The sequence below is a fragment of the Brachyistius frenatus genome, unplaced genomic scaffold (assembly GCF_029030835.1).
Source record: "Brachyistius frenatus isolate BFR_SWC_R1_liver_20210118 unplaced genomic scaffold, ASM2903083v1 Contig_10, whole genome shotgun sequence".
In the NCBI taxonomy this organism is placed as follows: domain Eukaryota; kingdom Metazoa; phylum Chordata; class Actinopteri; family Embiotocidae; genus Brachyistius; species Brachyistius frenatus.
Window position 1 is genome coordinate 6,447,508 of NW_027210609.1, and position 69,563 is coordinate 6,517,070.

At 40.3% G+C, this 69,563-nt stretch overlaps 7 protein-coding genes across 8 annotated transcripts; 3 read left to right on the forward strand and 4 right to left on the reverse strand.

Moving 5' to 3' along the window:
• Positions 1 to 568: 568 nt before the first annotated feature.
• On the forward strand, positions 569 to 7,665 carry sycp1 (synaptonemal complex protein 1). Its single transcript, XM_069690621.1, is given in 28 exon segments — positions 569 to 658; positions 885 to 969; positions 1,075 to 1,118; positions 1,238 to 1,402; positions 1,577 to 1,644; positions 1,799 to 1,872; positions 1,990 to 2,048; positions 2,178 to 2,244; positions 2,416 to 2,489; positions 2,600 to 2,708; positions 3,269 to 3,363; positions 3,458 to 3,733; positions 3,890 to 3,993; positions 4,097 to 4,214; positions 4,353 to 4,423; positions 4,501 to 4,582; positions 4,686 to 4,745; positions 4,963 to 5,027; positions 5,138 to 5,339; positions 5,424 to 5,516; positions 5,612 to 5,686; positions 5,789 to 5,875; positions 5,964 to 6,110; positions 6,753 to 6,806; positions 6,946 to 7,017; positions 7,102 to 7,209; positions 7,346 to 7,411; positions 7,528 to 7,665. Coding segments are annotated over 28 exon segments (2,748 nt in total).
• A 1,096-nt stretch (positions 7,666 to 8,761) lies between these two features.
• LOC138616357 (uncharacterized) lies at positions 8,762 to 10,218 on the reverse strand. The gene is made up of 4 exons (XM_069690600.1): positions 10,113 to 10,218; positions 9,224 to 9,728; positions 8,981 to 9,133; positions 8,762 to 8,893 (listed from the first exon to the last, which is right to left on the reverse strand). The coding sequence occupies exons 2-4, from the start codon at positions 9,714 to 9,716 to the stop codon at positions 8,766 to 8,768; spliced, it is 774 nt and encodes a 257-aa protein (XP_069546701.1). The 5' UTR covers positions 9,717 to 9,728; positions 10,113 to 10,218; the 3' UTR covers positions 8,762 to 8,765.
• Positions 10,219 to 11,810: 1,592 nt separating this feature from the next.
• slc5a8l (solute carrier family 5 member 8, like) lies at positions 11,811 to 18,286 on the reverse strand. Its single transcript, XM_069691060.1, has 16 exons — positions 17,933 to 18,286; positions 17,525 to 17,590; positions 17,225 to 17,276; positions 16,877 to 16,944; positions 16,158 to 16,312; positions 15,678 to 15,818; positions 15,478 to 15,607; positions 15,274 to 15,362; positions 14,921 to 15,033; positions 13,841 to 13,908; positions 13,655 to 13,741; positions 13,370 to 13,540; positions 12,994 to 13,033; positions 12,550 to 12,639; positions 12,357 to 12,442; positions 11,811 to 12,255 (listed from the first exon to the last, which is right to left on the reverse strand). Exons 1-16 carry the CDS (start codon positions 18,284 to 18,286, stop codon positions 12,142 to 12,144), a joined length of 1,824 nt encoding a protein of 607 aa, XP_069547161.1. The 3' UTR covers positions 11,811 to 12,141.
• A 1,889-nt stretch (positions 18,287 to 20,175) lies between these two features.
• Positions 20,176 to 26,832, forward strand: tshba (thyroid stimulating hormone subunit beta a). The gene is made up of 3 exons (XM_069691065.1): positions 20,176 to 20,351; positions 20,454 to 20,635; positions 21,495 to 26,832. The coding sequence occupies exons 2-3, from the start codon at positions 20,474 to 20,476 to the stop codon at positions 21,771 to 21,773; spliced, it is 441 nt and encodes a 146-aa protein (XP_069547166.1). The 5' UTR covers positions 20,176 to 20,351; positions 20,454 to 20,473; the 3' UTR covers positions 21,774 to 26,832.
• A 115-nt stretch (positions 26,833 to 26,947) lies between these two features.
• On the forward strand, positions 26,948 to 31,866 carry slc25a55a (solute carrier family 25 member 55a). 2 transcript variants are annotated; one of them, XM_069691061.1, is made up of 9 exons: positions 26,948 to 27,063; positions 27,699 to 27,824; positions 28,231 to 28,286; positions 29,544 to 29,634; positions 29,723 to 29,841; positions 29,958 to 30,153; positions 30,258 to 30,412; positions 30,511 to 30,586; positions 30,677 to 31,866. In XM_069691061.1, the coding sequence occupies exons 1-9, from the start codon at positions 27,044 to 27,046 to the stop codon at positions 30,834 to 30,836; spliced, it is 999 nt and encodes a 332-aa protein (XP_069547162.1). In that variant the 5' UTR covers positions 26,948 to 27,043; the 3' UTR covers positions 30,837 to 31,866. The 2 variants fall into 2 exon arrangements, with proteins under 2 accessions (XP_069547162.1, XP_069547163.1); XM_069691062.1 differs by lacking the exon at positions 26,948 to 27,063 and adding an exon at positions 28,736 to 28,807 and having other exon boundaries at positions 27,791 to 27,824.
• A 2,245-nt stretch (positions 31,867 to 34,111) lies between these two features.
• Positions 34,112 to 43,768, reverse strand: tspan2a (tetraspanin 2a). The gene is made up of 8 exons (XM_069691064.1): positions 43,532 to 43,768; positions 40,588 to 40,690; positions 36,692 to 36,789; positions 35,946 to 36,020; positions 35,115 to 35,207; positions 34,969 to 35,034; positions 34,692 to 34,775; positions 34,112 to 34,533 (listed from the first exon to the last, which is right to left on the reverse strand). Exons 1-8 carry the CDS (start codon positions 43,598 to 43,600, stop codon positions 34,468 to 34,470), a joined length of 654 nt encoding a protein of 217 aa, XP_069547165.1. The 5' UTR covers positions 43,601 to 43,768; the 3' UTR covers positions 34,112 to 34,467.
• Positions 43,769 to 50,781: 7,013 nt separating this feature from the next.
• On the reverse strand, positions 50,782 to 51,351 carry ngfb (nerve growth factor b (beta polypeptide)). The gene has a single exon (XM_069690601.1). It carries the CDS (start codon positions 51,349 to 51,351, stop codon positions 50,782 to 50,784), a length of 570 nt encoding a protein of 189 aa, XP_069546702.1.
• Between the last annotated feature and the right edge of the window lie 18,212 nt (positions 51,352 to 69,563).

A 69,563-nucleotide genomic window follows, 5' to 3' on the forward strand; every position in this document is an offset into this window, starting at 1 on the left:
ACCCGAGAAATGTCCAGCAATTTGATCTGAATTTCAGGGATACAGAACGAATCAAATATTTTTCATTGAATGAAAACAGTATTAATATGTTTATTAATGAATAACTAAAGGATTTATTGAATCAGGCTGTTGCGGCCGCCGGCGTTGTCCGATAATGGATGCAGCGCGTGTTTTAAACCAATCAGGTTAACCAGGTGCGGACCGTTGACGCAAGCTTACGTCAAAGCAAGAGAACGTTTTGCGCGCGCTGGCTTGTCAGATTAAAACCGTTGCGAGTTGGAGGATGAACTGAGAAAAGGATAAGCCAGGTAAGGTTAAAAGCAACAACAACAAAAAAATGTTGGATAATTAACATTACCAACAATAACTACATAATTACCCAGCTGCTGTCGGTGTTCGTAACGCTAACTTTTGTTTATGGGATTTAATTTGAGTTTACTTAACCGTTAGCTAAGTAAACCGGCCGGTCTCAACGTTTATTTAACGTCTTTTTTTTTTAAACGAAATTAAAAAAAAATAATAAAAAAGTTTTCATAACCGTAACTTGGTATTTATTTGTCATTTCAGGATGGAGAGGAACCGAGGTTTTAACTTCAAACTGTTGGTGCCTTCCAGGGTGAATAACGGACACATATCTGCACTTAGTCCGCCGGAAACAGTCGAAAACAATGATTTCATGAACACGCTGCCGCAAGTAAGTTACTAAACAACCTTATTAGTAGTAGCAGCAGTACATTTTAATGAATAAGACTTGTGTAAAAACACTTCAATACTTGCTCTGCACTCTCGCATTCCTTAAGCACAATAAGTAGTAAACACTAACCGTTAATACTGTTTAATAGTTCAACTTTTCTTTTCTTTTTTTTTTGTTCCCCCCCCACTAGGTTTACACTAAATGTTGTAACACGGGGCAAAACATGCCTTTCACCAATACAAGTGTGGTAGCACCAACTAAGCCGACTTCACAAGGTATTTTTGTTTCTGTTTAACAACACTGGCTCCATAATTTCAGTACCCCAAAAAAATTGGCAAGTATCACAGTATTGTAAATTCATTGTTGTTCTTCATCTGAAGACTTCCCCAAGATGAAAGTCGTGTCACCGATGGAAAAAGAAGAGGTAATGTTGTTGTTGTTTTGTTTTTTTCTTGTACGGAAAGCATTAACATGATTCACTTTGCAACCTGTCTATTCTGAAATATGTCAGTTTACTTCCTATTATTGTTAATATTCCCCCAGAATATTGGCAATCCTGGTCAGCTTTATTCCAAGCTGTTTGATGAAGTTGAGAGAATTAAATGTTGGAAGGTCAAACTCGACTCTGACACCAAGCAAAAGGAAAGGAGGCTCCAAGATAACACGAGAACAATTGAAAGTCAGCGCAAAGCCATCCAGGAATTGCAGGTGGGTATCTCACTGACCAGTTTTATTTTTCTGACTTTTCTTTTCTTTTTTTTTTTCTTTCTATCTCTCTTTCTCTAACCACATATATACCGGGATTATTGATAATAGGAACAACACTCTCAACACCCTTTGGTATTTACAGTGGCATCTATTGTCTGTGTTCTGTCTTTACAGTTTGGAAATGAAAGTCTCAGCTTAAAGCTGGAGGAGCAGATCAGTGAAAACGAGGATCTAAGGAACAAGTATGGGTTTTGTTTGAAAAATCCTTTCCGGCACAACAGATCGATGTGCTCAGTGAAAGCCAGATAAAAGTGACAATCTGATTGTTAACTATAAATGTATTTTTTTTCTATACTTGTTTGTGTAAAGTATTGAAATTATGTATTTTAAATACAGAAACAACGCAACAAGGAACTTGTGTAGTATACTTAAAGATACTTTTCAACGGTCAGCTGAGAAAGTGCAATTATGTAAGTAAAAAGTGCTTCAAATATTCTGTCCATATACATCACATTTTTTACCGGCCTTATTAATAAGATGAAGAAAATAATAACACCAGTGCATCTTGTATTTGATATGTTTTGTAGTTGAATCTGAAAGAGAAGAAACACATCACCTCTTCATGGAAAATAGTCAGAGTATTAAGGTATAATACCACTAAATCTATATTATAATAATAAAATAATTTTGTTTTAATATTTTGTTGGACAGGCGTCAGTAAAACATTAGTGCATTAGGTCTGTTTGGCAATTTACGAGTTTCTTTTTTATTGTAGAAAGTTATTGTGGCATTTGAAAGCCTACGCATTCGGGTGGAAACCGATCAGCAAGAGATGATGAAAGGTATACATGTATTTCTTTGTATGACTAGTAGTCTTTTAACTTCAAATGTTAAGACATTTTATTCAGCCAGAAATAACATAAAGGAGAATGCCTACATTAAGTGACTGTGGATGAATTACTAATAGATTGACAAGTGAGCAAACATGTCCACCATCATTCCATCTTTTTCAGTCAAAGATGACTTGCTGCAGTTTGTAGATCTAAAAGAGAAATATCATCAAGAATGTAAGATGAAAGATGAAGAGGTTCGTAAAAAAACCAATACTTATTTATCAAATTATTTGGGAACTTATAACAACACATGTTTCAATAACCTTTGAAGCAAACAGTTTAAGGATTGGCACTGCGTTCACAGGTTTCATTGCTTCAAACAAAACTTAGCAAGAAGAAAAATGAACTTCAAAGAATCCTGCTCGACCTCGATGAGACTCAGCAGCACTGCAAACAACTGAACGAGGCAATAAGTAAGATCATGATTGGATTTCAAAATAAAGGTGCCCATAGCTGTTCATATTTTGTTCCAGGTTTTCTTAACAAGGTTTTTATAACAACAACAAAATAAATAAAAGAGAAGAAAACCGTTTTAGTACAAACAATGCAAATGTTCAATGAACAATCAGGTTTAACAAATAACAATTAAGTGACAACTATATTTAGATAGTTCTCTGGTAAGAAGTATGTTTCCATTAAGTTAACAGTATGAAGCTGAGACTGGGTACACAGGTTTGCTTTGAGCCCACAGCCTTCACTAAAACATTGATAAACAGTTCAATAACTGAAGTGAGAAAATTGAATATCCTAATCATTTGTCTATTTTATTTTTATGTGCAGTATTTCTGTATACTGGGTAACTGCTTAGTGAAATGACACAAATTAAGCCTTACTTGAGAATTATAAGATGTCATTGTAATGTTTCAGTTTTACCCCAGTGTCCACTGTGAAAGTCATGTTCAACAGCAGTGTTATTACAATTTGCAATTTTGAGGATACCAAAGATAAAAATGGACATTTACAACCTTTACAGATCAACAATTTGAACTTCTGAAAAGCTCAAAAACTGAACAGGAATCCCTTCTTCAAAAACTGCAAACTGCTGAGCAGCGCTGTAAAGAAACTGAGGTGAGTATGTTGACATTCATGTCATTTCTAGTGAAACCGAGATCTTGTGTTGTGTTATAGATTCCTTAATTGAAATATTAACGCTCCTTCAAAGAAAAATCAGGAAAATATTGCTGCGGCCTTGGAACAAAATATGAAATAACATGCACAGAGCATCCGAAGCGAAGACCTGAGCGTCCAGGAGCTCAGCGGCGTTAAATATCAACAAGCAGAGAAGCAGATTTGTAAAAGACTCTGGCCTAAAAAACTTATTGTACTGTTACAGAATGAAGCAGCGATGGCATCTACTGAAAATGATCAACTGAAGAAGGTGTGCGAAGCGGCTGAAAAGGCACAAGAAGATTTAAAGGAGAAGTCCACTCTGTCTGAGGTTTTTACATTGTTTTCATTTTCTTGCTGTACTTCCCCAACACGCTGTTGAAATCTTTTTGGGGAAATTTGCTTTTATAATGAGCACATATTCAGTGATATGGTTTAATATATCGGATACTAAGCTTCATCACAAACTATGTTGTTACACTTTCAGATCAAAGTACACGAGCTGGAGGAACAGCTGTCTGCGGAAATTCAGAAAAATAAAGAATGCACCTCTCAGATAGAGCAACTCAGGAAAGACATCATGCACAATGAGTGAGTTCTTCATAGCCAGCTATTCCATCATATTAGTGTATATTATATAGTATTTAACTATAGTAATTTTAATGTCTAATGTTTAATTCATGTCATCTTTAAGAGTGAAGTATGAAGAGCTATTAGCGAACTTTAATGAGGTGCAGTCTGAGAAGATGGCCATTCAACAGCAGTTTGAAAATGGACTCTCTAATGTGAAAGCTATTGAGGCAGATATGAAGGTTGGAATTTTAATGTCAAATGTAAATTTAATTGTCCATTTTCATGTGTAAGTAGTGTTAGTTAGTTTTTTTTAATTTATTTATTCATTCTTTGCGTCATCGTATAAATGACAAATTCTAAAAACTGTTTTGACTCAGATGAGTAAAGAGGAGGCAGTAAAACTCAAAAGAGAAATTCAAAGACTGGAAGAAGAGAACCAGTGTTTACGGTGAGTTTGCAATTTAGAGGTTTAAATAAATTTGACAATGTGTAGTTTTGAGATTTTTTTATTTTTATTTCCATTAGAGAGGAAGTAACTTCCATTAAAACCAGAATCCAAGAGAAATGTCAAGAAACTGAAACTCTGCAGAAGAAAATTGAAGAAAGTGTAAGTATGCTAACTAAACCAGTTATCACTAGAAACACACGGCATCATCAAGAGGTCTGTTCTGAAAGTGTAGTGATGATTCCTTTGTGCTTTTTATGTACAGTGTGATAACCTGCAGAAGATTACTGAAAAAGAAAAACAGATCAGCGCTTTGGAAACAAAGGTGACTAAAAGAACTGGAACTTGCAAACGCTGTTAATATCATTGATCATTTTCTGAACTAACAAGAAATTGTTTGCTTTTTAGCTGTGCCATGTCAGGAAATTAAATTTAAATGTAAAGCCCAAGAGGGATGAAAGAGATTTGTAATAACTGAAACTGTTGATATAAAATAATGGAAAGGCATTGTTAGTTATTCAGTTTTCACTTTAGATTTTCAGATTAAAATGCTGAAGAAACAAATTGCAAAGGAGATAGCAAAATCCAGTCAACCTGAAATTAAAATATTTGGTAGTTGTTGTTTATTTGTATCTTACAGTTGTTTATATTTATGTGCAACATTTAATTTAATGTATATTACCCTGTTTAATGTAGATGCATGTTTTGTCTTTACACCAACAGTCTGCAAAAGGAGTCACAGAACCTTAAAAGACACCGAACATGTTTATCTCCTCCGAATGAAAAAGGGAACTATTTTGTGTTACAGGTACAAAAGCTCAGTTTAACAGCAGAGGAGGCCATTAAAGACAAGGAAAACACAGAACTCAAGTGTCAGCACAAGATAGCCGATATGGTCGCACTGATGGAAAAGCACAAGGTAGGTTATCAAGGTACTTTTGCTTTCTGAAAATGGTCTCGCACAGCATGTTGCATTTGAAAGAACCTGACTTGTCATTATCAGAGCCAGTATGACCGGATGGTTGAAGACAAGGATGCAGAGCTTCATGAGAATAAGAAGAGAGAGATGGAGGCAGTTGCCCATGCAAACTCACTGGTATGATGCTAAAAAGTAATAAATGCACATTTATGGCTATGATAATAATTTACAATAATATCCTAACATATCCAAAACAAAATTATTAAAATCAGGAGTTGGATCTCACAAAGCAGAAGACAGAAAATGATCAGCTGACGAAGCAGCTGAAGATAGAAACAAAAGAGAAGGTATGTCAGTTTGGAACAATTCTAGCTTTGGCTTTTTACTGAAACGGGTTATATTTACCTTCTCAGAGACAGTTCAATCTTTGAGAAACACTTTACCTTTAGGAAAACCTACAAAGAGAGCTAACTGATTTGAAGAAAGAAATGTCTGCTGAAAAACTCATCCGGCCATCACAAGCAAGGAACGAACAGGTACAGTAAAGTCAGCAAATAAGGTGCCACTGATGGCCTGGTTTGTCATTATTTGCACTTAACCAAGATTTTGTATTTAATATTCTAGTCCACTGCCTCAGTCAACAAACAAGGGAGATGTTCTGAGACTCCAGAAGAGTGCTCCTCAAAGACTTCCATCTTCGACTTCCCCATGACCAGGAAAACTCCCTCCTACAGCAAAGATGACGAGAGTGCTGTCGTGAAAAAGAAAGCTGTGAGTTTAATCTGCCAAAAAGAGTTCGACAAATTAAGCAAACTGCCTTGTATGCACAAGTCAGCACAATTGCTGTGCTGAGTTGGAATCGCACCATCCATTTGTTATAACTTATATTATATTCTTCTGTAATTGTCACTTAGATTTGTATTTCTACCTTTAGATCAGAGAAATAAGCAATTATGGACACAGCATTAACCTGCCAACTTGTAATCCTTCAACACTGTTCAGAGGTGCTGTTCATCATTTACCTAAATTGTGTGGTGAGTGGTTTGAGTAAGTGGATACATGGGAAATATAGTGGGCGGTTATCAGTGGGGTAAATTTATATATGAATCAAATAAAGTTTATGGAGAGAATTTTCCTGAGAGGACAAAGGTGGCCGCTTTTATGGTGGCTGAGAACATTGTGCCCAGATGCTCCTGGTGAGTTCAAGTGAAAGGCTGCCTGATAATGAACTGAACCTGCAAGAGACAAAGAAGAATGGCACAACCAAACCTATGAGTCATTCGTTGTATTTACTGTATGTGAAACGTGAACAAAGGGCATCATGAGCATGTCACTAACTAAATGATAATCGGAAGGTTTTCTTTTGAAAGGAATTGAGATTAACTGTGAGATAACAGTATGTTTTCTGTTCAGGAGTCTTCCACTGAATCAGTCAGAACAACATTGGGAAGAACAATGAAGATCAAGGTACAACAGTTCAATCTTTTCGTCAACTAAATATTAACTGGCTACAGTGGTTGATATCATTCTCACGTAAATCATTCATCGATGTGCTTCTGCTGGAGCATTTATTATAACTCAGACCAATATTGACTTTGCATCATAGCACATTCAAAACGAAGACAAGAAAACACAAGGAAGTTCTACAAACCGAGTTGGCACATCATCAAAAATCAAAGTAATATCCTGTATCATTCTAACATTTTCCAAAATGAATACAAATATGAATGTCTTTTGCTGACTTTTGCTTATTCCCTTACAGTCCTACAGAATAAGGACACCTCCTTCTGGTAAGAACGCAGCAGGCCGGACAAAGAGCTTCATGGAGCTTGACCCTAAGTCTGACAGCTCGGATCCAAATGATCTCTTGGTGAGTACTGTTTTTATTGGTTGATTCATTTGTTAGAAATATGTCGTAAACCTACTCTGTTTTGTAAACTTAATTTCATTATTTCTACAAAATTGCCAGAAGAGATGATTTGGTCTTCTGTTTCTTGTATTGATAGACCTTTGTAAATGGGATCACACCCAAGTTTCCTGCTCGACTGTGCAAATCCAACATCTTCAAAAAGGTAACATGACCAAGGTGGTGCATCACAGTGTGATGTAGAATGCATTTAAATTGTATGGACAAAAAAAAAAAGCCCTGGTAATTTTCATTTTATAAAATTGGATAAATTGTTTTCAGATTCAGAGCCCAGTCACTCTTGAATCACCACAAAACCCAAAGCTGGCTGCTATGAAAAGGATTAGAGATGCTGGGTGGACTGCTGTTATTGGCTGTGACAAAAAAAAGAAGAAGACCAATGAGAAGATCTTTGCCTAAGTAGTGCTGTTACAGGTCAGATAAACAACAATAATAACGATATTAGACAGGTGTAGGCGTTGATATTCCTAATGACTTAATATACCTAGATGGATCTGTTTGGGTTCTAATACACCAATATTAACAACAGGCTTTTTATAAACATGCTTAAAAAGTATTGCTATAGGTGTCCTAACTGGCATTGTCAATAACACCCAGTTTTCCTGCTCCACAGTGTCATCCCAACATCTTCCAAACAGTAAAATGACCAGTGTCGAATGCATTTATTTTTCATGGACAAAGATGGGGGAAAAAACATGGTAATTTTAGTTGGGTTTTTTTAAATGGCAAAAATGTTTTTCAGATTTAAAGCCCAGTCACGCTTAAATCAGCACAAAACCTAAAGCTGGCTGCCATGAAAAGAATGAGAGATTTGTAGCCTAAGAAGTGCTGTCACAGGTCAGATAAATAATAATATTAACAATATTAGACCAGTGTAGGTGTTGATATTCTTAATGACTAAACATACATAGATTGTTCTGTTTGTTCTAATAGACCGGCTTTTTTAAATTATTATTATTATTATTATTATTATTATTAACATCCTTTCAAGGTATTGCCATAGGTGAGCTAAACAGTATTGTTAACGTGAAGATTCATATGTTCATTTTGCAAATTTCTTACATGCTTGGATTTAATTTTTTTTGAATGAGTGTAAAGTCACCCTCTATCCTTTTAAGTTCTTTGCTGACAATTGTTTGCTGTAACATTGTTGTTTGCATTAACGTATCTTTTCCGGTGTTCACGTGAATTCTAATTAATTCTATGCGTTTGGATTGTTGCTGTGGGGAAAAGGTGTTGGTGCTATATATTATTATCTTAATATGTTCGTGTATCCAACTGATGACAGTGATGCAAGTAAAAGCGATGTTGAGATCAGTCAGTATTGTCCTTATTTCAGTGTTCTGCCCTTCATCCTTCTCTATTCCTCTCTGCCATCTTTCACTTGTGAAAAATTTAGAGTCTTGAAGTTGTACTTATTGGTGGATGATGAAAATTGGTTTTGTCCATGCATGTCAAGAACCAAACAGGACATTTCAAACTGTAGAAACTCTGTCGCTTTATTGAAGGAACTCGAGGTGAAATTGAGACTGGTCTGCAGGAGCTGTCGGTACATTATCGTAGATTGGATGGCCATCATAAAGTCCTCCTGAAATCCTGAGTGTGTCATCGTCCGCCGCAAATGCATCTGTTGAAATTAAATTGGTATTTTTAACTGTGGGAATGCTGAATCAAATAGTTTGCATTGGCTGTAGGATGGAGACGAATTCCTTACCCATCTCGTCTGTATTGTACAGAGGTTGATGCAAGTATTGGGTTCTCTGTTTGCATTTGTTGAACATGAACAACACCAATGCCACAGCAAACACTCCGAGTCCAACACTGAAGACAATCGTCATATTCTCTTCAGAAACGCTGAGGCTCAAACCTAGTGGAACGGCAAAAAGGAAGGATTGACGTCATCGACGGCTTTAAAAACATACGAGTAGTTAAATTAAACTGGAGCCTGAAAACCTACCGTGTGTGGTTCTGTCCGCTGAATCTGACGTTGTGTTGACGGTGTGAGATGAATTTTCAGTTGTGATTACTGGAGCATCAGGTGTACTTCTGTCACCCTCTGCGGTCTGGATTGCTTGCGTCGTCAGTTCAGTGAATGTTGAAACTGGATTCCTTGGTGATGTGGTTATCAGCGATGTACTATTTGTTAGAGGAGTCGAGGCGATTGCTGACGAGGAAGTCTGGGGGTAACTCGTGCTCTCAGTTGTGGCTGCTGTGGTGTTGGTGAATGTTCCTTCACCCAGCTTCGTGCTGGTATACTGTGACGTGTCCTCGGTCGGGTTTGGGGTCAAAGTTACACGTTCAGTAGAGTTGGATGAAGTTAGCTCTGTAGTTACTCGTGTCAAGTTTAGGTCAGAGGTTGTGAGAGGTGTCAAGTTTCCGTTTTCTGTTTGTGCCACAACAGATGAAAGAGCGAGAAGGCCACAAGTCAGGGCAGCAAAGATCGTATCCATGGCCGTTAAGTCCTGTTTTGGAAAGCAAAACAAGTTGAATAAAATCACTAGAAACTGATCAAATCATCCATAGTTCCCTAATCTCAGTAATATTCAGTTTCAACCTAAAGTCTTGAGTGTTTTCTCAATTCAAGCCCCTGAAAACAATCCTTTAAACATGGTGCCTTTGTTAGCCGGCCACATGCTAATACACTTTCAAAGATTACATTAGCATATTTGCAGAAGGAAATGAGTTTAAACACACTAAACATGATTGTACACACTAAGGAAATACTTAACCGCCTACGAACTCGGGTCTTCTGTTCTCCCTCTCATGTGAAAGCCAGACTAAGACCAAGCACCACTAATTAAGAAACACATTACTTGTGCTGAAGACAGAAAAAGAACTCGGCTCACCTGGTTTTGTCAGTGTGAGAAAAAAATGAACCTCGTACACGTCTCCCGTGGTGAGTCTGCCTCCATGTCACGGCCGACTACTTCCTCCAAACCCTGGAGCAGGGAAAGGGTTGATCTGCTGGGATAGTCCCAAGTAAAAGTGGGAAGGGCAGTGCTTTTGTAAACTTCCTCTATTGTGTGTTGCCGAGGAGACGAAAGATACGGCTATAACCTCGTCCAAAGTTTATTCTGTCACTCTCACTCAGTTCTCCGCTGTCACAAGGACAGATACAGGAGATCTTTCCTGCCGACCGCAATAAGACTGTACAATAACTCACCTCTGGCAAAATACATCACATAACAACAACACTGTTGACTGTGTTTCTTGGTTGTTTGTATATAATATATATAGATATACAGTGAACCCTCGTTTTTCGCGGGGGTTACGTTCCAAATAGAAACCGTGATAGGCGAAATCTGTGAAGTAGTAACCTTTATTTTTTTTACAATTATTATACAATGAAATACTCCATAATACATTGAAACCAAAGAACAAAACCTTTTTACAAGCCCAAGCATTTGTTTAACAAATAAAAGTACTGTATAAATGTTTGTTTTTTTACAAATAACTACTGTACTGTAAAATAATAATTTTAATCATCAATACGAACTGAAGGCTTCAAATTGCTGAGATCGGCACCGCCCCACTGCGACCCGAGTCATTGGATTAGAACGGGAGAAAATGAAAACTGATTATGAAAAAAAATACAAAGTACAGTAGGACAAATAGTGACTCGTGTATTTCACTGCTCTTCTGACTGAGCTGCTGCATCCTGACTCCGCTCTGCAGCGGTTCTTTCTTCTAAAGCCGGCGGTGCAGGTGTGGTTTTTCGAGAGAAGAACATAGTTATCGGTAGTTGTTGTCGCTCTTTTTTCTTCTGGGCAAAAAGATTCTTATAAACCGACATGCCACCATCGATTATTTTTAATTTGGCAAGCTGTTTTACGTACGTGTACATATTAAACCGCAACGTTATTGACAAACAGGTAGAGAAGAAGCGGAGAGACTGTTTAGCCAATCAGAATGCAGAACACAATGCACGATGCAAATCCGTGAAGCAGCGAGACCGTGAAAAGTGAACCGCGTTATAGCGAGAGTTCACTGTATACTGTACTGTATATACTGTATATACTGTGCATTTTATATTTTTTTACTGCTATTTTATTGCTTTTCTATTATTATCTTATTGCTTCCTGTATGCTGCTGTAGCGAAAAATATTTCCCCTCGGGGATTAATAAAGTAATTATCTAACCTAATCTATTTCACACCCCTCTGATAAAGTTTATGTGCCTGTGCATGTCTGTTTTTAGTCTTTGTACTAAACCTGAACTTTGTACAAAATATCTACTCACAGGTAGAATTTGTTACCAATTTGTACAGGCAGTTTGCACAAAGTATACAATTTCCTCACAAAAACAACCAGATAATGAACAAAGGGCCATTCAGAGTAGTAATATTATAATAAATGTTAGTTCAGTATCCCAGTGTGCCTCTCTGTGTTAGCATTAGATGAAGTACAGTGTAAATATGGAGCTTGAACCTGACAAAATAAATGAACAAAGGGCAATTAAAGTGAAGCGATGTTACAACATCCCCAAGAAACAGGAAGTGTGTTCTTCTGAAGACTCACTAATAAACAATTCTACTATACCACTAATTATCATCGAACATTTTCCTTTATTTCCTGCTTTTCCTCTATTGTTTAAGTGCTTCAGTTAACAACATACACATGCAAGTTTTTAGAAGAAAATGTCATTTTAAGTTCAGTTTTACATCTTCTGCCCTAACGGCGTAAAATCTTAATTAGTACTTATGACTTGGCATGAGCAATTTTCAAACACTCCATGATTCAAAACAAAATAAATAGGCAAATACCCATGAGGCAGCTACAATAGCTTGTTTTTACAAAATAGCTGTGGTATGTCAGCGTGTGTGTGTCGGTGGCCATTAACGTGTCCACAGCAGAACATTGTGCAGATACAGCAGCGTTACAGTTTCGTGGCGATTTCGACATTTTTGCTCATCACATCCGAGTCTGTGAATGCCGAGTTGTCCGCTCCCATGTGAAACTCTGTTGCGGTCTTTTCCGGGTGGTCCGGTGCCTGCGGAGGGTTCAGAACATCAGGTTAGATCGGCGCGTGGCGCAACTATGTCCTCTCTTCGTTCCAAATGAGCCGTCAATTGGCCCGGGTCAGCGTCTTACCTTCGATTTACTGCAACAGTTGAAGCAGATCACGTCGCTCATCCTCACAAACAGATCCGAGTTCAGCTTCTCTTGCTTGCATCCGCCTGTAAGAGACGCGAGACGCGTGTTCACGGTCGGTTTGACGTTTGCGTGACGGTGGCATCGGCTGCGTGTCTGCAGCGAGAGGAGAGGTTGGGAAGTGACAGCTCACCTGTCATCGTGCTCACCAGCAGGCCAGACACCACTGTGGTCAGTGTGCCCAACAGGGAGAAGTAGAGGTAGGACAGAGAGTACCAGGAGTCTGCTAGAGCTGGCCTGACACTGACACGGAAAGGACATCGATTTAGTGATCATCCCTCTGATATCCTATCGCAACTCCCTTACGATATATTGTTTAAATAGGGTGCCCAACTATAAAATATCTGTTTATTACGTTTCTTGATTGACTGTTTTGTCTAAGAAATATGACAATCTATTATTGGGTGATGCTTCCAATTTCCTTTTTACACAGTCAAAAGTTAAAAAAAGATATTCAGTTGTTGGTTATGTATAAAACAGAAAAGACAAAAGTTTATCACACAATCTGAAACGAGAGTAATAGTGTTGCTGTTTTCTCTTGTTGTTTTTAAGGTTTACGTCTACGAGAATGAGTGACTCTGGATTTTATCACGATGCACGTTGTATATCTGCTCTCGCTCAGTCACTGTTGTGACGTCTTTGAGCCGGGTTGTGAAACTGTCGCATAAAATGGATTTCAGAATTAATATGGAAATACAACTGAAGCCCAAAACAAAATCCCAAAAAGCAGCAGATGCAGCCTATTTTCTTAGCACCTTGACAACAGTTGTATTCAGAGATGTGGTAAATTAGAGGAATTGAGTATTTAAGTCTGGTTTTTAAGTCTTGAATCATTCTTATTGTGAGCATTCATTCGGTGTATTAAAATATCGGTTGACCGTCATGTGCTTGAGTAACAGCAGGTGGGCCTGTTGTTTGATGTCAACTCACTCGGGCTCTGGGGTTAGAGTCACAGGACTGGTCCAGGGAGTTATTGTTGTGTAGTTTTGGCCCATTGTGTTGTTGCAGCCTGCGGTGCTGACTGCGAGAGGATTTGTCTTCTCAGCTGTTGGTGGGTAAATCTGGCCTCCAATCCCCACCCACAGAGTCAACACCAGACCAGTGATCATTCCCACCAGTCCTCCCTGCAAAGTAAACATGACTGCAGTCAATACTTCGTATGCGGCTGTCTTTATCCAGGTTTCTTTGTGTTGTCAGACGGTGCACTTGGAAGTGTTCCAGTAATAGGAAATACTCACGATTGAATTTGGTGTGCGAAAAAGCATGCCTAATAGATAAAGACCCAGAAGAGGCCCGCTGATCATGCCAAATATGGACAGGGCTGCCTGAAAATAGAAAAGGTGTCAGGAGGCTCGTAGTTCTGAACATTGAGCTCATGGTGGTGCTGTAGAGCAATACATGGCTGCAGTGTGGGAGAAGTTTACCTGCAGAATGCTTCCCATCACCGAGGCAACTCCAGCCATCCCGATGCACAGCGCTCCGAAGAATACACCTGAGTAGGGAAACGTAACATTATTAAAAGCATTTGATCTCAACTTCTAAAGAGGAGATCCAGACGTTCTTTCGAGCAGCAGCATTTTTACACAAGAAGTCTGGATCAGACACGCCTGCATTTTCTCATCCAAATGTAGTAACAGAGACATCAAAGTTTTACTAGGAGAATAGTGCTTTTTAGGATCGGTGTATTTCTGTGCAGGTCTTCAAAAAAAAAAAAAAAAAATCTTTAAAAGCATTTAATTCAGTTTCTTTAAATCATTAGAATAAAATGAATAAGTCTTGAACCGAACCTTAAACATGAAGTCTGCAATCATGAACCCTCATCTTTGCCTTTCTTTCCCTCCTATACACTACTAAATAGTGATCAAAAGCATTGTGGCTTTGTGCGCACAGCATGCAGACCCATTCTAACCCGTGTCTGTATTACATCAGGAAAAAGGTGACTTTTCTTCACTGCAGAATTCCTCTCAGACAATGAGACAGTCGCTCCACGCCCTTCATCTCAAAGAGCCGGCGTGCTTCTGCCTGTGCAGGTATTTCTCTGGTCTCGGCTACTGTAACCCGTGTCCCTCTGAAGTCTGCTGGTGGAAGCTATTGACGAATACATTCAAACCTTTTCATTGTCTTGTTGAATTGGCAGGATTGCCCGTGTTCACAGTTATCAGGCAACTTATCATCACGCGTTTTACATGTTTGTCTACGTAAACGTACTGAAAACGCCACCGGCTAATATCAACCAGATAAGTGAGATAACTGCTATCTTGGCGTCTACTGGTATCGTTCCATCTTCCAGGAGACTCGGGGTAGTAAGAGTCACACAGTGTGGTGATTACTGGCACATTTGGCTTAAACATTTACTGTAAAGTCGCCAGGTAAGGAACTGGAGACATATGGGACGTTATAGGCAAAAGAATTCTTCAGACCTGTTTTTCCTAGTTCTCTCGTTGCCTCACAGTTTTCTAATGCTCATTCTTGGGCTACTGTGAAAATATTTTTTTCCCACTTACTCAGGCCCATGTTCATCCAGGACACTTGTTTCTCCGTGAGGTTCTTGTACACCGGAAGAATAAAGTCTTCCATCGTGACGGCAACGAGGGCGTTAATGCTGGAAGACACCGTGCTGGAAAATATGCACCGGTAAGCTTTTAGACACTGAGCACAAAAGAAAGGCTGATGTACTAAAATGGCAGACTGGAAATGCAAAAAAATGACATGTTTGGTAGTCAGTGGAGCAATGAAATGGACTTTCCTCTGGCAGCAACAGTTCATTCCTTTTGACCTACAATTGTTCCTTGTCTTATCGCTGCAGGATTCCTACTTGTAACATGATGTGTTTTTCCTTATTTGTCTCGGGTCTCACCTCAGCGTACCACTGTAGGCTGCAGCCACAAACAGCCCGGGGATTCCAGGGTAGTCTGCCAGAATATCCATCACAAGGTAGGGCAGCAGCTGGTTGCCAAATGTAAATCAGGTTTAATGTTAACCATAATGCTTCGTGGCGTAATAAAAAAAAAAAAAAAACCACGGTGATGAGGAGCCGTGGGAACATTGCGGCTGCAGTTACCTGGTCCGGGGTGGCTATATCACCATTTGAAAGTGGGTCACAGTTCTTGTAGATGGAGTACATGGTGAGGCCGGAAAACATAGCCAGACTCACAGTCAGCCACAAGCCAACCATGTTCACATACAAAGACCTGAGAGATGAAAGAAGATGTGTCAGCACATGAAACGAACCTCGCAGCCAGCATTATTTGGATCACTCACATCTTGGCATGCCCCAGGGTTTTACAGGAGATGTAGCGCTGCACCTGGGACTGGTTGATCGAGTAGATGGATACCCACATTACGCTCCCGCCGACCACTATGGTCCAGAAAGAGTGTCGCTTCAGAGGATCTGGGTCGAAGCTGTAAAAAAAAAAAAAAAAAAAAAAAGGTCAACAGAACGTGAAAGAATGCTGAAGGTTAAGTTTCAGGACGTAAACGGGACAAACTTCTGATAGTGTGGGTTGACATTTTCAAGCTATGAAGCAGGCTTTCCATCCATGAAACTCAATTAATTTAATTACTGTTTGCGCAGTGATGTTCCTTTATTTGGATACAGCTGCAATTCTATGGAAACAACTGGAGGCGAGCCGATTTCAAAGGTTTTCCTGTTGCGACATTAATTCAGTTTCTCTGGATTCAGGAAGCCCCACCCGAGTGGCGTAATTGGTTTAGTACAAACCCTAACACTTGTGTCCTTACTCAAACGCCTTTAGTCGGCCTCCCTGGCCAGCATCTTCCCAGATCTTGGTCAGGCCTCCCTGCAGCACAGCGCCTCTCGCTATAACGGCCACGAAACCTGCCAGCATGACCACCATCTGCAGCACATCTGTCCAGATCACAGCTTTCAGACCACCCTGAAACAAAACCATGTTAGAATCAGCTCTGGTAAAGTGTTTCCAGGTTAGCGCTCGGTGAGGTTTACACGGTCATACACGATCACGCAGAATACGTTTATTACATCGGATAAATGTGTGTACGATAATACACAAAATGTAAAATTGAATAGAAACCATAATGAAGCCGTTCATCATTCGCTTCAGGTGCAGCATCGGAGCCGTTTCCGACACCACCGAAGTTAAATCATCGTGGAAGAGCATCAAAATGACTTCCCAGATCTGATAGTTGGGGCTTTTTTTTCTCAGTTGACATCTTTAGCAAGTTTTGTCTTTGTGTGTTGGGTGTAGCTTTTCAGAATTTTGGGGGGAAATTTAACCAGATATGTTGATAAAAGTGGTCAAAAAGACCTGGATATGTTTAATCGACAAAGTATTCGACAAACTCACAGAAAACAGAGACGGACCAGAATGTTTGTCGTTTGAAATCAAAATGGACGTAGACTCAAAGATGGATTTCTATGTATGTATACAGCATATACTTAATTGAGTACATAATACTTTTTGAAATGAGGCAGTACCAACCAAAGTGCAGTAGAGGATGCACACTGCTCCTGTAGCCACCAGCACTCCCCACAGATCAAGTTCAGTGACTGAGTAATCAGAAAAAAAAGATCGATTCAAATTTTTTACACACTCGTTGTAACTTCACACTCGACGTGTGTTTTTAACTTTATTTACAACAAGAAAACAGTTGGTCAGCTCTTCTTTAGGTATGAGCTGTATATAACATTCACAGAGAGAATAAATAGCCTAAACTCGGGAAAAATGAATGTATCACTGTGATTAGAATGAAACAGAACAAGGTTACGGTTCAATAAGACTAAAACCTTCAAAAACAATCCCCGTCCTCTTGTTTTCTGTTTGACTTACTCTGATTTAGTGCGAGAGCCGGAGCGTAGATGACCATGCCGGTGTACAGGGTCTGAGAGGAGATGTCACCATTAGTTGATTAGATGGAAACACAACAAGCACGTGATTCATATGAATGGTTTCTTTGAAATGGGATCAAGAGTCAGTTTTACATAAAGTCAAAAAGGATGGCAGGTGCTGTTTATCATGTTATAATTACCATTTGAATCCCGTTTTCATTGTGTTTTTTATTTTTTATTCTCTACAAACAAAAAGTAACTAAATATTTGTCTTCTTTTTAATAAAGCACGTTTTAGTTACCGTCTGTACGATGTACATTGATGTCCCGATCACCCGAATGAGTCGGTTAAAGCGCATCTCCAGGTACTAGAAATGAAAAGGAAACCTGGACAATCAGACATCTATAAACGGATGATTTGGTCCTCACATTTAATGTACTTCCATATTTACAAAACACTGAAGGTGTTTGTTTCCACAGTTTTTACTCCAAACGTTCACACACCATTTTGAGGAGATACTTTTATAGCAGCTGAATATGATACAAAGATCTGTTGCTCGGTGTCGTGGATCAATCGTCACCTCCACAAACGTTTAGAAGTCATCCATCCTTGCTTTATTGACTTTTTACGTTTAAAGGTCTTTCCTGCTGCACCCGTCCACCTGCGTTTACAACACTATTATGACTGACCGTCTGCGATATCTCTTTACCTCATAGGCACTGGTGATCCCCAGTCGGTAGAAAAGAGGCACAAAGATCTCGGCGGTGATGACAGACATGATGGCATAGGAGAACCCAAAGAGCCAGAAAGCGGTTCCAAACCGGTAGGCCTCGGCCGGCGTGCCAATCACCGTGATCCCAGACATGAAGCTGGCCGTGAGCGACATGGCAACCGGTACAGCTGTCATCTGCCGTCCACCCAGCAAGAACTCTGCGCTGCTGGTCTCCTTACGGCCCCGGATGGCCTGGAAGAGGCCGACGCCGGCTGACCCCACAATTGTTCCAGCGAACACCACATAATCCCACACAGAGAAAGTGGCCACCGGACCACCTGAGCCAACCATGGTGAATTCAGCTGAGGGAGTAAAGAGCTTCTTTTAACACCTCGCCCTTATCTGTAGATAAGAACGCTTCGATTCAGCACGATTTGCAAATCAAACTAGTGTTCAATTAGTTTTTCTCTAAATTATATTGACATCGTCCTGAAGTTCAGTTGCATATTTACAAATAAAAAAATAGCAAAAGTACACACTAAAAACGGATTTCAGACTGTCACCTGTCAGGCATGTTTTAATTCAGCTGTATTAATGACAAGTCTCCTTTCAATCCTTCCAACAAAAAAAAAAGGTATATCCAAAGATTTCCTGGTTTTATTCCTTCATCACTTCCAGCTCTGTCACTTGGACTATCGCTGAAGCTCCTCCAACTGATAATAAAAGAATGAGATAGTTCAACTAGCGTTCCTACTACTGCCCAATCCACACTGATGTTTTCGACAGACTATAAAGATTAGTTCACTTGAGTTAATAATCCATCAAGGACACAATGTACTGAAACCTCCCATCATTTCAGTGATTGTAAAAGGTGATGATCCTGCGTTTTGTTTTAGATTGTGTCCTCAATGAGAGACTTTCCGAAGTCTGTTTTCCTTATGAAATGAAGTGACATATCGACACATGCAGGACGGGTCCATATTCAACTCCAGGTTACTCGGTACTTTTTGGTTATGTTAGGAATTTCAGGAGGAGGACAGGTTGAATCATTACAGTGAGGTCACTACTCCCCTGCAACGTCGTGATTATTTATTTCTGCTCGTGATTACCACAGAATTACTTGACATCTCTATCGTTGATTATGTCTCCAGTGATGCATAGAAACTCGTGTCAATTCAAACTGTTAAGCATCAGAGAAAAATGTGATCACGGTGAAATAATTCTGCAGACTACAAAGAAAAAAGCTTTCCTGCTGAACCCCTGCGTCAGCACAACAGATATGAAGTAATGAATTTGAGGTTGGGAGATTTTTCGGTTACTTTATTTCAGGCCACTTGAGGTGAGACAATCAGTTCCTAGTGAAGTTAATGTAAAATGCCACATAACGTTAATGTTTGAAGGAATGGACAGCAAAGGCGGATACTGAACTCTTTATTGTCGTGTTTAAATTTGTATCGTGTTGTTGTCATTTTGTGGACCATATTCCTCACCATCGATACAGCAAATAGTGATAACAATCGGCAGCCGGTTATCAGATAACGACTCCCGCTCTGTAAGAGGCCCGGCGATTGAAATGAAAAAGGAGCAAGATCAGTCCACCTTCGTCTTCCCATGCAGCCCGGTTTATGAAACAGCGCGTCAGTCTTTATGAATCCCAGGGAACGAGCAGATAAACACAGACACCGCAATGAAATTCATAACAATCGCATGTTTCACAACGGCCACCGAGCACGCCCGAAAGACGTCTGTCGTTGACAATTATTAAACAAAATCAGAGATAAGGAAGTGCCTATAAATATATAGTGAGGTAAAAGTTAATTGTCTCTGAAGAGTTCGGTGCTGGAACATTAAAGTCGTCTACTGTAGCAATTTTGTTTCGCCAACTACAGAAGCAGATTAGATAAACCTGCTCTGAATGTTTTCTACCAACGTTCAGTGCAAGTTTGGAATGTGACAATTTGTTTTACTTGCTCACGTTGCAGCCTGCTCTGGAGTGTCATATTTTAACTCACAAAGTATCATGACATTTTGCATCATAAGCAGCTTCACTTAATTTTTACTCGAATGAGAGAAAAATAGGTTTTGTTTTGGAAAAGAGAGGAAAACTCTGGATACAGTTTGAGGGTCTCTTCATGTGTCCTTTCAAGCGGAAATGAAGCTTCTGTGTGTTTTGAGACATCTAGTGGACGCTGTCCTGGACTCTGAACAGAATCAGTCGGTTACTGCACGAAGGAAATCATTATTCATGTCATCCACGTAATGGACTCAAAATTCAGTCGATCCCTTTCGTCACAGATAGAAGATAAGTTTGCTTGGATACTGGTGGATTATGTAAAGTTCGCATAAATACTGTTCAGCAGGGATGTTCGGACTCGGAGAATCATCAGGTCTGCAAGTGCCCGCATCTCTCGAGCAGGTGATTGACGTACGCCGAAAAATATTTAAGGACGGAAACATCTGATCTTCTCTCCAGTGTTGTTCTTTATTTGTCTCTTTGTTTTCCTTCTTTCTCTTTCAGGGCCATTCCTGATTGTTAACATGGAGACTGCGGTGTTCAGCTGCTGGCTCCTCTTTCTGCTCTTCAGCCCAGCTGTTCCCATGTGTTTACCTACTGACTTCACCCTGTATGTGGAGAAGCCAGAGTGTGACTTCTGTGTGGCGCTCAACACCACCATCTGCATGGGATTCTGCTACTCCAGGGTGCGTATGTCCTTTGTGATGTAAAAAAGTTATCATTAACGTTCATCAGGTGGGTGGGAAAAAAAAGAAAGATACAATTTAAGAGTTTCGACCGTGTCTAATGACAATTTTTTTTTTTTAATCTGAATGGCTAGAAGGTGCCCGTCAACATTTATTAGCCTTTTTTTTTCTGAAATAAAAGTTTTAATTTCCATTTTTATCATTATCAAAGTGTTAAACAATCATATGAAAGGGAAAAATAAAATCAGGCAAAGACAAGAAATAAGTAGAAATAAAATAACGGCAGATTATTATTGATATTACTGTTAGAAATGTCATAATTCATTGCATCTACTCTGTTTTCATGAAATAAAATGAGTTTATGATATGTAAACTCAAGTAAAAAAAAAAAAAATTATTACACATATGTAATATTTAAAGAAAAGGCATTTGTGAATGCAATATTTTCCTCAAGATAATTACGCAACATTCTCAATAAAATTGTCTGGAACTTTCAACATTTAAAAAAGAAAAATGAAATCCTTCACAGAAATTCTAAATGGTGGTTATAATGTTAAAAGCACCGGCTAAATCTTACAATGTAGACATTTGAGTGATTTAGTTTTACCTCATTCAATATCCACTACAGACATGTAAACTTACAACTTGTTGGGTCTTACATATAACATGAAGCGACTTTATGTAAACAGCTTTGTGTCACATAAAATGAACAATTGTAGCACGTTTTTTTTCTTCTTTTTTTTTTTTTCTTTCACAATTTCATCTCAACTCGAGATTCTAAATGATGAGCTCAGGAGACTTCAGTATGTTACGAGATCGTTCATCCGCTGTTCCCGCTGTGTTTGTGTGTGACGACCAGGACAGCAACATGAGGGATCTCCTCGGCCCGCGCTTCCTCATCCAGAGAGGCTGTGGTTATGACGAGGTGGAGTACCGCACCGCCATTCTGCCCGGCTGTCCCCCCGACGTCAACCCCGTCTTCACCTACCCCGCGGCTCTCAGCTGCCACTGCAGCGCCTGCAGGACCGACAGCGACGAGTGCGCACACAGAGCCAGCTCAGACAGAGCTAAGTGTACCAAACCGCTGCGCCGTATGTACCCGTACCCTGGACAGAGCAACTACATGATCCCGTTCTGACCCGTACGCGCCGTTTTCTTGATGAAACCGCTTGAATGTTTCGAGAAAAGCCGAGCGTCGCTCTTTAGCTTTAGGCTTTAGGCGCCGTGATACCCGATATCTGTAGTGTTACCTGTCGTACCAGCTCGTGTTATTTGTGCCCTTGTTGCCCAACGTGTCTGCGCTGCAGCTCTGCTTCTAAGTTTACAATGGGAGATGATCCTAAGTGCTCGTTTTGGCCACCGTCGTTATTTGTCCTTTTGTGCACCCGTGTGAGTTTGACTCCCAGACTTACTGTGCTTTACTCTGTAAGGGATGCTCTGAATTCAACTCAATTAAAGCTGCCACTTTAAATAAGCTTTCTGACTAAGCCGAACTTGACTTAATCACATCCTGTGTCGGACCGTAGCTCCTCCCGTTTTCTACAGAACAAACACAGGAGCATGACACTCACCAATGTCACCTCAGCATGACACTATATTTGCCTCGAGTCATTCTGGAAAGCACCTGTATGTTGACACAACTCTTCTTGTTAAAGGGATTGTCAGGGAGGACGTTCGACTGGAAAGATTTTGGAACCGTGTCTGGAGTAGACTCTCCGAACTTAATATGGGAGTTTGTTGACTTGGTCTCATCCAAATAATTGTTGCACGTGCAACTTCCCATTCACAAAGGGAATTTTGGAAGACAGCTGGAGCTTATAAATAGCTCAGCAGCTCAGAGGAGGAGAATGTATGATGAGTACATCATGTGGGTCCCTGTGACATCGCTCTTTCGTCATCTTATCTTACGTGCAGTCGACCTACTGAATATTACAGCCTTCCGTTTTAGTCACAGTTTCCGAGTTAAGGCGTCACTGAGCTGATGAAAAAGCTCTCTTCTGATTTGTTGGTTCTGCAGCTCTGGCAGAGTTGCATTTTGAAGCATTTTCATCGGAATAAAGATAAATATAAACAACCAAAGAATTTAGGTGACCTTAAGCACAGTAAAACGTGATATTTAAAGGTCATTATGGTGGTTCTCACTTTTATTAGTCAACAGGAGTAATCACTATCTACATTACTCCTCATATCAAGTTCAGAGCCTCCGATAGCTGACATGATTCATGACCTTTCAAACTCTGGGACGAGGTGTGTTTTGGGGGCAGAAATGGAACAAGTTGGATATGGAGGGAAGATATGGAAGGAAAACTGGTTTCCAAAACGTTGCCACTGATAGCCTTGAACTTCTGACGACCCAATACTCTGTTCAACCTTGCAGTCAGCTGACAAAATGCTGGACTATTGCATCCATTCTGGGATTTTTAGTCCTATGACTATGTCTTTGTCAGTCACAGTATGTGAATATTGTATTTACTTCTTTTTTTTTTTTTTTGACCTGTAGATGTTAAAAAGGTAAAACATGTTGTTTTATATTTTTCATGGATTTGTGGGGAATATTTAGGTCCAAACAGATTTCCAGGGTACAAATGGCCCCCGTGGCTCAGACCAATAGCAGGAGGGTTAATTACGCTGTATACTTCATGTCAACAATTGACCTGACTCTGAAATCATCAGCCTGATATGACACGATGGTTTGAATTGCCCAGCTAAAAAAATGGTGTGGTGTTTTGAAAACCCTAATACCCTAATGGATAAAGCAGTGGATGAAATGGAATTTGCTTCCATCAGCACTTCAGCTATGTGGGCCACATACCGATCACGCTTTCATTCAGACAAACCATACACTCTTGTTTGTGTTGTGTTTATTCAACAAGAACAAATGTGAGAATTCTTCAGCCATTGTCGCAGCACGGCTCCAGGACCGACGATGTTGGCCTGTCGGTCGCGTGTTTGGTCTGTCTGCCACGTCTGTCTGGACTGAAACGTCACATGTTTTCCTTTCGCATCACCAACACACTGTCGTTTTTGATTTTTAGAGACATGTCTTGACATGTATTGGAGTTTCATAGTATTACAACCTGCCCCAATGACTTTGCAGATCTCGTAACTTTTCCTGCAGTTCCCCCAGCCAGTCAAAGTTTTCACTTATTTGGTGAAATATCTCAACATCTAGGTTAGGTTAGTTTAGGTAGTTACTTTATTAATCCCCGAGGGGAAATTTTTTTTTTTTCACTACAGCAGCATACAGAAGCAATTAGATAATAATAGAACAATAGAAAAGCAATAAATTAGCAGTAAAAATGATCTACCTGATAAGTTAACATAACGTTCTAAACAGACATTCAGATGATCTACCCTCAAGACTTTGGCGATTCCCTGATCTTTTCCTTTAGCACCACCAAGAGGTTCACATTTGTGGCTTCAAGAGAAGTGTGTCCATAGCTGTTAAACTGATTGCCATTAAATTGGTTTCACACATTCATTTTTTTCCCTCAGCACGAATTGTCAAAAACTTTGGTGACCTATTAACCTTTTTGCTTACTGACATCATAACATCATCATCATCATCATCACATCAAGATTTTCAGTACTTTGGTTTGACATAAGATGCCTACATGTATATCAGGCATGTATATTAAGAAATAACAGCCAGTTTTGACATTGTTTCAACAGTATTGACAATAGGATAGAGCAATTTAAATGCAAGCGTATACGAGTATATGGGTCAAAGTTCTTCTCGTGAACAGAATATAGTCTTTTATCATGTAGTTTATATTAAGATTCTGAACGATAACATTTCTCAAGACGCATAGAAAATAAAAGCACTGCAGCAGCACACAGAGGCAGCCATCACAACTGACTCTGCTTAAGTCCTGCAAAGTTCATCTGAGTTCTTGATTTCCACAAGTGGAAACATGGTTTCTGCTTACTGATTATATACATCTTGATTATTTGATTGCTGATTCAGCTTCAAATGTAAAAAAAAAAAAAAAAAAAAAAAGTGGATGGCAATCTGACAATCTGACCTAAATTTAACCGTGCAGTGCACAAAAAGCATAAAACATACAGTTATGTAACTATGGGATGCTGCTAGTGCCAAAAACTGCTTACCTAACCTGCAAATAGTACTACCCAACTTTTCAGCTTTAGGTGTCCCTGAGGCCTTGGAATGTGTCTAAAACCTTAAACTCAGGTAAACTCCCTTCTCTTCAGGCATTCAGCTTGTAATTTTCCACATGATGTGGTTCATGCTTTGCATTGTGAGCTGTTGTAGCTTGTAACCAGATATGTTTGCAGAGAAAAGTCTCACTAAACCCAGGAAACAGCCCTTTAAGTAATTCATTAATTCATTCCTGTAATTCAATCGGCTACCTTTTGTACCTGATTTAAACTACACAATGCATTGGTTTATGTTTGAGCATGAATAGATTTTTTTTACATTCATTTATCTAATGTGCATTCAGTGGGCACCTCAACAAGAGAAGGGTGAAACATTCTCACCCACTATATCTTGCACAAGGGTGGTTATATATATTAAAAAATATATATATTAAAAAAAACTAGCCTAACCAAGAGTGGAAGACCAATTCAAATACTTAAGTAAAAAAAACAAATACCGAATTTTATAAATACATCATTGCATGTAAAAGTCCTGCATTAAACATCTCACTTTATTCAATGTTGGAAGTAGTATCTGCAAAATGTAGTTAGAAAATCCAAACTAAAATTTCTCAGAATGCAAAACGGCCTCACCAGTTATACCATACATTATGCATGAACTATGGAAGCTGCTGTTTGATGTTTATAACGGGTTAAGAGTGATCAAGATAAAGCTATGGCGTGCTGGTGGGAGAGTAATCTTTTACAAGTTATCGTACTTAATAAACTGATGGTACGTTTTGTATGTAAAATCTTCATCTGCAAAGTATCTTGCAACTCTGAGTAAATGAGGTGAAGTAAAGACTGCAATATTTTAAAGCTTAAAATAGTGTAATGCAGGAACTACACGTAAAGTATAAGTTCCTCAAAGTGTCACTTTTGTATGACAGTGTATAGTAGTCATGTTTAAATGACTTTCCACCACTGGGACCAGTCATGTGCACCTCAATAGACAAAAATAGAATGATGTCATACCCACTGATGGGAGTTAACTTAAAGCTATGAGTTTAATGGGATTAAGATCATCTTCACTTTAAGGTTCTTTTCACCAATACTTAATCTCTACAAATAAAAATCTACTTTAGGAGTCCCAATTTAAGATCTTGTGTCCTTACAGCCTATTTTAACCTCTAACATAATTTTAAAGTGCTTGCCCAACGATGGTTTTACCAATACAGCCTTAAAAAGCATTGCGACTGTATGATAGGTGGAAAGGTTTGATTGATTGGTCAACCTTCCAATGAAACAAGGGAGGTGTTAAAAAGAGCCAATGAGCCGCCAGTATTATCTGAACCCTGATTGGTTTAATTTTAAGACCAGTGTGGCTTTAGGTGCGTCCCTCCTCCCCCCAGTTAAAACCCAATGGAAAATTCCACTCACGCTACTCGAAGCAGTTGGCAGACCTGACGGACGTAATTAAAGATCAACAGCTCACAACAATCTTACAAGAAGCGCTGCAGGACAATCTTTTGGTGAGTGAACGTTTTTGTTTTTAAATGTTTGAATAATAAATAAAAATGTATTTCCGCCAGCCCTTTCGCTTTGTGGAACTGTATTCTTCTGTCAGTGTCGGGTTAGGTTGACTAAGCAAGCGCCGACTGTTATTCTAACAACCGTGAAATGTTATTAACGTATAACGTTGTTGGTCTTTCTTTTCGAACATTTACCTTTCTATTTTATTTTTATTTTTATTTTTTATTCCCCCCCCCCTCCCCCCGCAATGGGAGAAACTTGTGTATATCCGAGCAGGAGCTCTTTGTCTGAAATGCATTGAGGAATAAGGGGTCACATTTCCACAAAAGCTCTAATTGATTTGCATAGATGTTTGTCGACGAAACTCGTTGTACAACCTATTTGAATTCATGTTCGCGCCCCTGTTGCCTGTAAACGAATTGGAAATTCAGCGGTAGCCGCCAATCTCGTATCAAGACTTTTTATGAAAGGGTGCCGATGCCCATATACGGTGTTCCGGTATGTGAACTAAGACACGCCCACGGGTTGTACTACACATTACTGTCTGGTGATTCAGAGGTGTACAGATAAGTCAAATCCTCTGCAGGGGGGGGGGGGGGGAGATAAGCTCAGTGTACACGGAGTCTGTGACTACTGAGAGACCGGTTCTCATATTCTTGGTAACTCCTTCTCTTTTCTCTGTCCAGGACTCTTTATTTATTGATCTGACTGAACACCACTTGAACCTACATCACTTCCATTTTTATATCTTCTGTCGACACTTGTTATAAAGTCATCATGTCTCAGCAGCAGATCAGGTAAGTTTCATATATATTCTTTTTCTCTTTTTGTTGTAAAACAAATGTTATTAATCAATTTCACCATTGTTTTTGACAATTAATCCTTTTTTGCCGCCTTAAGCAAAATGCCAAACGTCGCATTGTTTAAACTTCTGTTTGGGAGGAGTTGCCACTTTTCCTGGGTTTTTATTTATTTTTTTTATATATATATATATATATATATATATTGTCGTTAACTGATCATTTTTGAGTCTTTGACTGTTGGTTGGACTGCGGAAGACATTGGAAGATATCGCTTTCAGAATAAAGAAATTCTGATGGACATAACTGTTCATACACTTTATAGACCACATGATTAATTGAGAGAATAACTGGCTGTCCAATCAATAAATAAATAAAAGGCCTCTTAACACTTATGAAGGTAATTTTGCTACCAGCAGTTTTTAAGGTTATCTATCAAATATAAGGAAATGCCCATCAGTCTTCTGTAGTCCAAGCTGTCTGACCAACGGTCCAAAACTCAATGATATAGAATCTAAAATGATGGAAAGAGGTTTTGGTAAACCATTATTTTACATTGCAGTAGGTTGTTCACAATTAAACACGAGAGAAACATTGAAATGTTGGCATTCCTTCTCGTCCTCTGCTTTCAGCCTCCCAGCCAAGCTCATTAACGGTGGCATTGCCGGCATTGTTGGGGTCACTTGTGTCTTCCCCATCGACCTGGTAAAGACCAGGTTGCAGAATCAGAGACCAGGTCAGCAGGTCTACAAGAACATGTGAGTATTTATAGTTGCTGCTGCCTTGCACAGCACAACACAACACAACACAGCTGCACCCAATTGTACCTACTACCTCCACATGCAATCCTCTAATCCCTCTAATCTCACTAATTCCACGATGACACATGCACGGCATCGGAATGAGGATATAGAACTTGGGGAAATTCCTGACTCGACGGACCGTGATGACATCACATCTTTCTCATTTTTCTCCAGTTCATAGGATGGAGATTTACTGCTCTAATCAACCTCACAGCATCTATGTTTAATTTTGCGCCGCCACTGTTCCCTGAGCCAACTTTTTTGAAAGACTGGCCATTTTTTTGGTTTGTTTTGTATTTAACAAACTTCTACAGAACAAATTGAATCATTCTGATGCTTTATTTGCTTTCTTGCTCCGCAGGATGGACTGCCTGGTCAAGACGGTTCGATCAGAGGGCTACTTTGGGATGTACAGAGGTAAGATTTACACCCATCTGAATATTAAAGGCAGTCGGCTAGCACAGGTAGAATTTATCAGGAGGATTAAATGTAGATTATTGATATTAGTAGTACTGGGTAAATTGTATGTGTGCTGAGGTTTGGAATATAGTGTATTATTAGTGCCTTGGATGCTTGATGTACTTAAAAAATGTGCTTAAGTAAAATGAAGGTCTCCAACCTGATCTGGTGTAGAGTTTTGTTTTCCCACTTGCACTAACTTGTGTAGTTCTATGTATTGACTTACGTGCAGTCGCTAGAGAAGACATGTGCTGTATCATGATTAGTGCATCGATATGATGTAGAGATGGAAAAGTAGAATCTACAAAGAAAATGGAGACCTTTTTTTTTTTAATTTTTTTTTTAGTTCAGGTCTCTGCTTGTGTGAGGAATGCTGTTTGTTTGCATCTGTGTTTTTCATATTGCAGACTTGGGTCCCCCGAGGGATATTGAAGGCTAGCCGATAAGGCGCAGCCACGCTGGAGGCAAATCATTACATGGTTCTTACAATATTGCTCTATTTAAAACTATAGGCACATGTTTTTGTTTTGCCATCTTTTTGTTCTGTTATTTGACTTCCTGTCAGTAACTTATCACTTCACTCTCCTTTCGACTGTCGTTTTATTTTCTCCAGGCGATGAATCGTGTCCCTACAGACTTTGATCATTCTTACAAATGAACCTGCGGTGAACTAAAGTTTATTTGAACTCTCCCACAGAGCAGGGTTTTTTTTAATTTTTTTTTTTAAAGTTTGCTCAAAGTCTGCACACACACACTGCAGTCAAAGATTCAGCCTGTCCTTTCACTAACATCTCTGCATTCCTCTTGTCTGTCATTAACTTCCTCACTGGCTCGTAGCTCTTGAATAGATTTCCTTTCTTCCCTCCACACAAAGTGGCTCCTGTTCTCTTACAGTGACTGCATTTCACACACTCGGTGTTTGCACCTTCTTCTGGACATCCATCACCCCTCCTTCCCTCTCCTGTCTCGTGTTTCTCATGTCTCTTCTAAAACTATATTTGAATGGCGTTTTCCTTGACATAATCCCCCTCCACCATTATTACCGACACCGTTTGAAGTTGAGCATTTGTCTTCGTCTGTTTGTAAATTCGCCCTACAATGGACTGACTACATTCTGATGTTGTAATGATGGTGGCGGGGAATGTTTTTGTGTATGTACTGAATTGAAACTTGATCGGGACTCCAGTGCTCACGTGGTGCTTGTTTGCCCTCCAGGTGCTGCCGTAAATCTGACCTTGGTTACCCCCGAGAAGGCAATCAAGCTGGCTGCGAATGACTTCTTCCGCCATCACCTCTCCAAGGACGGGTACGCGTCGAAGGAAACCGTCCTCCCGAGAAACGCGCAGCGGGTCATCTTGCTGGTTTACTTCACGTTTTCTTCTGTGTGTCAACAGAAAGGGTCTGACGGTGTTCAAAGAGATGCTGGCGGGTTGCGGTGCTGGCATGTGTCAGGTCATTATCACCACACCCATGGAAATGCTCAAGATACAGCTACAGGACGCCGGCAGACTCGGTAAGCAGACCCGCGAAGTCGAGATCGCTCCCGTCGTCACTTCACTTCCAACCCTCCCGACATCCTCGACATCACGCGTGGTTACTAACTCGCGCGTGCCAATCTCTTCTCCGTAGCGGCCCAGCAGCAAAAACCCATCATGATGTCTCCCACGAAGCTCGTGGCCACCAACACGGTGCTCAGCCGCTCCTACAACTCCGGCACGGTGGCGTCGGCGCCTCGAGCCGCGTCGGCCACTCAGATCGCGAAGGAGCTGGTCCGCACGCAGGGCATCCGGGGGCTCTACAGAGGGCTGGGGGCGACGCTCATGAGGTACAGCGCTCAACTCCTTCCCGATGTCGACTCGTCTGCACGGTTGACTTCACCTTTTCAGTCGATAAGAACCTATTTTTTTGATGTTGTCGTTTGTCTTTCAGGGATGTTCCCTTTTCTATCATTTACTTCCCATTGTTTGCGAACCTGAACCGCCTGGGCAAGCCCAGTCCTGAAAAGCCATCGCCCTTCTTTTGGGCATTCCTCTCCGGCTGCGCCGCCGGATCCGTCGCTGCGGTGGCCGTGAACCCCTGCGATGGTGCGTTTCCTCAGCCGTGTCGTTCGTGGTGCTTCCTGTTCGGCGGTCACACCGGCGCTCGTGGCGTTTAAACGTCCTCATATTTTGCTCTTTTTCAGTGGTGAAGACCAGACTGCAGACTCTGAACAAAGGGGCCAGTGAGGAGACTTACGCCGGAGTTGTGGATTGCGTCAGGTAGGACAGCGAGTCGCCCGAGTCGTTGCGTGTTGCTTTTCCTCCCCGTTCGTACGGGCGTGTAAATAAACGGTTTCTTTTGTGCGGCAGTAAACTGCTGCGGAAGGAGGGGCCCTCCGCATTCCTGAAAGGCGCCGGCTGCCGGGCCCTGGTCATCGCGCCTCTGTTCGGAATCGCGCAGGTTATGTACTTTGTTGGTGTTGGCGAGTACATCCTGGACAACTCGCCTCTGAGCCTCATGTTTCCGTGAAGCGCGCATCAGCTGGCGGGCTGGAGATGCGGAGGACCTGGTGGAACAACCAGCAGCTACACGCCATCGGTTTACAGCAGCAACAACAACAACAACAACAAAAAAACACACCACACACACACACAAAAAAAAAAAAGAGGCAAGATGTGACCGACCCGAGCGGAGAGACCGGAGGATGTGAAGACCTGTGATTTCATCATCTGTTCGGTCCGACAGCCGTGTCGCACTCGAACACGCCCGTGACTTACTCAGTAGGCCGAGGCCGTCGTTTGCGCTCGAAGCCGTTAGCCTCACTCGCTCGGGGACGCGGAGTTGCGGTGTTGATCTTTCCGTGTCCCCGAGCAGTCAAAGTTCGGTTTCCCTCCGTGAGGGAGGGGAGCTCACTCCATCGAAGAGACAGACCTATTTTGTTTTTGTTTTTCTCCGGAACAACTTTTCATACGCTTTTCTACACGCATGATAGTTTCATTTCAAATTATTGAACGCAGCAGCTTACAGCGTATTTTTCTCTGTTTTTCCTTCCGTTGCCGTCTCATGTTGCAGAGCCTTCATCTTGGAGCGGAGATTTGAAATGGAGTGTGATGCATGGGACCAAATTCATTTGCAAAGGGATCTCATTTTATTATTATTTTTTTTTTTTACATTTTCAGCAATAACTGAGTGTACATGTTTAATTTGACTGATCAAGAACCTTCCTCCTGACTTGGGACCACACGGTTTACCAAACCATTAACGGCGTCCTGCTGTAGACTTGATCCAGTCGTAACCGGTCTGTGAACCTCAAGCATTCATGCACATTATAATATATTGTTTGTGTTTGTACACATAACCTCACTTGAACTATCGACATACCAATTTACTCCAAAGGTCATTTCTGGTTTATGCCTTAACCGAACCGGTTGGTATTTCTCAGCCTAAAATAAGCATTATTCTCGATACTGTGATCATGTGAAAAATGACTGTTACCGCACTGTCTGTCATGGCTTTTTTTTGTAAATTTGTAAATGCATTAAAATTTGTAATGCACTTATTACTCCGTGTCCGTCGACGTAGTTTATTGACCGAGTGCTCTGATGGGAGGCGGGAAACCAATATGTAGACTGGATTTACAGCATGAATTCATTTCGGGACACTAGGCAGCGGTGAGGTCCTCCACCTTTTTATTTAAACATTTATTCTGCTTTGTTTAATTGTGAAACTGCAGGTCAGCTGACAGCAGTGCAGCTCCAGCTCGGAGCTTTTACTGTGCCGAGAAAATAAAAGGCAAGGGGGGGGTGCCCGTGTTCTGCCTTTTATGTTTACTAAACATTCTAAAGAAGTAAACATATTGATACTGAAGGCGGTGTAAAGTTTCACCTCGAAGGTTCAGTATTGACCTTGAAAAGCGGGGGAGGGGGGGACTCAAGGTCACGTTTTCAGCCATTGTCTGTCGTGCGTCTCGGTGTGAAAGTGCAGAGACATTTTTGCCAAGTACATGTCCTGTAATATTATTTGATGAGTCACCGAGCGCCGTCTCTCTCGCTCAACGCGACTCGCGTTACATTTTCGTTTCTCTTCATTTGCTTTTGCCAACATGACTTAACTCTTGCACTGCGTGTGACTTTTGTTTCTTGTCAATGCACCTACACACTGCTGACGTGTTCAGGAAACTCAAAACCCACAACTTTTACATCGATGCTCTGCTGTTGCTTCAAACTCACTTCATGAGAAGAAAACTTGTAGCCAGTATTCAGATCTTTGACTTTTAAGTAAAACCACCAATACAGCAAAGTTAAAAAAAAAACAACAACAACAACAACTCCATTACAAGTAAAAGTCCTGCATTAAAAATCATACAAATGTAAAAGTACATAAATATTATCAGCAAAGTGGTAGGTCAAGTAATGAAGTAAAAGTACTGGTTTGGTCTCTTGACTGATAATCCTTAAATATGACATCATTAAGCACGTTACTGTTGGAGCTGCTGCAGGTGGAGCTCCTTTGAATTACTTGATATCCAGATTAAAGCAGATAAATCTGAGGGGTCATCAAATGATTACTGTGAGAGGAAGGAAGGAAAAAAAAAAACTCAATTCTGATCCACAAATGTTTCCGTTTTTTGGGGGTTTTCCTCTTAATTTGTCATTTTTGCTGAAATGTCGGATCATTTGAACATTTATTGAAATGAAACCATGTAAGTATTTGGTGGAGCTGTTAACGACTCAGACATCCGAAGCGTGACCCAGACTACACACTGCTTCTTATAACATGTATGAAAGTTCCAAAAAAAAATTTGTAAACTTGACTTAAGTTAACTTAATAGGTTTTCAAGCTTCTGGTAATATCCATTGTGTCAAATCTTAATCTTAAAAGTAACTAAAGCTTTCAAATAAATCTAGTGAAATAGGAAGTGCAATATCTTCTTCTGAAATGGAGTTCAATTATAAAGAAGCATCAACTGTAAATACAGCAAAGTACAAATACCTAAAGAATTACACTTGCGTTCAGTACTTGAGTTCAAATGTACTTTGTTACTTTCCACTTGTACTCGTGAGGTGAGAAACGGAGAACATATCAATAAAAGCACCCGATGTTTTTTTGTTTTATTTTTATTATGGTTAACAGTATGACATAAACTATATTACTCTAGAATTCGCATCTTATTGACACGCCAACAACATTTACATCCACAAGAATCCACACCAAAATGCAAACCAGCTCGCTGTTAACAGTTCAAACGGGCTCGAGAAGAGCTCAACACACAAGTATTATTTACCCGTCAGGTGAATTTGAAAGATTTTACAAAAGGGGCAGTTTATCATAAGACCTTCCTCCAACCTTTGAGTCGATGACTACACGTTGTCTATTGTGCTTTACAGTAAGAAATGCTTTTGAGAGCGGTGGCAGGGAGCAAGCACAGTCCTATTGAAAATCACGAGAAGGAGGCAAAATCGTTGGCGGCTTGACTTGACTGTGTCACAAAACAGGCACATCATGGAAATTTACTCGGCAAAGGTCGGCTGAGTCCTCAAAACACCGAAGCACACAAAATTTGGCATTAGGCTAAAAAAAAATAATTTAAAAAATAAAATTTAAAAAAAAAAATTAAAAAATCGGCCACAAGACTAAATAGTGTTAACAGCAGGTGTATAAAATAGGAGTCCATATTTACAGCAATACTCCTCAGTCGCAACAATCTTGTGTCAAAGGAGGCTTCGTGTGTGTGTGTGTGTGTGTGTGTGTGTGTGTGTGTGTGTGTGTGTGTGTGTGTGTGGTGGTGGGGTGGGTGGGTGGGGTCGTGCGAAAAGCAGGAGCGCGTGTTACGGAGGGGAGGGGAAGGGTGGTGGTGGTGGGGGGGGGGGGTAAATAAATCGGTGTTTTCTGCGCTGGTGGAGTCGACGGGAAGGTGTGAAGGTAACGATCCAGCGTGTCGTGTTGAGTGCGGTCCGTGGATGACTGGGATGTCTGTGTGTGTGTGTGTGTGTGAACCTTCCCACACCACAACATCACATCTGGACTATGAGAAATGACATTGAAGTGTGACCGGTGTTTCCCCTTCTCACGCGGACAGGTTGATTATGAAAGGGCGGAGGGGGAGCGCGCGGTGGTCCCCGGTCTGGTCGGCGGCGGCGGAAGGGGAGCAGCTCACCGGCTATATAACCTCCCTGCTGTGCCTGATGGCGCAACACAGGACCATGCTGAAGATCATGCCTACGATCTGAAATCAGACGGGAGGTTAGCGACATGTTTAAAGCGTTTCATGTGCCACCGGGAGCGGCCGCAAACCAGCGGATACCTGAGGATAAACGCTCCAAAAAACCTCAACATGCATTTCTATTTTATGACGTTTAAGCTGAAGATGTTGTAGATTCTCACCATCACTCCCGCGATACCGATCCCCACGTATCCAATGATGTGCAGCTTTTCATTGAAGAAGTGCGTTATGGCTGTCAGACAGTTCTGAAAGAAACCATTCACAGAGATAATTACACCTACTGTAGAAATTACTGTTGAGAATTATTGTTAAAAAAAAAAAAAAAACACACACACCTCGTCACGTGAAATTTGGTTATTGTTTTGGTTTGTTTTTTTTAATGGTGTTTTACCGCCACCATGTGGATAGGAAGTGTCACAGCAGGCAGGAGGGTTTTACCTGGGTGTCCTCTGGAGCGTCTGCACACAGAGCCGCGTCCGGTATGGAGCCTCCACAGCAGTTCAGCTGTAAATATAAACAGTCAAAAACAACAGATCTGTGGCGATTTGAACTGTGAGGACCCATAAAAAGGAAGTTACACTCACGGTTTTGTGGTAAATGAGTGCTATCGCTGTTCTATTCAAGTCGTTGACGTCAGTGATGGAGCTGCTGTAAAACTTTTGGACTTCCTCTGCAATCTGTTGTTAATAAAGGAGACCAAAAAAAAAAAAAAAAAGTTAGTTAAACTGAGAAGACGTGTTGGTATTGGACAGTCCAGGGATGAGCACTCTGAATTTTTACTTCAGTAAAGTAGTGTGCGATGACTGATCCTGTTTGGGGTAAATTGATGGGCAGTGTCACCACGTTTATGAATGAATTATGAATGAATTGGTTTCAGAGCGGATCTCCTTTGAGGTTTGATATTAGTGTGGTGTCGAAAGTGGCTCGAGCCGTTGGCTCTTGGGCAGGTCGGAGACTGCAGGGGCGGTGACCGATTTTTGGTTGCCTCGCCGGGCTTGCGGTGTCCAGTGCGTATTTACCCACAACAACACCTGAAGACTTTAGTCAGACTGAGAAAAGGCTCAATTACAAGTAAAAGTAAAAGTCCTGTATTCAAAATCGTATGTAAATACTTTAGTAAAAGTACAAAAGTGCCTTTAATTTTTATATACAGTCTATGATTCAAGCACATGATACTGTTGAATAGTCTAATCTATGAATTAATGCATATATAGAAACATATAATAATTTTTGTTTAAATAAAGCTGTCACGTTAACATAGTTGAGTCGAAAGTACAATATTGACAGCTACTCAAATAAAGTACAAGTACATCAGAACAGTACTTAAGGACAGTACTTGAGTGAATGTATTTAGTCACTTTTCACTGCTGCTATTTGATTTTTTTTTTTTTTAAACAATAAATAAATGACTCTACCTGTTCCTTGTTTAAGAATCCGAACACACCAGCAGTGATCTCAGCTCCGAAGACTATCACGAGGCAGGCAAAGAACTGCCGAACAGAAACAAGGGCATCTTTAATACAAACACAGTGATCGACAACTCCCATCTTAAGAAGACATCATTTTCTAATCATTTCCTGACACTGAGACTATACTTTTTTTTTTTTTTTTTTTTACCTTGCAAACAACAACAACAATCTCTAAAACAGATTCTAATCATTTTAATCTGAAGTTTCCTGGAAGAAATGTGTGAAATTGAAACTCTCGTGTAAATGACATCATTCCTTCCAGGGAACTTCAGGTCAGGTCAGGTCAAGTCTTTTAATTAATGCAGTACATTTAAACACAATATGCTTTAACCAAAGTGCTGCAAGAGTTCAGACAGAATTTACACACATCAGATGGAATTAAAAGAAATGAAACTAAAAGAAATTAGAGACAAAAATGAAAAGATAATAAAACAATATTAAGAGAAAGCTAATGAGCAGTCAGTATTACTGTACAAAAATCTAAATCAAAACCCAAAATTTGGGCTTAATTTGGAAATGCCAGCGAGAATAACTACGTTTTCACTCAATTATAGATCCAGAAATATATTTGTGGTTTTACCATCAAATATTCAGAGGCAAACACACACACACAGTCGTAAAAATTACGCGACAACACTGCAGTAAGTGAACGATGCCACAAGATGCAGAAACGTTTGAGCACTTGAACCCACCGATGCGAGAAGACACTGAGACTCGCGCACAGCCCCAAAACAACCGAAGAACCCGACGACCATCATCAGCGCTCCGGCACCGAGGAGGATGTACACAGCTGAGGAGAGACACAGGCAGACGGATTAGACCTTTTAAATTGTACTACTGTGAAAAATCTGCCATGGTCCTAATTTAGGAATTCACAGTCTCTAAAAATGAGACGCAGAAGAAGAATCGAATGATGATGACTGCAGTTCAGAGTTTCAGCTGAAGATGGCAGCGTAATCCAAGTGCTTTCATGTCTTGGCTGAAGCAGCATTTATAAAAGAACTGTTTGTGTTGTTGAGTTGCAGAAGGAACATGTAGGTGGAAACTTCTTTAGTAGCCCGAACACTCTGAATTGCCTCCCACAGTTCAGTCCGATTATCAGCCCACTCCTTCAGTGGGAATTTAAAGCCTTCAGTCAGGATGAAAGAAATCTGAAACACAAGATTTCTTCTGGTTGTCTTTGTTGATTAATTTAGCGCTTTTTAAAAAAAAAATTTTAATCACTTTCAAAAAACTACTTGTCGTGGCTATCTTAGAATTGGTGTAATATCTACATGAAAATGAGTCTATTACTTTTGAAGCCACCAAATGTACCTGCAGTAGCCCTCTGGGTTGATAAGAAAACACGATGTTGGACTCTTTCCTGCTCTAGGCAGCTACAAATATAGCTCAAAGTCTGACCCATATGTCTGATGCGTTGCCAGAGTCTGTGCAGAATCATAATCAAATGAGATTTAAAACTGATGGAGCTGGAGAGTCTTCTGAACAACGAGGCTTCCAGTCCACTCTTTTAATGCATTAGTGCGGTTTCTAGTTACTCCGACTTTCATGCTCCTGCAGTAAAAGCAGATGCCATCTGTCTCGCAAAATGGCAAATCAAATTTTAGGGTGTGTGTTGTGGGTGGTGGTGGTGGTGGTGGTGGAGGGGGGGGGGCAGTGATGGCTGCAGGATGCCACCATCTCCAGCCTGCGTGACGTCATCTCCTTCCCCGGTCGACTCCCAGCCCTCACCGCTGAGCCCCCCGTACAGGGTAACCGCACACCAGGCTGGGTCTCTGAGGTCCGTGCTCGGGGCTCAGTGACATAGACAGCAACCACTGCTGCAATTTAATTAATCCACATGGGGCCAATGCAAGCTGTTGTTTTCTTGCGGTTGAACAAAAGACGAGGTGAAGAGACTGCTGAGCTGAAGGGAGCTGGAAGCGAGGGAGACACAGCTTTCAAAGCAAACTATCTGGGTAGCAGTGGAAACTCTGATGGGCCAAGAAAGCTTCCTCTGTGTATACAAAGTGTCCACACAGAACTGATCTTGGCTGCTTATTATTTTTTTTTTTTCCATCGCTGACTTTAATATTCGCTCTTTCGCTTCCTCTTAGCATCCAGCAGATGGTCACCGTGTTCGCTCCCTGCTGCTTAAAGCTGGTGGCAGGTAAAATACCGATTAGCGAGTGTAAACATCTGCAACATCTCTTAGTTAAACTATGTTATATACACGCATAATGGCTGTTTACACACCGGCGATCACAGCAACAAAGGTGACAGCATGGAAAGTGAATCACCCAGAGGGAATGATGCTACTTGGCCTTATTATGGTGCCACTCTGTTTAGTCTCTTTGCGAGAGGTGACTGCGGCTAGCAACGCTCAATGTTTTGGATTTGTTTCCTGCAAACGTTCTTCTCTGATTGATCCTCCGCAGGATCGCTCAAATATTTAGAAACTTTACTTGCTTCAAACTTAGTCTTCGTGTTATGTGACTTCTAAGTGCGGATTTATGCGTCACTAAATTAAAGCGATTTTCACCACACAAATTAGTTAATTGCACTGAATCGCCTCCCACGGTTATCAGCCTACTCATTCCTTGTGAATGTTTGAGTCCAGATTAGTAGGTAGAGATTAGCTCTTATTAATATTTACACCTACGAAATGCTGCGTGGAAGTGTGTCATACTGTCACTTATCTAAAAAGATGAACTGCCCTGCGTGTTTCTCCTGTATGACAGCCACAAAAACAAGATTTCCAAATGGAAAGTCAGTTCTAAACATGCTCAAATATTTCTTTGTCGTATTTGTGTTTATACATAGCAATAATAAAAATCTCTCTCTCTGTTCCTCCTGAATGATGCCGGGGCGTTCTGACCGGTATTAAATGGCAGATATCGCCTTCAAAACAGTGACCAGGTCAGGAAATAAGATTACCTTCTGGTCCAAACTAAGGTAAGAACAATTTTAACAGCACTTCTAAAGCTCACCAATTAATACTTTTTTTTTTCTTGTTTGTTTAATCAAGACCAAATCTAAAGTGGAAATGCAGTGACATTAACAGTTTTATGATATTTGCATCTCAAATTAAATCAAACTGAACAAAGATGATCTCACCTGCTGTACTTTGCAAGAACAAATAACAGTGACGACACATTTCATCCGGCTCATATTTAAGCTCCGCGACTACAAATGTCCAGTTTATGCTCTCTGTTTTGTATTTCCTGTTATGTTTTCTGGTTGTATTCTTGGCAACGTGTCTCTTGAAGAAGATATTTTAATCTCAGTGAGGCTTTTATTACATTAAAGACCAATGTGCCTTTTTCTTCCTCAGATTTGCAAAAGCTACATATGAAACCATTTTTTTTTTTTCTCTTTTGGTTGCAATGTGGGATATATTGACTGCTATAACAGGAGCCTTTATGATACTCTCCTGTCACCTGCCCCACCCAACCTGCTCCTCGTGTCCTGAGGGAGGCAGCCGGTTCCATGAAAGCCCAGCAGAGAGCTGATGAAGTGAAGTCACCATTTTAGGTCATGGTCTAAATGGGAGCAACAAGAATAGGCTTCATTCTAATCATCTGCTCCTACGCAGATCCAGAGACACAGAGAGGACCTATTGTATGGAGAGCCGAGCACTGAAGGCTGTTTGTCTTGTCTACTGTATGTTTTAATAATCTACTATGTGTTTTGCAGAGAAACTCTTCCTTCAGTATCATTCAAAAGAACACCTGAGTGCAAAGTGCTGCGAACTTGTTTCAGCAAAGATATAAAGCAGTTTTCACCTGTTTGTCATTTGTTTGTGTCTGATTGATCAGTTCATCATATTCCAGTTGAACGGAAATCGAATCAGTGTTTGTACACGCAAAGTAGATCTCACCATAACCCATAAACTAGAGCACTAACACTAATGGTGCACTTTAATCATAATTGGACATTTCCTCGTTCCCCTCCTCTCAGCAGCAGAGCGGCTGACTCCAAATGGAAAACTCTTTCCACTGTTACAGGCCTAATAATTGAGGTTATGAATGATGATTAAAACAACTTCCATTGAGCGTCTTGCAAAATGCTCTGAAGCTAAAATGTGCCTGTTAAGCGTTTGTCTCTGTTCGGTAACACCTGCGGCCCCTGAAAGGTTCTTTGGTTTCAAACAGCAACAGGGAGTCTCCCGGGACACTAACCGCGGCTCGTAACGTGATTATTACACCATAAAACTCCTATCATATATCATATCACATCACCTGGCATTAAGACATGAATATTTTATATCTTAAAGTGTGTATCCATATCTACATAAAGGGATTTCTTTGAGCATCTTTCATCACGTTACACGTCATGCTTTCGAACTGTTTAAAAGAAAATCAATAAGCAATATTTCATTCTAATCAAATCAAATTTAAAGTCCAGTACATGTGACTCCTCATATCATGAGTTGTGCAGAAAAAAGCTGAAGCTCATTCTTGTAGATGCAGAGAACATTGACATGATTAAATGATTTGAATGACTTCGCTTAATAACGACAAGAAATTACATTTCACTTAATTACAGTTGAGTACAGTAGAGTCATATATCAGATTGTTATGAGGTGAGTGTAGAAACTGTGACATACCTATGAAGAAGGTGTAGGGGGCGCTGTCCCCTGTCAGCAGCTCCACTGTTTCTTGGTCAAACCTGAGCCACAGTCCCACCGCCAGCACCAACAAGCCCGACAGCTGAGGACCAGTGAATTGCGAAGTCAATATTCGTGTCGTAGTTTCGTGAAAATGAATGGTATTAAAATAAAAACACACACTTTTAAAGCTTTTCATGAAATGTTCACGTTTAAGTAAAGTCTGCTCAGAAGCTTGTTTGTCCAGAAATCTCTTCGCAGTTAAGCAGTGAGGCCCCTCAAGCTGTTTTTCTTGTATCATCAATTCATTAAAATTCTGCAGGCGGCGCTCTTGTCTTTGTCTCGTTAGAAAAGTACCCACTGATGCTTCACTGCCTGCGTTGTTTTCTTCTATTTATTCTAAACAAATTTGTGCCAGAAATGTTAATGCTTCACTTCTTGAGGGACTGGGGGGCTTTTCAAAGAATCCAGTTGTAAAAACAAACAAAAAAATCTTCTCTGTGCAGCATCAGCCCTCTCGAGCGAGCTTAACCAGAAATAAACCAATCGATCAAAATCAGGTGTCGCTCTGAGAAAATGAATCCTTCTGACCTTCGACATAAAACGAAAGAGTATTATTTGATTAAAACCACTGAGAAAAGAGCCAGGAATGACGAGGGATACTAAATGTGAACGTCTTATGCAGGTCCATGGGCATGCTTAAAAAATAAAAATGGTCTTGTCACAGTTTTATAGCCATCAAAACGGCAAAATGTAAACAAATAGAAAGTAATTCCAGCGACGCAAGTTTTTGTCATTTACTAGCCCAGTATCACGCCAACGGATGTAATACATCTGTCAGTCCACCAGAGGACACTGTCTCAGTGTTACATTTTGCCTCGCCAAGGCGTAACAAATCTCCAGTAAGCTCGTAAAGAGACTGATGGGCTGTTAGACAAAACAAAGACGGGGCTTCCACACAGGTGACTGGTGTTGAACTCAGTGAAAAACAAGGTTACCTCAAGGATTCATTTTAAGTCAGTTACCACCGTAACGCAACATGGTCAACTCACGTAACACACATTAAGTAATTTAATTGACGTAGGCTACTTAATGTTAAAATGACTGCTTTCAACCCAAACCATGAGTTTGGGTTGAAAGCAACCAATATGAAACACTTGTCCTCTTGTTGACGATTACATGCTTTGGTGTGAAGCTGGATTGGAACTTTCAAGTGAGAAAAATAATCCTCAACCTTTTAAACTTTTACCAAACAAAACATATGAAATCCCACCAATCTATTAAAAAACAAAAACAAATCTCCAACCAAACTGTCTGTTCAGTCTACGATCATTTCCTTGATATTCATCCAGACCAAAGAGGCGAGGTGTCTGCCTCCAGGGAATTTAAAAATAGTCAAACAAGGCAGACTAGAGCACTTTGCAAGCAGCCGCTCATGTGTCAAAGTGACACCGGCAGCATCAGCATCAGTGGTCCGTCTCCCATGGTGCATTTCAGGCTCAGGCTGTGCCAGCCTCACAGCGCCTTGGTGATGTAACTCATACCAGCATTGGCTCCGCACCCCAAAATGACAACGCACTGTACGCCCCTTTTGGCTGCGACCACAACAGCTTTGCTTTCAATACCAAAACTGCTTAACAAAGAGGCCGCTGTCAGTTTGGGTGACACAAGTGATCGTTTTACAAAGCACAGAGGAGTCAGTGCAGCCGCTAAAACCCATATATACTGTATCATTTGGCAGTAAAACGTCAGTACCCACCGCCGACGACTGAAAGAGTCAGAAACATCCTGACTGATTGGGTCAGCTCTAACTACATCTTCTCCATCGTTCTGGTTTGCATGTATTTATTTAAACTCATCTCAGATTAGAAAAGTGAGTCGCAGCTCAAACTTTGAAGGAAATAATTGAACCGGACAGGCAACATATTCCTGCCCCACAAACCTGTCTACTACTCACTATCTTTTTAATTATTTTTCTTTTATCTTGTGGATTACAGGATTATTTATCTCCTTTGGGCCTCTTGTATAGGTTAAAAGTAGGAATCACAACCCGTGACAAGCTTCTTTTTTTAATTTTTTTTTTACATGCCCTAAAACCGTAAACCCACTGCTCTGAAGCACGTTTACCAAACGTGTATACCTACCCTCTGGACAGATAATGACAAGACCAGACATTAACGTCGGATAATGAGTCACTGCACAGAAATTGGAAAAGTGAATCCACAGCTACAGGTAACTTCATCTGAGCAGCATAACAGAGCAAAACAAAACCCGGGAGGATGTTCTTAAAACAGATGAACCGTGTTTGTAATAAATAACCCACCAAAAAAAAACAGCCTACACACTCGCAGACCTGCTGCAGGAAAGTCACAGCACAATGAGAGAAAGCTGTGTTGGAAAAGTAGCAACAGACTGTAGCTGTGATGTATGTGCTGCAGTATGAACTGAGTATATCACATGCAAGATAAATCACGGTGAGGGTTAACAGGGTTAGTGACTAACAGGCCCTGATTAGATTTACTAATTATACATTTGATAAATAGAGGCTGTTTCAAAGGCTGTAATATTGTTTTAATTTAAAAAAAAAAAAAAGATTGATTATAGAACTCAGGATTTGTTTTGAGAATTTAGAGAAGTCAGAGTGAATGGAGCAGGTGCACAGAGGCAACCTGCATAGATGACATTCAATTCTCAATTCCACATGATATAAAACTATATCAAACAGTGTCCATAGACAGTATGTTGAACATGTAAACACTCGAATAAGGCAGAGCACTACCAGGGCTTCCACATGAAAACAAAACTCCATAATCGCCTAATATTAATGAACGAAATCAGTGAATAATAAACATGTAAACACGATCAGGCTGTTGAAGCACGAGGGTGATTTTTTAAAATAGCAACAACGTAGTTTCCATGCAAATCGTTTGTGGCTCGGACTCACCCAAAAGATGAAGTTGAAAGCGAAAAGCAGATACTTCACGCATTTCATCCCGCCCTGCACTTTGCTCATGATGTCACCTGATTTGTCGCTATCTCCGATCTGAAGCGCGATGCCCTCTTATTTTGCAAATCCTTGCCTCTTCCAGCTGGACATCAACCCGTGCAATGATAGAAGACCTGCGCCCGTTACACCATCCAGACATGAAAACATGCGCACAAGCTGCGCGGGCTGACTGCTGCACGCTGTCATGCACCGCCCATCCGTGTGCGTGCGTGCGTGTGTGTGTGTGTGTGTGTGTGTGTGTGTGTGTGTGTGTGTGTGTGCGCGCTGAGGTAACCCAAGGTGGGGTTCGGGTACGATCTGGGACGCCTGAGGGACGCGCCAAGAGGTCTGACTTACAACAACAGAAGGAAAGGGTTCATTTCTGTGTGTAATTTAGTGCTTGGGGTTCAGCACGGTGATACCAAGGGCGTGGTTTGGCCAATGTTATATCAAAGATAAAAAAGCCAGAGCCCAGATTAATCACGTTTTGTCCAGTAAACTTCATTTGTGGAGGAAATGATTTTGCAGATATGACTGACTACCAAATTATAAAACAGTGTGTGTGCCTGGGAGATGTGTGACCAGTGTAGAAAACTGCCATCTGTCTGCAGCCCGTGTCTTCCCTGCTACCTTTGAGTAAATATAGTGAATTTAAACTTCAGTTTGCTGAACACAATTTTGCCTGGTTAAAAATCACATCACAGCAGCAATTAAGAAGCTAGTGAGAAGGTGGTTCTTCTGACATATCGTCCTACTGTTTGACCCAATCAGAGGCTGGACAGCAGTTGATCTGAGACACTGAGCTGAATTGTCCCATGTGAGTCACTGATGTCAGTGTTTATTGTGAAAATACAGGATCCTGTGTGGATGCCAAACACAGTGACCTGAGATAAGTCACAAACGTATCTCAAAAAGATTTACAAAAGATGCAGCTGGACCAGCATCGCCAGGACTTTAGAAATAAATGAAATATCTCAGCAGCTACTGCATTGATTGAAATGACATATTATACAGATATTAATGGTCCCCAGAGGATGATGAATTGAATGATCAATCGGCAAATTGCTACCTTCTTTGTAAGCTAAATGTAAAACTCAATATATTAAATAAAAATGTCCATGACTTTGGGACTAAAAACCTGCAATAATAATCACATTCTTATCAGCCTCATGTTTGACTATGATAATGAACATAACAAATATTATATCTGTAAAATGTTAGCATGTTGGCGTTGGCATCGTGAGCAAGTTATGTTGATAAGAGTTATCTCAAAGCACAGTTGTGCCTACGTTCAGCCTCATCGAGTCAGTGTGGCACAAGATGAAGAATTTATTTTTCGGAACTTCAGCAGCTCTCCAGAATGCTTTGTTTGTTTTTTGCTGGCATAGTAAGTACAATATATATTTAAATAAAATATAGGTCTACTGAGTCTAACAGATGTTCACCTGCAAATTGTAAAGTCCGTCCAGGTTAGTTTAAAACACAAATAAAGACGTGACCCCGGTGGGTGGCTGCAGCCCCGGGCCCCGAGCTTATTCTTTAGTGTGAACATCTTCTGCGCAGTTTATTTTTGTGTCTGTGTTAGTATATAAATTAGTGCATGAAGGCTTTATTATTTGTTCATTTGATTAATACCTATTTGTTTAAATTGAAAATGTGTGCATTGTTGGATCTGCACACTGAACACAAGCCAGTTCCTGTGAATGAAGGACGCGTATGGAGAGTCACCAAAGCGCCTCTGTGTCGTCTCTGCAGGCTGCAGGGAGGTCAGCTCGGGTTCGACCGCTCGGACACTCGAGCTTCTCATGTTTGTGCAGCCTTTTGTTCGCCGCGCTGATGTGGGAGGGAAACAGCGACCCCCCTGTTCGGTGGGCCGGAGCATCAATGAGGAACAGTCTGGGTGGATCACGAGACGCATCACATCACAGCCCACATCCTCTATTTTCTATCAGATAGCAACTCAAACAGGAGTCTGAAAAAAATATGAAAGGAATCATTTATGACACTGATAGCATGATAGATAGATAGATAGATAGATAGATAGATAGATAGATAGATAGATAGATAGATAGATAGATAGATAGATAGATAGATAGATAGATAGATAGATAGATAGATAGATAGATAGATAGATAGATAGATAGATAGATAGATAGATAGATAGATAGATAGATAGATAGATAGATAGATAGATAGATAGATAATGATTAATATTTTCCATGTGTCCAGAATAAGATTAATGACCTGCATTAATGTAAACTCTGGTCATCTAATCCTGTCTTGAATTCAGAGCTGTAATTATCACAGTGGAAGTCCACGTAACCTGAAACCCTATACTCAGAGTGTAATGGAGTCAAAATCCCATTATCTTCCACAGCCAACATCTCCTCACCCTCCTCGCCCTCCTCATCCTCCTCTACTCTGCGTGATATGTAAATTAGGTGTAATAATGGAACTGGATCTCTACGGGGTGAAACTGCAAGCAATCCAAGAGGTATCAGAGGTGAATTTTGGTTACAGGAAAATGATTGTGGATATTTTTCTGAAGACAGGCTAATCTGATGAGCAGAAATAATTACTGTCAAAGTGTCAAAAGACAACTGAAGTCAGAAAGAAACAGGGTTCGAAAGCATGCAGACTGAAATACAGGACCATAAATCACAATCATATTCAGTACCCTGGCAGCATGTTGTCAACATCTGAACCACACATGGATAGTTCTATAACATGCATCACAAAGAGAGCAAAGCACTAAAACCAACACTGGACTGATACAATATCATAATGGAGCTGAACATTTAAGCATAATTGTCTCCATCCAGTGGACAGGATGAGAAATTGTACCATATTAGCTGTGGTTCTCTACACTTTTAGGAAAGAAGTCCCGTTGTGTTGTCGACCTTCTGTGTCTAAAGATATTATTTCCACTTTTCCTAAATGTTCACTTTGATCAAAGGCTATATTTAATCATGTTTACAATTTTCTGTCTCACTCATTAGCGACATTCTTTCCAACTTTATTTTTTGTCAAAATAATCACAACTAATCAGCCTAATTTTCTAGCTTCCTTAGGGACTCACAGTCTTAGGGAATAAGGACCATTGTATCGTACGACTACTCTATATCAACTGTATGTCAACAATTCATTTCCATGCTCAGCTCCCTATTTTTTTGTATACTTCCAACATTCATAACCACCCTTAAATTGAGTATGCTCATTGAATGTCAGAAAATCAACACCAACAACAACAAGAATAATAGCTCTAAAAATTCTACCAACTGTTAATTTGATGATGTTTTCTTAGGATCTGTGTCTGCCTGCATTAAAGCATAAGTCGCTGCCTCGGATACCCGGCTATCTTTTGATACAGTTTAAATACTTTAGTTTTGTAAGAGAAAAGCGAGAATATATATATACATATATATATATATATATATATTCTCGCTATATATATATATATTTTTTTTTAAGTGTGACTGAAAAGACGACTTTTTACTTGAGGTTTTGTTCAATAAAGGGAAATACATATAAGCCAAATAAAGAAGTTCTCTTTTTTCCCGAAGACAACGCATCAACCATGAACATGGCACGACGCATGCGCAGCAGGTAAACTACACAACCACAAGTTAGCTTCTCGCTCTCTCTTCTCTCTTTTTTTTTTTTTTGGGATTAAACTGTTTTGAAATGATGAAAACTTGAAATTTAAACAAACTGATAGTTTGCATGTTTTAATTAATCCACGAGGCCTCAGTGCCGCTTTTAGCACGTGGAGGAATAACTAATTGGGGAATCATTGAATTTCATCTTAATAAAAGTCTCCTTAATGCCGGAGTGAAACTTGTACATATATTATGTGTCTTCTGGTTCATATCTGATACAATATGTTCGCAGCAGTTTCTTCTCCTGACAAGTTTTATGTGACGATTAAATGTCCCCACTGTGGGATTAATTAAATCTTATCTCATTTTAAAGACGTATTGGACTTGTTCCACCCATTGTCCACTAGGTGGAAGTGTTGCATTTTGTTTTTGAGGTAGTGCAGTGGGGCTTCAGTTTGAGGTAAATCAGTACAAGCTTTCTCTAAAACTCTGTGTTTGTTGTTGACAGGTAGATGATGGCTTAAATGTCAACACTTCTATTAAAACTCTAGTTTCAGGGAAACATAATCTCAGCATCTGATCTTTGTTTCTGTTTCCAATTTAGCTTCAAGCTTTCCGAGTGGTCACACATCTGAAATGCCAGCCTGGAAACAAAAGTGTGGCTGTAAAGCTAAAAATAAATCACTGACACTGACTGAAAGCCTGATGTAGGCCTACAATTTGTTGAGCTCTGACGACACTGAAATGTCACTGCCAACACAGAGAAAAATGACCAGCTATGATATTATCAGCCAGGAATCAGCCTCGTGATTCAAGGGTGATCTTGTATACGTTTATGGCTTTTCCTTTTGTTTCCAATCTACTGTAGAATTAAAAGTGAGAGGAAAACACAAAGCAAAGCCAAAGCAACAGTAAAATGGCAGTAAAATGAAGTCATATGGGTTCATTTTTCCATTGAAGCCAAAAAAGGATATCTTTTTACGTCAAGGGTTTCTTGTAAGGAGCAGCAACAGGCTTAGACAACATCACAAAACACACCGTGCATGTTTGTAAGTGTTTAATAAATAACAATATCAACAACAACTTTTTAACAAAACTTTTGCTTGTAGCTGTCAGGCCTGGGTCAAATTGTATTTGCAGTTTGTGGGTTGCATTGATCTTCTTTAGTGAGTGGGGTGTGCTATAAGTATGATGAGTGGCAGGAAAATACTGTAAGTAGCTTGACAGTGTTGTTGTACCAGAAACTCCTACAGGCTCTGTCACTAGCTTAGCTGCAGTTTAAGGTTAAGACAGGTTTAAGGTTAAGACAGGTTTAAGCCTAAGACAGGTTTAAGCCTGCGCTGTCTGGAACCAAATCACACGGTCCTCGAAACCCAATTGGTGTGTCTGGAAGCAGCAGTTTAAAATGCACATGAGGTTTAGTCTGAACGGCGTTACTGTGTTAGACTTCAACTAAATACCACTAAAATAAAACTGCTGTAAAAATAAGCATATATGAGCAGATTAGACCCAGTTGGCTCAAATCGTTTTGCTAACTTCAAAGACTTCATGCAGTATAATCAAACTTAAAAAGGTGTTTATTTTTTGTCACAGACAGAAGGTCACTGATCAGGAGACAGTCTGTAGAGATCATTTAATTCCAGGCGTGTTAATCGAACTGAATTAGCACAGGTCCAGAGGTGATTGAAGCAGGTGAGATATGTATTGTTTCGAGGCCCAATGTACTACAACACGAAATACATCTGTAACAAAATTAATAAAACAAAGTGATATGAGAAATGTTTCTATTTATCAAAACTAGACTACAAATGATCCAACCCACTCTGTATATTGTTTCAGTGGTATAAGTTACATTCTTTTCCTGAGCAATTAATAATCAAGGAAAATCAGACAGCTGAAACCAGTTTCCTTAATTATCGTTTTCCACGTCTGAATCGCCTGTGACTGTTTGGAATGGATTTTATCACCATAAATAATCTCGTTAAATTGCTGATTAGCTGCGGTTCAGCTGAAGTGGCAGTTTGGAAGTGAAAGATCTCAGTCCTACTCTGAAAAACAGTCGCTGTGGTTCGTTTAATGTGTTTTTTTCTCACTTCACCAGCTGAAAATTCATTCATTGAAATCGCTTTCTAATTTACGCTCATGGTTGAATTTGTTTGTTTTTAATCTGGATCCAATATAAATATGCAATGGGAGATATTTTGAGTAAACTTCAAATAGTTAAAGTCACCAATTACTTCAATTTTCATAAATGTTCTAATTTTCATTTTTTTTGTTGTCAATGTAACTAAATTAAAAATAAAAATCTTGCAAATTACAAATTAAATTGATTCTAAAGGAGGTCCACAGGTCTTTAAAGTTCCTTACAAGTAGATCCAGTGACTGTAAAACAGTGGAAAAAGTGTTCAAAATTAACAAAATATCAATGGTCATGATGAATAAATTGTTATCTGAAGAGTAGTTTACTATTTTTACTTGATTTTAACATTTGATAGTGCTTATTTTCAGTTTTTTCTTTAGGGGTAAAAACAAGTCCTAAATTTTGTTGTAATCATTTTCCTTACATCTGTTTATACGTCCGTTTATTTGAAGACGGTTTTGATGTACGTTGTTCTCCAGCACCATATTTCCCCTCCTGCTCCGGTTTGGTTTTGTTTCTATTGAAGCCAACTTCCTGTTCTCTGATCCATGTTTATCTTTCAGAAATATTAAATGTTAAATTGTTGCTCCTGGCGATAAAACCAATTCCTCATCTCTGATAAGTTTTTCACGTGATACCACAACCTGATATCACGCCAAAGTGTGTAATCCACCCGTCAGTCGACGAGATGATACCGTCTCAGCGTCACGTTTGCTTCACCTGGGCGTGACAAGTAAGTTGCCTTAAGGTAATTTTACACAAGTAACGTAACGTAGATCATGTAAGGTCGTCACATGACCTCCATCTCATTACCTCCTTCTTTAACGTGCGTACAGTGTGTACTTTTCACGCCAAGGCGATTCAAAACGAGACACCTTCATGGTATCCTCTCGTGGATTGAAGGGCGTACAATAAGCTTTGGTGTGACACCAGGCTGGATAACTTGAGAGTTTCCCCTAACGGTTACTATTACACAGGTGCACTTACATGAGTGTTGGTTATTCCTCAGACAAGAGGAATGTTTGTACTACCAGATTTGGTTGTTTTTTTTTAGAGCATTTTTCAGTGTTATGCTTGTTGATAAAATGTGATCAAAACAGACATAGAGCAATTATGTCCAACTTATCACGTAGGTGCATTTTACATCCCCAAAGCTGAGCCTGCTATCAACTACAGCTGAAACGGATACTAACAGACACAGCGACAGCCCCTTTAATACTAGGCATTTCAAACAGGTAACAAAAAAAAAAAAAAACACCTAAGCTCGCAACAGATACTGTTTGACCCAGGTCTGGCCTGTATACTGTACATGCAGTCCTGATACACTGACATAAACCAATAATTTACTTTGTGCAGAGTGTGAGAAGTCTTTGGTGATATGCAGAGAAAGACACATCTGTCTGCATGTTGGGACGTTGAGCGTGTCTGCGTATGTACTGAGTGTGTGCGAGCCCGTGTGTGTTGCGTCCTCACTGCCGCCACGACTTGCGGCTGAGCACGCACACACAGGCCACGTTGATGCGTATGAGCCTCCACGCCACCAGGCTCTTGAACGACGTCAGCGCTCGCACGAAGGTGTGCGAGTTGGTGCAGTAGGAGTTCCAGTGTTTCGCATCAATTCCTAAACATCCTGGGCTGCCCGATCGAGCGCTGTGACACGTGGTCTCGAAGAAGTACTGCCTCTTGTTGACATTGTTGATCTTCACGTCTGGCAGCACTGTCACCTCGTTGCCTGAGATGTCCGTGGCTTTGGTCTTGTTGCCCACCCAGACGCTAATGCTCTCACACACCGAGTACATCCCCCGGTGCTGAGGCTGCACTGCTTGCCTGCCGGTCCTTCTCCTGGCGCCCTTTGACCCTGCTGGCTGTGCATCAGGGGGCTGAGAGCTGAAAAGCACCCTGGGTGAGAGGTAGTGGCGCTTGGTGAAGAGTTTGGGGTCCACGATGGGGATGGGGTTGTTGCCCTGATGCTTCTGCTGTGCCGTTGTGGCGGCCACAGCCTGGGCACTGAGGAAGAGGAACAGGACCAGTGACCTCATGGGCACACAACCTGAGGGTGCGAACAAGAACAGAAGACACTTCTGTTACAACACGTGTACAGCATATTCCCATGGTCACAAAGGCCTGTACTGGTATGTTGACAAGCAAACCGCTGCCTATTTGCTGTATCAGCTGCCATATCTCCTTAAGCAGATATGTAGCAACATTCGTGTTTATTTGCGATCATATTTCTGGTTTTCTGGTCCTTTTTTATTAGCTTCCTTTCTAATCATTTTTTTTTTTTTTTTTTTTGCTAACCTTGTCAGTGGATTGGTGGTTTATAAGTAAAGTGAATATGGCATATATGTAGGCTCGGCAAAGTAGAAACTTTGGTGGCTTGAAAACCAAAACAATGAGCTGAAAGTTGCAGTAAAAACCTGTAGAGCTGAGGGGAGCTGTGGAATTATCAATAATTTGATTGGCCTGTTGGAGGATAATTATAATGTTTGATCACTGGGTTAATAATAAATACAGAAATAAAAAAATAAGTATCTATATGTGGATATCTATATAATATATGGTTCTGCCTTTTAGCTCGTATTTCATGTTTTAATTTTTAATCACTCACTCCTTGTGTTCCTGCCCTTGTGCGTTTCCCACTTGTAATTATCTATTACAGTATAGTATACTATAGAATATAGTATTATCTATGTTCGGTTTTGAAGACTTGTTGGACCGAATCCAATGCCTCCTTTGTCATATTGTATGATGAATAATAATGTAATTATCTCAAGTTTAAATTTAAAAAAAAAAAGCACAGTACAGTAGATGAAACAGGAATCCACGTGTCAAAAATAGAGGGATTCCCCAGAAACGGTGCTAAAATTGCCTTCAAAGAACAGTACAGATTATCAAACACGTAAATAGATATCTGAATTATTCATGGGGAATACTATAGGTGTCACATTACACAGGGAAATACAACGGTTGTGACATCCCATCAGTTTGCACAACAGAACATCTGTTCTTATTTGCATAAATTGACGAGCTGTGTACTTTATTTAACGCAGTACAGCAGGCGAGCTGACACCTGCGATGGCTCTGATAGCAGCCTCTGTCAGGTATAGCTCTATTATCTGCTGTGTTAGCCTCAGATGTCAGCGTGAGTGCTCATTGATTGAAACTGTTGGCACAAAAACAAATCAAACGAAAAATCACAACACTAAATAAAGAGAGCTATGTTTGCACTAATTCAGGTTAATATGTTTTCCCACACCTCGATCTTCCTCTGTGTGCTGCAATGTTTGGACATGACTCAATCGTGACTGCAATTCTAGGATAATTAGTGTAATTGCTATAAACGAATGAGGCCACTGGCGAAGAGACTTGCCTCTATTCTTTTTTTTTCCTTAACATTGTGAGCCAGTTTGGATTGCTACAGGACACACAGGAAGGTTGCTGTGCAGCAGGAAGGAGGACAAATTAACCCGGAGGAAAAAGAGCTAAAACATTTGGAGTCAAGTGACAAGGAAAAAAAAACAACTTTAAAGGAGCGCAGCACCTCCCCAGTGGCAACGTCTCTTATACCAAGTTATGACAGTTTATGTGACCCTTGGATAGTTCAATTGCAACTGAAGCATTTTACGAATACTACTATAGAACATGTATAATATATAGAAATTAATTAATTATGTTACAGTTTCGAGACATAGGAGATTTAGAGGACTTAATTGTATTATACTGTTGGCTCACTGGTATGGTTTACCCAGACATCTATGTGGAACAGAGCCCGAATGAATGCTCTTAGTTGCACTTGTTTTGTATTAAATCAGTATTTGGAGAAAAAAAAAAGTCTATTGACATGTGGGACAAACAAAGAGGAATACCTGAAAATGAGCATTGTTTCGTGGCCTCAGGACAAGAGCCCATAACAAACAGGTTTGGTAAATTTACAGAGACATTTTTGACTTCAGTGGAAGATAAAAGAAAAAACAAAACAAAACACCTTTACACATACTCACAAGCTTTAGAGTAGATGCTGATTTTAGAAAATGCTCCTAAATCTACCCAATAGAACCCCCCTCTCAGACAGGGTGATAGACAAAAACTATTTAGATCATTTATATCAGGGACATAAGCTGATAATAAAGAATAAAACACCCTTTACATGCATCTTCAATTTAAAACCATGTTAATAAGGTTAGAATGATCTTTGTTACATTATATATAATTAATAATACATTCAAATTTTGTAATGCACCATTTTGGTTTTTGGCTTCAGTTACAGACAGCTCTTGATTATTTAATCTGGATTTGTACTCAATTCAATACATTACATTTTATGAGATTTTACTTTTTTGGAAATGGGAAGGATTAAAAGACCGACCCATGACCGCATAACAACGAACAATGAAACAGACTGACATTTCCACAGAATTAATCTCCTTGTTTTCAGCCTACTTGTGATTTTTCATGTTTTTGTGGTAGTTCAAACTGTGGGAGTCTCTTCTAAAATTAAATCTGTCTCATTTTAGGATGTGCACAATTATGTAAAATGAGGAGTGTTCCAACAGACGGTGTGACTGATTGGTATTCATGCTTTTGCGTCAGCCTACAGGGTATGTAATTTCTCATTCTTTTGGAGGCTCTATCCATTTTCATACCTTTTCAGTGTCTCCACGTGAACTGTGTCTCCTCTGTGACTAGAGGATGTGATTAGAGTTCGGTGTGTTCTGGGCGCCTCCTGCCATCAGGCCTGGCTGTGGCCTCCATCCAGCACACCTCTGCCCTTCCTCTGCCTCCACTCTTCAGCCCTGTGGAGAGACGAGCAGGGAAAGTGTCTCAACCGGCTCATAAACCCACTGTAAACACATTCTTTGTGAGACGAATACAGGAAAGAGAAAGTTAATGTCTCTCCCGCTCACCAGATCGCCACATACTGAACATACCGAAATAAAGAAGCAGACCTGCATGATGTGGACTATTAGAGAGGAAAGATGTTGTGCAGTTTTATTACTCGCGCAGTAAATTGCGTCCACATTCTTGGACGCGTGAGCTTTGACAGGTTTGTGTAGACCTAAACACTCCTGTGCCTTCAAAGATAGTTATATGGCAAGACATTTTCAGTTTAAATATTATTTAGGAACAAGTGGAAACCAGATCATTTTGGAATTTGGTATTTAGTATATGAAGCCACACATACACAGCAGAGGATGTGGAAAAGTGTCAATCCTACATAACATTGTCTTAAATCAGGACATTACTGTTCATTGTCTGGTTTATCTCTCACTCTTTAATTTTGCATCAAATTTGATTTCTTACAGTCAGAGTACCATGATTCATTTTTTGTGCAGTGATGAAACACATTCGAGTAAAGACAATACATAATAATAAACAAAAAAACAGAGATTTTGTTTTGTCATTTTGTCTTAATTTAATATCCCTGTTTTCCCGTGTTTTCAGAGTTATTTTACACTTTATTTAGTGTCAATTAACTAAAACCCACAAAAAGAAAGCAAAATATCTAAAAGATAAGAAATACAAAACACAATGCAGCTTAAAAGTTAATCATATTCATTAAATCTATGTTTGCTCCTGGTTGCTTTAAAGCATTTTGAGGATGTTAAAAACATTCAGTAGGATGTGGCACAATGGCAGGAATGTAAACTATAAACAGAAGTAAATGGGTTGTTAATCTGAACGACTGCAGTGTACTCCTGAAACGAATCTACACAGGCACAGGAAGTGTTCAACATCTCAACATAGACCGTCTCTAGATGTCATTGAATTTAAACGTGTGACCTTCCTACTGACACTTTAAGAAACAGGCTACCTCCTTTTGCGACTTTTATGTTCTTAAATGTTTGGTGGAGCGGCTGCTGCTTCGCACTGAAAATGAGGAAACTGTAAATAATTGTTTATCTTTTCAAGAGAAAACAAGTCAGTCAACAGCTACTGCGATCAGCCACAACATTAAAAACCACGGACGGGTAAAACATCCTCGCAATAGATCCTTGCTTCAAAAGGATTCAAATGTTCAGTTGTTGTCAAGTCTGATCGAAAAAAGTTGTTGATTGATTTTAACCGTTGTTTTGGAGATTGTAATTTGTGGTGCTGTCGAACTGTGCTCGGTTAGAATCAGAAGTGCTTCTTATATTTCGTCCAAACAATTCTTTTCAATGGAGATTAGTTTGATAGATTAGTGTCAGAAATTCAGTATCCAACCAAATGTAAAACATGGTCACAATCTCCCCTTCTTTTCCTGTGTTATTGCGCTGAATCATGACCAGAAAAGTCTGTGACGTTGACCTTTTGAATTTAAAAAGCCATCTCTTCATTTTATCCTAGTCATTTGTCAAATTGTTTTTTGGTCATAATTAGGGTATGAATTCTTGATTTATGGCCACAAACTTGTTTTGTGAGGTCACGGTAACCTTTGTCCTTTTGACATCAAAGTCTAATCAGTTCATCGTTGAGTCCAAGTGAACGTTTGTGCAAAATTTGAAGAAATTCCCTCCAAGGTGTTCGTAAGACTCGTGTTTACGAGAATGTGACAGACGGATGAAAATAAAGCCTCTGGCACGATAATAACAGCTACTGAAGTTATATGTCAACAGAGACAACTTCAGGACAACTGAGAGAACTCCAGCAGTCAGTGAAGACCATGTGATATGGGTAAAAGCTCTGGTTAAAAAAAAAAAATAGTAAATGGATCATGTACAAAAGAAAGGAGGGAACAGCCTCTACTTTAATTCACATAGATACAAAACTCATATATTTTTCTTCTTACATTCTTTTTTTTTTTTTTTATTGTAAATTATTAGCATCAATTCCCCATACACAGCTGGGGCTCTTTTTTCAAACCACTGTATACAAGGGCAATATATAAACTTCATAGAAGTACAATATAAGGGAGAACAAAATTATATTAAAGTCCAATGTTTTGCAAACTCTTGTATACACACAAAGAGGGTCGAGACGTTCAGTCGCTCAGATTACTCTGAGCTCAAAACATACCGAGAAATCTGTACGTATCACGACCAGGAATGGTGAAGACAACATCACACGGGGACTTGGAGAGAAATAATATTAGTGTAAACCTACATATTGATCAGATGCATTCAAAAGAAATGTAAATGAATGCCACCAAATGCCATGAGATTTATTGAAATGCCAGCGAATATGTCAAGGCAAAGTGCTTTTAAAGCAGCAGAGAAATACATTCAGTTTGTGCTCATAATGCAACAATGTATTTGAAACTCATAGCGAGCGAAGAGCGCACGAGGAGTTTAGACGCACTCGTGCTTTAAGTTAAAAACGTTTAACAGTGTTTTGATCATGTTCTTGGAAGACTAATGTTTTAGGTATTTTGTGGATCTGATTTTGGTCCGGGACACTCGGCTCCGACGGCCGCTCGGTGGTCAAGCTGTATGCAACTATAGGAGAATGGCAACATTTGTTCAAGCTACTAGGTGGGCTACAAATATGCACATAACATGAAGAAAATGGTATTTCTTGTCACATCTCACACCCTTAGTATAACTAACCAGATGCTTTAATGCTTTAAGAATAATGTAGCATGTCATGAAGCAGACTCTGTGTCATGTTCAGTTTTGATTTGACTGGAGTCTCCTGAAAAAGCCTCCACACGCCACAGATCCGATCCAATAAAACACCACTGGCATGATGTTGAGCAGGGTGTTTGTAGCACAAAAATGCTGTTGAGTCAGCACAAACAAAGTCCATGTGCTTTTGTTCCAAAAAGCACATGCTTAATAGCCTACAATTCAGGTTTTCTCTGAGGTTGTGCTCTGCCCTTCTATTTAGGACAAAAGTTAAGGTATTAGCCTGCAGCAAAGCATGTACTTTAGTTACTGCTAACACTGTTTCCTGCACACGCATTAAACCTGCCACCACATTGCGTTATTTCAAGTGCAATTTTTCTATAATGTATTGCTGCTTCCTTTATAGTTCCTTCTCACTTTGCACACTTTGTAGATAAAATGCATGCAAAAAAAGTGTCACAATTACAGTTATCACAACCTAAAAGACCTCAAAACTGATTGAATCACCACAGCAAAGGCTGATACGATAAGAATTTGTCAGAAGTTATTTAATAAAACAAAAAACGGATGACCCAATAGGCCTGGTATTGTTCAATTTCAGAAAATGTCTACATTGAGGAAGAGTAATGACATCATTAAAACACTAACTTTTAAAAGCAGTCATTTTTAGGATTCAAGTGGCTTAAAGATATTTGAACTGCTTAAAATGACTCTGTTGGTTATAACGGAAACAGAAGGGAACTTTTATCCGAACCCATCCGTGGTTCAGTCCGGTCTCCAAATAAAACCAAGGATATTAGGCATAAGTATATAATCGTCAGAAAGAAGAAGAAGAAAAAAGTTTTGCCTCTAATTACTTTCATGTTGTGCAAGATTATGCTGGAACCTGCAAACACTTCTTTCGCCATAGTTGCGATTATTAGAAAACAAGACATGTTAAAACGTTTCCAAAGACATATCTTTGCTCCGACCAACAGACACAAGGTTGATACTGACCGATCCAGATGTGGTAATACACCTTCGCAACCGTAGACCGACACCAACTGGCTTGACATGACGGCACGCGCTCCCGCGGACGGCGGTTTTTGGCGGAAGAACACTTTTTGGCAGGACACGTGTCCGGGCCTCGAGCGGCGCTTGGAGCCGGGGGGGGGGGACACAGGTATGAATCTTCCTGACGAGCTACTTCCTAAAGTCTATTCAACGCCGGTTTAAACACGGATCGCTGCTTCGTCCCGTCGATACAAGTAAGTGCTTCTTTCGCTCAGGTGCTGCCGCCTTTTACCTGTACAAGTATTTGCACGTGATTTTTTTTGTTTTGTTTTTGTTTTTGTTTGGCTGTGCTTAGTTTTTCTTTGGTCACTTGTGTTGTAATGCTGTCACGTTTATTTTTGAGTGAGTGATATTCACGTTTGAGTATTATGGGCTGAATAGTTTTGCAGCTCTGCCTCTTTGCTTGTTTGTTTGGCTTTACGGGCGTAAAGCCGTCTTGTTTTCCTGACCAGTGCGGCCGCAAATGTTAGGACAACTCAAAAAACGCACTATCCAGCTGCATTAGAAACGCCTAATAGTCCTCTTTCCGCACACCAAAACCTTCACTTCGCTACTCCTTATCCAACTTTAACTTGAATAATGAGCGACTGAGCCACACTACCGTGCCAGCATGCGCAACACCAGAGCTCCGGAGCTGCAAAACCTGCACGGAAAGCAGCCATGTATGTTTGTTATGACTTACATTTGCTTTTCTTGCCCTGAAATATCAAAGCTCTCTGCTTTTGAAAATGGTGTGTTGCCGGGTTTACTAGGTGCTATATTCCTTCAGAGTCGCTGGATGTGCTTTGTGGTTTGGCCTTACAGGAGCAGCTACCAGGCCCTCTGCACTCCACTCTGTCTCCATATTCCTTCACAGCTGACTTCCCATTATAGCTCATGTCTACTTCTGTATCTAATGAGGTTTTGTGCTGCTCGGTCTCTGCTGTACTGAGCTCGCTGTATGTTTGCAGAACCGCAATCTGCTCCTGTCCTCGCACAGTAAATCTGTTTTATGTCCGTTAGCTGAACTATTATCGGGCAAAGCTCGTTTTCTACCTCCTATCAATCATGCGCACTTTGTAAAGAGCTGAAATTAGAATATTTTTGTAGGCAGAAAAGTAGTTTACATCACATAATAAAGCATTCAATTATTTTTTTTTTCTTTATTGTCATTGATTTTTGTATTTTCCTGTGATATGAAACTCAAAATTGTTTGGTTTAAGCTTGTTGGTTTGACAAAACAAGTCATATTTCCTGCTATTTTAAAGTTAAAACAATCAGTTAACTGAGAAAATAATTTGCAAATTAAAGTTTGATGAAAATTCTGCTTTAACACTGTTGCTATAGCTCTTATAGTAGTTTTATGAGCCCCGCCTTCAACCCAGCGTCCACCAGTGTGGCTCGATGGGGTTGGCTAGTCGATATTGATTCTTCTGGACACTGAAGTCAGAGCCTAGACATCAAGTATCTGTATTCTGTATTGTCACTCTGTGTGATCAGACAGATCTAACATCGCTTGTTGTTTGATGGGTTGCTGAATACTCGAGCATGCAGTGAAGCAGACAAAACATTTCGTCCCTTGTCAGTGTGAATGAACTAAATCGACATGCCAGTCAGTTATGTGGTCTGTCACTCCCGAATGGAGAGGCCACCTATAACCGCAGACCAACAACTCATTAGCTCTAATGGAATCAGTTTAATGAACCTTGTCTGGGTTGACTGACAAGCAGCCTGGTGGCACACAATCCAGTCTGCAGACCTGAGACAATCCACCCCGCTCTGAAAAAAAATGGCTGTGGCTTCATTCATATGGTAAAAGTCACACAAGCCCCTGCAGTAACCTGACCCACCAGGGCTGGCTCTCATTCAAAGAGGAAGGGAGGTGCAGGTGACTTTATCTGAAAGCCAACCGTGGGCTTTGAATGACATGTTGCTCATTACGTTGCTGTGGTCACCAGGCTGAAGCTGTCTTTGTGCTGAATTTAAGCCCTTAAACTCAAATGTTCTTGGAAGGATGGCCACGCTAAAACCAGAGGATCTATTGGATGAAGTGCTTAACCATAATGAGCCCTTATTTTTCTTTTTTCACTATGAACAAAACCTTGGATCTCAGTACCTTTTAAATATTGTGACAATTATGGTAGTGGTGCAGTAGAAAATATTCAAACTTTATTCATAATAATTTTTTTTAAAAAGTAATCCGGTTTGCTATTCCAAATTCGTGAAGGGCCAAACGTTAATGCAAATGAAGGGCTGCTGGCGAAAAATGAATGTTTAAAATAACATTTCAGAACAATTGAAACACTATACTTTAATGTGAGTTTATTATTTTTTTGTCTTGCCAACTTTTTCTTAATCTCTCATCTTTGGCAGCCCAAAGTCTGTGATGCAGCACATGAGCATGAGAAGGAGAGAGAGAGAACATGATAGTAATTACTATTAGGATGTTACAGCACTTAAGAAAAGGAAGAATAAGCACGTGCTTGACAAATGCCGGAGTGGGCCAAAACAAACAAGGTGCCGGCCAAACTTGGCCCGCAGGCCTCAAATTGGGCTGCTCTAGTTTGGGCGGTTTTACCAAAATTGAAGTCCAGAGGATAATACAGGACTTTCAACTAGTTTTCATTTCATCAAAACTGTGCACAGCGTTATTAAGGTATTCATTTATTCTTTTGGTTTTGAAAAATGACCTGTCTACAATACAGTCTTTGCAAAGCACACATTTTATTGTCAATATTGTGATACATTTTCTTTTTTTAAGCTTCCATAAAACTTTGCAGCTTTGCACTAGTCCTGTTGTCTAAGGTGCAGACTAAATTGTGAGAGCAATTTCATGCATGATGACTCTGTAGCTATTATTTTAAATGCTTTTTTTTTTTGCCACTGAATTGCTGGATGTACAGTGTGATTATATTTGAGTTTTATGACCGTCAAAACATTTCACTGCCTGCAGTCTGTACTGTCTGTGCTGTTTTCTGAGACACTCGCATGCTAATTGAAGGATGGGAATCCTTTAATTACGTAATGTCTAAACATCCCTTAACTTGTGCAGTGTTTTCTGTCAAAGGTAAATGGGGCATAATGGTGTTGCTATGGTTACAGTAGAGTATTGTATATTCCTTCCTGAGGTTTTTTTGTACACGTCACAGAGAATAGGCGCGCAGGATGCATGAAAGCATGGAAGGAGATCATCAGTACCCCTAGAAGTTACATTTATCTTTTAAGCAGCTATACTCTGCCTCACTACAATATAAAGGAAATGTTTCAAACACACACTGAGGACGGTTCCTAATTATTGAGATACTTCTTGATTGTGGTCCAGCTCAAAACGGTGAATGATAGTTCCTCCGGTTCTCGTCTTCTCATTGATACTGCCTTTGGAGGAGGGGCCAGTCTCTCAGAACACAGATCTTTCTTTAGGCCACCCACAGTGTATTTGAATGAAAGTTTTATTTGACAAAGAACCAGCGCACAGCACAGCACAGCAGCAGCAGGTGATTGCTGATTATGGGCTAAAGACAATGAGACGCTGTAACGAATTTGTGTGAAAGGTATTATGCAGACAGGTCCGTCCATTGCTGAAATTATAAATGTGGTCATCTTCAAATTTGCTGATTAGAGGGGAATGGCATTACTGAGTGGCAGACTACCGTTTCGGTTCAGGTTGAGGTCAATAAATGTCTGTTAAGATCAGAGCCTGACCGATTCTGCATTTTTAGGGCCAATGCTAATAGTGATCATGTGATCATCAAACATTTTTATCTGACAGACTGTTTTAATTCTATAATGTGTGTTTAACATGGCTTTACACGCTCTCATAATTGCACCAGGTCCGTCTTTCCACCTTGTGCAGTTATGGTTGTGCATGCAGGGTTATGGCTATCGGTGCCAACTCCTCTCTAACATTTTGAAGAAACATCTCCTTTACACCACGTAGAGTTAGGATGTGAGTTTGGATTGTTTGTTTTCTTAAGTCAAAATGAGTAAAGATCTCACTTAATCAGTTTTTAAGTCCATGGACACAATCAGAAATCAACAGAGCATGATGCAACACACGGAATATGTTCAAATTAAGTATTTTCTTTTGGGACTGTATTTACCTCACGCTAGCTAAAAACTACATGTGTGTATGTGTTGCTTCCAATAAAATGTGAAGATAATAATAGTCAAGGACGCACATGCAACACATTTCATCTTACATGGGCACTTTTCCACCTTTTGCAAACCTGCCTCAGCCTGTCCTCAAGTTCTTGGGAAGTGAAAGGTCTCGCTTTCTTCTTTTGGCAACTAGTCAAAGAAACCATGTTACGAAGGATAATAGTGTGCAACTGAAGCCCATCATTTCCAATTTCTCTTGGCTGCTGTCCTGTCGCATCTAGTTGGGCAATTTTGTGTTTTCCTGTTATCAGACGAGTATGTGGGAAACGGGGCCTCCGCTGGCAGTCGAGTGCGATTTAAGGCAGATGTGTGGAAGTCTGCCTGGCGCTGAGACCTCAAGACCCCATCAGGTCCAAGTGGAGGCCGAAGCGAGTCAAGCCAAAGAGCAGATCACAGCGGGCCGGTCAATCAGCACACACTAAAGACTGGATTCCAGCTTTTTATCCAAAGCTTTTAGTGGCAGAGAAGAGACACTCTTATTGCAACATCTGCATGACAATATCAGCCGATTCTTTTTTATTTTTATTTTTTTAATGCTATACACAATCTGGTGAATTTATAACTTAGCTGTTTCATTTACTATTTACGAGCAAAGCACTTTGCACAAGAGAACTTGACTTCGAACATACTTCCTGTTCACCACTCGGATCATACAGCCGATCTCACATCTGCACACGTGCGCAACAAAATCTGTTGAAGTTTATGACATCAAAGATAAGTGAAAACAGCTACAGAAAGAATGCGTCATAAAGCGCACGGCATCTTTCGTTAAGTTTCCCAAACCCGAGACGCGAAATGTAATCGGTGACTACGTACAGAAACAGCCACACGAGAGCGGTAAAGATGGCAGATTTAACAAGGACAGTTTCATTACTCACTGATGGTCGTGTTTGGTCTCAGTGCGATGAAGAAATCCAGCTGACCCCAATCTCTAGACACAATGTAACTAAACACAACAGGCAGAGCAAAGACACAGGCTGCGCTCAAGTCCTCCAAATTAGCTAAGTACACTCTCATAACAATTTTCATCAGTCAGTGGCACACGTTCAACAATGCAGAGGACGTTTAGTTTGTTCTCGAACCTTGGCAGACCCTGTTCGCTTGGACGAACTGCGTAACCGTCAAGTCTGCTCATCAATTAACTTTAGTCCAGTTCAGAGTTGAAGCTTAAAAGTGCCACAAATTGCAGGGTTGCAGCCAATTTAATTACTGGAACACATTAAAATGGCAAATGCCAGATCAGATATGGCTTTCAGCACTTGGACGGACTTTTATTTCTCCGTTCACTCAGGAAAATTGTTTGGCCAGACATGAGCATCTGTCTGTCCACACCTGGCCGATGTTGATGTTGGGTCTACTACTTTCACATTCAAAAATGATGCAGATCTTTTAAGAACACAATGCCCGACACATTTTTGACATTTCAGGAGATTTGTGGTAAAACATTAAAGTCAGTCTTTGGTTCAGAAATCAAAGGAGCTCTATTGAAAGCTTTGTCTCTCGGCAGTATTATTAAAGGGAGTAAGTGAAAGTCTCGTATTGCGTGTTGATTTTTAGCGGTCATGTTAGTCTGAGAATGTTATCCACAATATATCCTTGGCGTTAAAACAATCCAGCATGTCCCCGTGTTGTTTTGTAACGTATTGAGTTGCGGTCTCTTGTGTTGCGGTGACTTCTCCACCATGTTGTTTTAAATACCAACAGTGTCCTTTTAACGAAATGAAAACCAGGACGCAGAGGGACGAAAGAGGCTCAAAGCAAGTTATTGTACAAAAAAAAATAAACATTTGCTGTAAAAGTACACAAATATTGCCTTTGAACTTTGTCGACTAAACATTTCAATTCTTCGTACAGCAGGTATGAGGTTTCAATTTGAACGATCGCTGTTGTTTTGCCACCTCGTGGTAAGAGGACTCCATTTCCTTTTCCGGCTTTTGTTTCCATCTTTGCTTTGACATTTTGTGGTCAGATCTTACCAGAGTTTAACGTCTCGGTTCACTGAGTGTGATATATCTGCAGCTTTAGGGCCAATCAAACAGCTTCTCGCATACCCTCTGACACTTCTACAGCACACACTGATTTCGTCACTGAGTTTTCTGTACCCTTATATTATGGTTAAACATTTTCCAAATAAATTCACCCCTGCTGTTATGGAGGGTAAATAAAGTAGAACCACAAAAGCGGCGCTGTGTTATGTAAAAATGCATTCTTAGTGCTGTGTTTGACGTTTTCTTGTTTAAGCAAATTGCACTGTTTGTTTACCATGACTTTCAGTGGGTTCCTGGGCTTTTGCCTTATTTGTTTTTACTGGCTCAAATTTAAAGGAATTTTCCTTCGCACAATTAGTCTGTACCTGATGACATGGCCAAATTACAAGCTTGAAACGTGGCGCTGCCAGTCAAGAGAGTACAAATTGGACAAGCCCGTTTTACTGTATCCGTGTTGGCAGTTTGCCTTCAACTGAATCGACAGTTAGTTGAAAAAAGTCATCGTTGGTGTAACTTTTAGATAATTTAGACTATTTAGATGAGAGTAATTAAATACTTTGAAAAATAAACCAAGTTTTTAATTTTTTTTTTTTTTTTTTTTTTACCCCTAATGGTGCTACATGGAGTGGACTGTGTCTAAGAGAGCAGAAGTTACTGATGGATGGTCAGGTCATGGGGTTGAGTTGTAGTTGGCGTGCAGGATGAGGGGAGTGAGTCACGGTTCACACACTGCGTGTGTGGCCTGATTGTAACTCGCACTCTGAGACGATGAGCTACTCCTGCTTGCAGGGGCACTTCACTGGGAAGAGGAAATACAACTCAATCACAGGCACAGGCCTGTTGTAGCCCTGCTGCTCATCCCCACAGATATTCACTTGCACACTGTTTGACATGCTGTTTTGAAAAATCTTGAACTTGGACTCGTTGTTTCCGATGTAAATGTGATATCAGATGGAGGTGCTCCTCCTGAGTTATTAAGAGAGAAAACTGTGTCCAGTTGTACAGCAGAAGGTTTTAACAGTAGCCTTTGTTTTTCTTTCCGTGTTTGGTAAGTGGGAACCGTGTTCCTTAATCGAAGCCCTGAGGCTGAATAAGATGAGACATGTCTGTATGGAAGGATAGATGCTGATGTAATTATATATGAAAGGTTTGATGCCAGCAAGCGGAGTAGTAACTCTCCCTCTATAATTGTAGGCAATTACAGTCATTCACTTTTTGGGACACAGGAGCAGGATTATCGAAATATTCGTCTTGTCTGTATCACACTTAAACATGGTAAGGCACGATAGGAATCGTCTGTAAATAGAAGGACTCATAGCGTTAATATATTTGTTGGGAATATATAGTCGTACTCCTCAGCCGCTCAATCGCAAAACTGTCTGTCAGGAACGACTACCAAGCTTTGGACAGGAATTACTCTCATTTGTATTTGTTGCACTTTACTTAAGCTATGCTTTTAAATGTGTTTTACTCTAGCAAAACTGTAAAAACCTCCCTGTGATAACGGCTACAAACGTGTTAGCTTTTGCTTTGCTTTAAAAGCAACCTCGTTCGAGTTGCTTCGTGAATCAGTGCATTGTTTTGATGCATATGTTCTCTGTTAAACACGACAGTGAATCCAAAATGTGGAATTCAAATAAAAGTCACGAGGCCTAGAGGAACCAACGCAGGGTTTCCAACGCCAAAACCTCCAGTGTGACATAGAGTAAGACCTGCTGTTTCCAAAGAAGAGAGCCATATTGCCCAACTCAATTGAAATGTCAACTTGATTGAACTATTGACCCCAAACAGGCTCTTCTCCACAATGTGCATCCAATATGATTCTGGCACTGACAGAGTTGTTTGTGTGCATCTTTGAATTCCTGGATTTGTACTTGTCATTTACTCCGCATGGCAGAAAATATCAAGGCAAAATCACAATTGTGATTGTTTACATTCTAATGTAGTCTGCAGCTTCCTAGTTTGATGCTTTGTTAGATTACGGGGTTTGTTCTTTGCACGAGTTTGCTCTTGTGTGTATGGTTACGAAAGCGGCGTTTCTGACTGTCCAGCAACTTTTTGTTGTCGGCGGCTCACTTTGAAACATCGCTCGGTAGGACTGGACCTCATTTCATCGCCAACAACAACAACAACACAGAGCTGAGCAGAGACAGTCAGGCGCCTGTCAATCTGATGACTGCATAGAAAATATAGGGCATAACAAAACGGAGAGCAAACATAACCTGGAGTGCATGTGTATGCATATTACGTCACCTTCTCTACAATGGACATCATTCCCCAGATTGTGCTCGGCTTATATCAGAGTGTACCGCTGCAGAAGGAATGTTTCATTGGATGAAGCGAATTGTTTTTAGGCGTGCAGAAACCTTTAGGCTGGTTCCACTCAGATGGACCTTACAGCATCTGTAGCCTGTCTGAAGAGTTTGACTCTGGACTGCCAAACCCCGTTCATCCACCTGTGGAACACATTGTTCGGCAGTGAGGATTTACTGCCGCTGTGCAGAAAAGCTTTACTGATGTACGCTTTTGTGCTGCATACCAGGAAATGGAAAAAAGGCGGAGATGGAGTTGGTGATCAAGACGAACTTGACATCCTCCATCACAACAGATGAGAGCTGTCCGTCATATCTGTTTCCACTGGAGACTTTGCTTTGTTGTTGTTTAAACATTTCTTTTATATCCAGATGTTTGTTTGGCAACATGAAAGCAAACTACAGAAATAAGTCAAAAATATGTTGGTGCGTATGTATAATGCACATTTTCAAGAATGCCAAGACCACAATATTTGGCCAACCTGATAACGGTTCAGTCAGTTCTCTGCTGTTTCAAGAGAGGAAAGTTTTGATCCGTAATTGCAAATAAATATACTTGGACTTCAAACTGTTTGTTTGCAGGAAAAATGCAGTTTGAGGATGTCGCCTTGTTATAGACATGTTTTCCATTTTTATTAAACAAACAGTCAATCAGTTAATTGAAAGAAAAAAATTTAATAGATGACTCAATGATGAAATCATTCAGTACTTTGCCAGCCAAGTCTTTCTGAAACCTTTCGGGAGGGTGTGTTCAACATTCTCACTTCTGAAGATCCAGAAAGGCGGGCCAGGTGAGGACAAGCCATCGTAAAACACTCAACGAGCACCATGGTTTGGAAGTTCATACTTTCTGATTCTAATCATCAGAAACACCGTCAGGATTATTAGGAACATTCACATAAGCAGACACATGTGGCTTAAGGTGAGCAATGGTCCATAAATCAAACATGGAGTGAAATACACAGCGTACTTTAGATTAAAAAAAAAGAAAAAAAGAAGTAATCTCATACTTGGCATAGCTGTGCAGAAATCATGTTTCTCACCAAAATTGCCAGTTTAGTTCAAGTGCATCTTGCGGTTTGCTCCAGGGAGTTTTATTGTCTACATTTTTCCTTTTCCTTTGTTGAAATGCAGAAAACGGAAGATCAGTCACCATTAAAAGTCACCACAACTATCAAACACACAGTGTGCTCAGTGTCACATGTCCAAAAACAAGTTCCCGGTGCAAGCACCATTGAGCATCAGCTGCACAGAACAAGTGACTGAGTTGCTTCAAAAGACCAAAGGACAATATCTGCTCCTCATTGCAGATCAGAGAATTGAAAATTACCCCCTTTTCACTAACCACATCAGTGAGATCTTGCGGAAGAGCATACTAACGTTGGCTTTTGTTATTTGCTGTCCTTTGCAAATCACATGTAACTTAATTAAGCACTGAGGCCAACATCCTATCTGTAGCCCCCCCCCCCCCCTGATTTCATCACTCTCTTTGTCATTGTAAACTGACTACTGCCTCTATTGTTTGAGTCCCGGGAAGCCTCCCCATCAATTTTGCATCATTTTGTTTTTCATGCCAGCTGATAATAACCATGTGGTTTACTGCGTAAATGAGGTTAACTGTTTTTGTATTTATTACGTAGCACAAATGCTGACTTGCTTCCTGCCACTAAACTCACTATATACTTGGAAACTATTAAACACTCCAACCCAGCCAGCATATAGAAGAAGTTTGAGGAATTTTCTCCAAAAAGGAAAGGGTTCATTAGAGGAGAGTGCAAATGAGTTCAGGGGTATGTCCAAAATGAGCCATATATGTCCATTAAAAGGTCTGTATGACTTAAAAAATTACCTTTCATCTACATAGCCTTGCAAGTCTTCTCGAGTTTAATCGCCTATTATGTCAAGAATGCAATAATTTGTCTTAACTCTGCAGTACGCACAATTCAAGAAAACTACCCTGCAGCTATAGCGTTTTGTTTCCAATCCAACATGCCACACAAACTCTGCAGGAATGCTTTAGGAACATTACCTAGCCCAAGGAGAAGAGTGCAGGTCTGATCGGTGCTATTGTAACCTGATGAGGCCAAGCTTCAACAGTTTCTGAGGGGATGGAGCAGATGATCAGCTCCCAGTCAGGTCTGATCTTCGGCCTAAACCCTCACCAGCAGTCTAATACGTTGTTTTTTTCTGTAGAGTCCTCAGCAGTAATTATTATAAAGTAAAAATACAATAAATATAGAAATATCAAAGCAGTGCATGTGAAAGTTTACCTTGTTAAATACCTTTTTCTCCTCAACTAGTTACTCTAACTTAAAGGCTACATACCTCAAACTATTTAATATACTGTAAAAGGTCATTGCCCTTCTCTTTGAATTTGTCAAAATAATGCAAAACACATTGGACCACTTTGTACTAGAGTGTTTTATACACTAATAAGTTACAGTACATCCATGCAGTGTAGGTGAAGGTAAAATAGTCCTCTACCTCTGATAGAGTTGTAACTCCTCTCTCTGATGTAATACTCCCGAGGATTACTGAAATATATTCCAGGTTGTGTCCAATTCCAGAAGATGCCAAGGAGGGAATGAACAAAGTCTTCTGTGAATTATCCCAATCAGCCGTTTCTGAGTCTTGCACTTGTTTGAATATTGTCCTGAAAGTAAGTGAGAGGCGTCCTAGAGGCTGCTGGCTCTGTGTAGATGTGGAGGGCTGCAGGTCCTAGTGCCTGCCCCTCTCAGCCACCTACGGTTGGTAAGTCACTTGATTTTATGTTTAAGTTTGATAGTTCACATTTGGGGATTCTTTCAGGACACACATTTTTTGTGTGTGCCGATTTGACCTTTTATTGATCAACTTTTTTTCTTCATGTTTCTCTCAAACTCGATCCACTGCTGTGAACTATTTTAGCCGGGCTAGTGGTCTGACTCGAGGTGTCACAATGTCGATCTGTCATTCACGCCTTTGGTCAATTTTTTTTATTGGATGTATTGCTATATTGCTATAAATTGTTGTGAATTGCCATGAAATCTGGATATCAGTGGTGCCCAGAGGATAAATCTGAATGATTTCAAATCCTTATGACTGGTGATTTTCTCACTTGTGATCCAACGCCACCAGAAGGTTAATGTTCTCACTTACAGGCCTGCCACAATTGTTACATAATCTTCTGGCCGCAATTATTTGAGATGACAACAATCATTTTCAGAGTTGTTAGAAA

What these genes read in the sequence shown, in the direction of transcription:
- LOC138616357 (XM_069690600.1), bottom strand. Translation starts at nt 9,716, where the DNA reads ATGGATACGATCTTTGCTGCCCTGACTTGTGGCCTTCTCGCTCTTTCA. An exon ending in AGCGGACAGAACCACACACG is followed by an intron (nt 9,134 to 9,223) that starts GTAGGTTTTCAG and finishes CCGTTCCACTAG; the next exon opens with GTTTGAGCCTCAGCGTTTCT. An exon ending in GTACAATACAGACGAGATGG is followed by an intron (nt 8,894 to 8,980) that starts GTAAGGAATTCG and finishes TAATTTCAACAG; the next exon opens with ATGCATTTGCGGCGGACGAT.
- slc5a8l (XM_069691060.1), bottom strand. Translation starts at nt 18,286, where the DNA reads ATGGTTGGCTCAGGTGGTCCGGTGGCCACTTTCTCTGTGTGGGATTAT. An exon ending in GGCCGACTAAAGGCGTTTGA is followed by an intron (nt 15,819 to 16,157) that starts GTAAGGACACAA and finishes TTTTTTTTACAG; the next exon opens with CTTCGACCCAGATCCTCTGA. An exon ending in ATATAGCCACCCCGGACCAG is followed by an intron (nt 15,363 to 15,477) that starts GTAACTGCAGCC and finishes TTTGGCAACCAG; the next exon opens with CTGCTGCCCTACCTTGTGAT.
- tshba (XM_069691065.1), top strand. Translation starts at nt 20,474, where the DNA reads ATGGAGACTGCGGTGTTCAGCTGCTGGCTCCTCTTTCTGCTCTTCAGC. An exon ending in TGGGATTCTGCTACTCCAGG is followed by an intron (nt 20,636 to 21,494) that starts GTGCGTATGTCC and finishes TGTGACGACCAG; the next exon opens with GACAGCAACATGAGGGATCT.
- slc25a55a (XM_069691061.1), top strand. Translation starts at nt 27,044, where the DNA reads ATGTCTCAGCAGCAGATCAG. An exon ending in CATCACCTCTCCAAGGACGG is followed by an intron (nt 29,635 to 29,722) that starts GTACGCGTCGAA and finishes GTGTGTCAACAG; the next exon opens with AAAGGGTCTGACGGTGTTCA. An exon ending in GGAGTTGTGGATTGCGTCAG is followed by an intron (nt 30,587 to 30,676) that starts GTAGGACAGCGA and finishes TTTGTGCGGCAG; the next exon opens with TAAACTGCTGCGGAAGGAGG.
- tspan2a (XM_069691064.1), bottom strand. Translation starts at nt 43,600, where the DNA reads ATGAGCAAAGTGCAGGGCGGGATGAAATGCGTGAAGTATCTGCTTTTC. An exon ending in CACTCATTTACCACAAAACC is followed by an intron (nt 35,035 to 35,114) that starts GTGAGTGTAACT and finishes TTATATTTACAG; the next exon opens with CTGAACTGCTGTGGAGGCTC. An exon ending in ACGCTCCAGAGGACACCCAG is followed by an intron (nt 34,776 to 34,968) that starts GTAAAACCCTCC and finishes GGTTTCTTTCAG; the next exon opens with AACTGTCTGACAGCCATAAC.
- ngfb (XM_069690601.1), bottom strand. Translation starts at nt 51,351, where the DNA reads ATGAGGTCACTGGTCCTGTTCCTCTTCCTCAGTGCCCAGGCTGTGGCC.